The following is a 72,089-nucleotide window of genomic DNA, read 5'->3' as shown; positions in this document are numbered from 1 at the left end:
TCATTCCGGCCGGCTACTAAACTAAATGCCTAATCCAAAACGTTCTAACTGAGGCGATGTCCTTGATAGGTTAAGGTATGTATACTTATCTTGAGTATATCCTTAGGGTCTCATTAGAATCTTAATTCATTTGTTTCAGCATCGATCCACTGTCGGCGCTTCTAGCTATTATTAAACTCTGAACCATCTTTGAGAACTTTTCTCGTCTTACACACTTGCGTAGACTTTTATGATCAATCATAATGGTTGGTAACTGCTAGTACCCATATCGCATCTCGTATTTCCAATCAGTAGTAGGTGATCGTAATCAATAGGGATTCCCAGTCATGTCCTCGTCTAATACGATAGGTACTGTAAGTAGAATAGTTTTGAATATCTAAAACTATAAGCTGATAACTTTAATCGTAGTATTATAACATCATACACAAAGTGTTATGACTTCTATGTGGGTCTAACTCTGAGGTTCAAACATTAATCATGAAGGTTCTCATCATGCAATAACGGGTGATAATTGAGGGGTTTGAAATGAGGCTTAGCTCATTACACAACTGCAAGCTAATTACATAAGTCACACTCGTCGCTATGAGCAATGTCTCAAGTAAGTTCTTATCGGATAATGCAATAGTTGGTTCGGTATTCTGTCACGTGTGAACATCCCGAACAAGGAACTATGCCCATGTCACCGACTCATGTGTGACACTCTTCTTTTCATCTCATTGCATCTCTTCTCATTAAATTCTCGCGTCTCTTGAAGTGTGTGACACTCTTCTTTTCCTTTTTCCGGGCTCCTCACTATAGCTATAGTGAGATATAACAGAGTTTCTAGTTTCTACTGTTCTTCTCGTAACAGTGATCATGCATTCTTAATGCATCTAAGTTCATTGAGATATCTAATCAATCAAAAAGCATAAAACTTGAGTGTAAACATCGGTACATTCGCATGAAACGTGAACTTTTCAACGTTTGAAAATCATTACCATTTTCTTTCTTGTTGAGCATGACGATGTGATGAAGTGCTGAGCTCTTGTCGACCGACACTTTTATATTAATAACCAAACTAAGGCTAATAGATAACTCTTGGGTTCAGAGCAAACGAACTGCTCTGATACCATTCTGTCACGACCGGACTTAATTAAGGATAATTAAGCCAGGAAACCATGACTAAGGGAGGGAGATTAGAAGCGGGGATAGAAAGGCGTAAAATATAATGAAGGATCGAACTTAATCATTGACAGTGAAGGGGACATTTATAATATAACTTATGTTTAGCCACAAAGATTCAAATAACTAGTAAGTTCGGATGAATCCGACTTAATTCAAAAGGCTTATTTCTTAAGAATACGCAGCGGAAATAATAATCTGATTCCATGTATGAAGACATGTATCCAAGAGTTTATTCAATCAACTTATGACAAAAGCTCCGCTCCTCACTTCATCTTCATCAACCAATGCTCAACCTGCACATTTAGAAATACATGCAGGGCTGAGTACAAAAATACTCAGTGGACACGTATGCCTAAGTAAACATATAAACATGCTTCGTGAAACTGTAAATTGTCATGCCATCATAAACAGTACAGCAAGGGAGTTTTAGCTAAATAGGCCCAAGCTTACTAAATTCATTTGTGATTCTTAAAGTTCGTCTGATCAGACTAAGTTCTCTTGTAATCTATCATATCTGGAGCTGTGTGCCGGAGAGGTGGCCACCTCTCACGAACACTTGACCGGCCAACCCGCTAGATGACTCACGGTCACTGGTGTACACTAGTCCTGGCAGGATAGCTATCAACTGCTCAAGACCCGAATTCGATTGCATCATTGGCAAAGCTAAAGCAGATAGATATCATACTAAAACTGAAACATTTTATGGCAAGACAATACTTGAAATAAATTCAATTCAAAGATGAAATAACTTGCTTGAACGTAACATTTAAACTCATTTGATATATATGAAAGTAATGCCCACCTGGTAGTGGAGACTCACGACTAAGCCTTAAACTCTTGCGTTCAGCCTTGATTCGGAAAAGAAATAACGTAAGGTCTTAGTCCGAGGAAAATTCTAAAATAAATGAGGATGCGTAATGTAATTATGCATGGCTCATATTCCTTTTTATTAACCAATTAACCCAACTAGGTTCCGTCCCATGAAGTCAAGTAATTAACTACATTGATTCGTTCTCATCAGGGTGTTCTAAACTGTCAGTAAAATATAGTAATCTCCCTTCGTGTAAGCAAGGGAAAGAATGGCTGCGAGTGTTCAAGTTGTAGGTTCCACAAAAATGTGACTTAACATGCTTTTTTGTTTATTCGTTTACAGCCCATAAAACATGATTTCTGCGAGTGTGATTCATGCCGATTGGAGTAGCAATAGAGGTCGAAGGTTACCTTGATATCTCGCATGCTTTGGTCGGGTAAAGAACGATGGTTTCTCTCTCGCTTTTTCGAGCGTCGAGGTGCAAACTGAAAATGAATGGCTTCTATTCTTAGGCCGATAACAGGTGGAAAGAAACATGGCGAGGGGTGGAAAATAAGCCGAGTTGTTACCTTGTTCAAGTCGGCAGCACGAATCTCGCTCTACTTCCCTTCGTGCAAGGCGTCGAGAGAGGTGAGGCTTCCTGCTGTTGCTGCTGAAACTCTAAGTGTTGAAAGGAGAAAGGGGTGGCTCAAGGATTGAAGAGTGAATTTATAGTTGGAGCTCGGCTGATGTGCACTTGAGTGCTAAAAGGAGGGCATTGGTTGTAGTATCGCGTGGCGTGGGATGGGGTGCAGCAGGTGACCTTTCAGCTGCCCAGCCAATGGGAAGAGCTGTTGCTGCAGCTTGCGTGGGAGGCCTTTCGGCTGCCCAGCCAATGGGAGGAGAGCTGTTGCTGCAGCTTTGCGTGGGAGGCCCTTCGGCTGCCCAGCCAATGGGAGGAGAGCTGTTGCTGCAGCACCTTATCCACCTTTTCTTTTCCCCCTTTTTCCTTCTTTTTCTCAATCATGGCGTTGGCAGGTGGCGGGATTGGGTGGCGTGAGTGGTGAAGTGATCTAAGAGAAAGATCTAAGTAAAATCCTTCAGTGTTGGTTTCTCTGTATTAGAAATACTGGTTTCGCGTTTCTGCTAAAATCGATAAGTGCTAAATTAAATCCGTAGATTTAATTCGTTCGTCATTCTAATTCTTAAATTAAATCCGTAGATTTAATTAGCTTCAAAGCCGGAAATAATTCACGACTTAAGTAACAAAAAAAACTCCATCTTGATAAATAACACAACTTTGCTAAGTTGGTTATAACTTTGAATAATAATTATTCATCGACTCAAAGATTCTCGTCGCGGTCTTAAACACGCGAAGGTAAATAGAAATGCATACTGCTAGTGTAGTGACTCTGTCTCCAAAATACGTAATTCAGAATCATAGCTGAAAACATAAGGTGCTTCATTTACTGGCAGATAGATAACTAAACACGCAAAAACTGGAATTAAAAACTGATAAAAGAGCGGGTTGTTACATGATGAGAAAACCCTAGAAATGGGGGTGTTTCAAGTCCAGTGGGTTGTGCGTGAGAGAAGGTTTTTCTGGAACTTGGGCCTTGGATCTCGCTATAGTTGGGCTGGGCTTCTCATCTGATCATGAAATCATGATGAAGATCTATTATGGATTAATGATTTTACTATTGAATTTTTGCCTTTGGTACAATATTTGAATTTCATAAGTAACGAACTTTTTTTTTAATTTTATTATTTTTCATAGTGAATTCATAATATTTCATAGTGAATCATAGTGTACTTATTTTATATAATAAATTTAATTTGTATATTAATCAATATATATACATACATACACATATATATAGGGTTACATTCTATGGAGAAATCAATTTTTATGGCGAAATTTAGAAACGTTGAACAAATCAATAATTTTGATGAACACATCAATAATTTTATTGAACAAACATTTTGGTTTGAGGTTCGAATTCTGGACTGCGAGTTTTTCAACAAATACTCCCTCCGTCCCCAAAATAAGTTCCTCTTTGGGGACGGCACGGGTTTTAAGGAAAAGTGGTAAAGTGTATTGATAGTGGAGAAAAATATGTTATAATTAGTATTGGGAGTGGTGAAAAGGTGAAAAAGTGTTATAATTAGTATTGGGAGTGGTGAAAAAGTGAAAAGTAAGAATAAATAAAGTATTATTAGTGGTGGGGTAGTTGTCCAAAAATAGAAAGAAAGAAAGAGGAACTTATTTGAGGGACGTCCCAAAAAGAAAAAAGAGAAACTTATTTCAGGGACGGAGGGAGTATGTATTTTCAACAAATACGTCCGTTCATCAAAAAAATTATTGATATGTTCATCACAATTATTGACATGTTCATCAAAATTTGAGCACTTGATTTATTCTCAATTATTGACCGTTTGATTGAGCTATTTTAATGGTTGAGATTGTTTCTCCTTTTTAACAACACTTGCATTTTTCCAGTGAACCTCTCTCTCTCTCTCTCTCTCTCTCTCTCTCTCTCTATATATATATATATATATATATATATATATATTTATATATATGAGAAAGTTCAATAGGAAATATTTGCAAAGAAAGGAGAAACAATGTCATCCATTGATCATGATCCATCGAACGGTCAATAATTTAGATTAAATTTCGCATCCAGATTTTGATGAACATTTCGATTCTTGTAATGAATGTATCCAGGATTCGAATCCCAAACGTTCAATAAAATTGGGGGTATGTTCATAAAAAATTACTGACATGTTCAATGTTTCTAAATTTCATATATAACTTAATTTTCCATAGAACCTGACCCTATATATATATATATATATATATATATATATATATGATTGGGTTAGAATAAAAATCAAGATTAAGATAAGAATGTAGAACTAATCTACGCTCTTAATCAATAAATAATTAGTGGCTATGATTTAATATTGAAATCTCTGATCAAATAGAAAATAAATGTACCGCAAAAAGAGTGGCACTAAAAACTCACCGACTTCTTCAAAAAGTTGTATCTCCATCTTCTTCAAACTCATGGCCTTCATCATCAATTATCATTAAAAAAAATAAAAAAAAATAAACATCGTCCACTTCCTCAAAACAAAAATCGAAAAAAAATTATTCGATTTCATCTTACTATTATAAATATTTGAAATGTTATATAATCAACATTATCATGTTTAATAAGGTCATGTTTGATAGCATCGATAACGCCAGATAGTTTAAGTATCTTGGGTTATTCAGCTGTTTGGTAGCTCGGATACCTAACAGATCAAGCCCAAGATTGTCGCAAGGCCCGGTAATAAAACACTATTGCGTCTAGAATCTACATCCAACCAACACCCCTGGATACCTAAACCATGCTTCTACAGTGTATTCATTTAACTTGTTCTATTACTAATTTACCATCTACTTCAATTATATAAATCAAGAATTTTCGTGGAAGGAATCATTTTCTAGAGTTCTACTCGACGATTCTTCAATGGAAGACCTCGTCGGCCATTACAAAAAAAAGGCTTATAGCGGCGACAGTTTTTGTCATTATATGTGCCAAAGTCGTCACTAAAGCATCTCAATGACAACTTTTATGGTCGTCGGTAAGTTGCAGCTATATCAACTGTCGCTAAAAGATATAGTGACGACGACAAAACATTGTCACTGTAAATCTAATTATTGTGACGGATGATGTTGCCACTGAATATGATTAAATTGTGACGAATTTATTTTCGTCACTATATTTTGAAATTTGTAGCCACGTTTCAAGCTTGTCGCTATAGTTTCTGTTTGTAGTGACATGATATTGTCGTCACTATAATTATATAATTTAGTGACATGATACAAACGTCACTAAATTTTTTAGTCAATAGTTGTCACGACCGGACTTAACTAAGGATAGGTAAGCCGGGAAACCGTGACTAGGGAAGGGAAATTAGGAGAGGGGACAAAAAGGGGTGATAAATAATTATAAATGAATTAAATTAAGATTTAGACATCATATGAGAATAAGTCACACATATATATAGATAATAACGAGTAATTGGTCATGAGTATCCGATTTAAGTGTTTATACAATAACTTGATTTGACAATCCAACATAATAGGATAAACTGCATCATAACTGAGTGTTCGCAGCGGAAATGAGAACGTGATACATGTATGAAGACATGTATCGCCAAGAGTTTATTTAGTAAATATGACAAAGCTCCGTACGACACCCCATCATCACTCATCACTGTTCAACCTGCACATTTAGAAATACATGCAGGGCTGAGTACAAAGTACTCAGTAGACATATGCCGAAAATCATATACATACATAATAACTGTAAATTGTCATGCCATTTCAATAGTATAACCAAGGGTTTTTACTTAAAAAGGCCCTAAGCATACTAAATTCATTTGTGATTCTAAAGTTCGTCTGATCAGACTAAGTTCTTTTGTAATCTATCATATCTGAATCTGTGTGCCGGAGAGGTGGCCACCTCTCACGGTCACTTGACCGGCCAACCCGCTAGATGACTCACGGTCACTGGTGTACACTAGCCAAGGCAGGATAGCTATCAACTGCTCAAGACCCGAATTCGATTATATGATAACTGGCAAAGCCATATCAGATAGATATCATACTGAAATTAAAACATTTTATGGCAAGACAATACTTGAAATAACTTCAACTCAAAGATTTTGTCATGAAATAACTTGCTTGAACGTAACATTTAAGCTCATTTGATATATACGAAAGTAATGCCTACCTGATTGCAGTGTTTTGCTACTTAAGACAATGATTCTCTTTCCTTAGCGCGATAGGTTACTCAGGCGCTTTTGTTTATTTGAACCTTTGATAACACGAAACATGTGTTCGAGTGAATAATAGAAAAGATAACAACAAATGCAGTGAATCACTATTCACTCATTTATCTAACTACCCATATTTCCTTAAACGACTGTATCTAACTCATATACAATCGTTCTTCTTTTATCGAAATACTTCATGTACCTTTGAGGATGTAGGAAAGCCCATTTTATATTATTCCTTTATTTATCCATTATAAATAAAGAATAATCTATAAAATATTTTCCTTTTCCCCATTTAATAATGCCAATCAATATATATATATTGCTACTATTAAAAGAACTAATAAATCATTAATAAATTCTAAACATTAATTCCTGATGAAAATTTCATTGTGAGATTTTAGGAACATTTGTAAAAATATTTTAAAATAATAAAAGGAGTTAACTATAAAAAGAAATTTTCGAGAAGATCTAATAATTTTAATATTTTAACCATTTAATTAATAAATCTTTAATATTTCATTTATCAACTATTCCATCTAATATAATTTTACCAACAAGTTCTCATGAAATCTTTCTCAGAATATTTATATATCTCAATAGCTCATTTATAAACTAAAAGTGATATTTTATCAACAATAAAACTTTAAAATCCTTAATAAGAATTATTTTGAATCATTTCCATCTCAACAAAACTGTATATATTCAACTTCAACTAATAAACTGCTTTTACTCCGAACTCGTATGGAGTCTAATTTTATATCAATAGAAACCTCTTTGAGTCTAGTTTAATTAAAAAAAAAGTATGTTGAAAAACTCCAAGTAGTTTAAGAGATATAGCGATTTTCCCATCGCCTACCAGATTCGGCAGTTTCTGCCAACTGAAAGTCCAGATTTTTGAAAAATAGCAAACGTTACCTGAATGAGCTCAAATTTTATATGTAGATAGCTAACACATATATCTTCATAGAATAAAAATTTGAGAGCTAAATATCAACATATGGTTACTGAAATAATTAACCTAATCATCTGCCTCACGACAGTTTTAGCAGATACGGGCAGTAGACTTCTCGAATTTTAAAAGGGTAGTAAACGAAGTTCAAATGATATGAAACTTTGTACGAATATTTACCACACTCCCATCTATACCCCAGAAATTTCTCATAATATAATAGAAACGGGAATGCATCGAAATAAGGGCGTCAACTTACCCTTGTCCAAGTGAGCACTAATGGAAGTTGTTCGCCGGGGTTTTTTTCTGGTCGTCGTTCCGCGATGGGGTTTAGCCGCGAAGGTCTACGACTTAGTTTTCCTCGTGCGAGATAGATCAGGCTACACAACGGTGGTTTCTCGATCCTTTTTCGTCGTAAGGATAGTGAGAAACGAAGGCCGTAAGTTGGCCGGTGGCTAAGTCGGGAATTCGACGTTGGCCTCCGAAGGATATTGTGGCCTTTGGTCGGGAAAATATAGAGAAGGTTTCGGCCTTTCGATTGTTGGGTTTGGTAGCCTAAAGATGGAGGAACGAGTACACGTTCTCGGTTCAGAGCCTAGTGGCCGGTCGACGAAGAAATGGCCCGGCGAAGGGAGCTCACTTGAGCTCTTGCAAGTAAAAAAAACAAATCTCCTAAACTCTCTCTTGCTCGCTGCACTTCTTCCTTCTGCAGAACTCTCCTCAATTTATAGAGGAGTTTCTGCAGACAACAGAATCAAAATGGTGGAAATTTTGGTACCTGGAGTTGCAACTTTTGAAGATTTGATCGTTGAAATTTACATCCTTTGACAATTGTGATCTTGCCGTGAAATTTCTTTCTCGGCGTGCTGAAGCTTTTGAAAATTGTGGATATTGGCGTGATTTTCTTCTCCTACAGGAAACTTTGGGGTGTGATGGAGTTCAGATATGCTACAGGAAGAAATCTGCAATCTTTAGAAAAACTTCTGCAGTAATGGTGTATTGGAGGGGAAGGTGAATAGTATAGGTAATAGTGTAGGGAATAGTGTAGGAAATAGTGTAGGAATTGATGTGTTGGATGAAAAATCGAGACATACGTGTAGTGCCGTGATCTAGTTTCTCCTAGTTCCTGTAATAATTCTCCAATTCTCGTTTAATAAATACTCCTCGTATTTACATAAATTAAATCCTCAATCTTGAGATTTAATACGTGAAAGTCGGAATTAATTCGTGACTTAATACCTTAACTCATATAATGCGAAATAATAAAATTATTATGCATATGATCTCAAGTTATAATTCTAGCAATTTGATTTAAATAACACGATTTATAAAATCGGTTATAAATCTAAATTTTCTAATAATATTGATTAAATCAATAAACTGGTAAAACAAAGTCTCAAACGTATAGTTAAACCAATAAATTTAATTATTGGTTTCATTCATGACTGAATATTAAATCGCAGCTCTGTATCTCTTATACAGACTTTTGCTGAAATAATATTATCTGAACAAAATAATCACCATAAATAATTAAAAGAATTTTATAACTAATGCACATATTTAATCTAATATGTATTTAAAAGAGCGGGGCATCACAATAGTCACATGTATTTTTCGTCACTACAATTCCCTCATTTAGTGACAATCGATTTTTGTCACTGAAATTTTGTTTAATAGTCACCTATAATTATTGTCACAAAAAATTTAAAATTGTTGTTACTAAAATTAAGATTTGTAGTGACATATCTATTGCATCACTAAAATTAGTTCGTTTAGTCACTATAATTTTTAATTTTAATGACATATAATATTATCACTATAATTGTTGTCACAAATTCGTAATCATTTAGTAACCATAAAAATATTAAAAAATGGTCACAATAGTAGTGTAATAACAATAAATGATTTGCCACTAATGCTCTTGACGTTGTCATTATAGGTATTATTTTAATATTATAAGCTTCTTTAAAAGGCGTGATCACATTTATGTCTAAAAACACTAGATCGAATTGCAAAATTGATGCGGAAGCTTTTCTTTAAGTAAAAACGTGATCACGCTAATTTAACAGTATTGTTTCATATGACGTTGAAAATTTTAAGCGTGATCATGCTTATTTCTAAAAAGTCGATAACAAATTGCAAAATTGAGGCAGAAGCATCTTTATGAAATACTCCCTCCGTCCATGAAAAAACTTCCTAGGAGGGAGTGGCACGAGTTTTAAGAAAAAGGTTGTTGAGAGTATTGAGAGTAGAGAAAAAGTTGTTGAATGTATTGGTAGTGGTGAAAATGTGTTATAATTAATATTGAGAGTTGTGAAAAAGTGAAAAGTAAGTAATTATAAGTGGTGGGGTATAGTCCAAAAATAGGTAGGAAGTTTTTTTGTGGACGTCCCAAAAAAGAAAGATAGGAAGTTCTTTTGTAAACGGAAGGAATAGTATAAAATCATGTCTTTCTAATAAATAAAAAATAAACTTAGTCATCTATTCATTCTTTTTCTTCGGCTCTTCATTCTCCTTTTGCAAATCAAGATTAGTCATCTATCATCTTTTGGATGGTGGCTTCAATCCATCTCCACATCTACGAAGTCAGCTCGATTTTTCCTCCCCGAAAACTTTGACAAAAGCATCGTCTTCTGACATAGGACCCTCATGATCTTCAATATTTTTAGTCTGCAACCTCATAAGCAAAATAATGTGAGCATGTTAAACTCAGAGTTAACATTTTAATAGCATATTGTACAAAATACGGGACCAACTAATATTTGTAATATAAAAAAATCAATGTGAATTATATTTAACACAGACAGTGTGATGAAAGACGTGATCATGCTTATTTCTAAAATAGCTGAACACCCCTAAACCAAGCAAAGTGAACATCATACCCAACCAAATAACAAATAAAACATGGTCTTAATAATTAATAAAACACAATAAACAAATAAAAGTTAAATCATTCAATCATTTTCTTAGCCCTCTTCATTCATCATCCCCTTCCTCTTCCTTTTCAGGAATCACCTACTGCCAAAAATTAAGAAATGGTAAATTAAATTCAAGCATATCTCTACATTGATTTTCGAAAATCACCAAAACAAATTAAATTAAATTCAAGCAAATCTTTAATCAACCCACTGTCACCCACATAAACCACATATAATTGGACCCACTCTCACCCACATAAACCGCATCTAATTGGGAATAGCAATATAAACTTAAGTGAATTAAAATAATAAAGAGAGAAGAGAATAACATACCTGCCGACAGCTCCAAGCACAACTGGCGGAGTATTCTAGTTGCAACGACGCGGGGTGGCGTGACGGTGGGAGTGGTCTGGTCGTCTGATTTATGCCTAATTGTTCTAATTTTAGGGGTTTGTATGTGCATATTTTAAGTTAAATCTTTTGAAAATTGGTGCGTTTTATGGTTTGTTTTATGCTTTTCATGAGATTTAGGTCTTATAGATGGAAGAGTGCGATTTTGGAGATTTTGGGGGTAAGAATGGTGTTTTTAGGCACACTTTATTATGCAGAGCTGAACTTCTCTATGAAAGCCCGTGCCAGAGTAGAGAAGCCCGCTTCAGAGCAGAGGAGTGCGCTCCAGAAGTCGCCAGTGAAATCCGCTCAAGCCAGAGAAATGAGGAAGCGAGCGCGGAAATGCCAGAGGAATCGAGGCGAGCGCGGAAATGCCAGAGGAATCGAAGCGAGCGAGGAATCGCCAGAGAAATCACTTCGCTACTGGAAACATAAGTGTCAGAGGAATCGCTATGCCAGAGGAATCAAAAGCCAGAGAAATCACCATTTCTCTGGAGTCAGAGAAATCACCATTTCTCTTGAGTCAGCGAAATCAAGAAGCCAGTGTAGCCAAGTAATCACCAGAGGAGTCAATAGTCAGAGCAGAGGGGATAGAAGTCCATTACAGCGGAATCGAATAGCCAGAGAAATCACCATTCCTCTGGCGAAAGCCAGAGCGGAAGCCATTCCGCTGGCGAGAGCCGCGATTTCCGCTAGGGTGGAGATGACTTGTAGAGCGCGTCACAGCTGGGCTTACCTTCCTTTGCACGATTCTATTCCTTTTAGAGTCCGGTTTTGCATGGCAACTTTTATGGTGATCCAGAAGGATTTGAAGTCTATAAATAGGGCTATACTTTTCATTGTAAAAAAATCAATCCCTTGCCCTAATCTTTAGTTTCCGCTAGGCAGCCAAAGCTCAGGTTTATTGCTTTCATAGTTCTAGTTTCGATTCATGTTCTAGTTAGTTTAGTTTATAGTTCTTTTAATTCATGTTTTAGAGTAGTTCCCGTTTAGAGTTGTATTTACGTGATAGATTACTTCTCGAGACGGTTTTACGGTATTTCTTTAATCAAGTTTATTTATTTGCTTTTAGTTGCGTTCTTTAAATTCTGCAATTTAAATTCTACCTTTTTAATTATGCAATTTAGTTTATGCGTTTTATGATGCTTTCCTTTAAATTATGCAATTTAGTTTTATGCTCATTAGATTAGAAGCTTTTAAAGTACAAGTATTTAAATTCCAAGTTCTTTTACTTTTATGCGTTTAATTCTTGCCTAGGGTTTAATAGTTTTACGCCTAGATAATTTTAAGATTAAGTTTTTAGTTAAGTTTAAATTACAAGCATTAGTTAATAATTCCTTTTTTCCTAGTTAAGTTTAATTCACGTTAATTTACTTTCCATGTTTTAGTTTAATAATCCTTAGTTTACGGTTTTCTTGTGACATAATTAAAAGCCCTTAAAGATCTTCCTTGAGAGACAACATTGGGTTAACTTACCACTACTAGAGTGTCCTTGTTCTATTGCAAGTCAATCTAGAGGTGTTTCTAGTTGAGTCATCGTCGGCGTGAGGGTTCGTAAAGGTGAGAAGAGAGAGGGATGAGAGATCTGTTGGGGCGCTGCTAAGGACTTAAGAAATAAGGGTTTGGTGAGAACGTGTCTAATAAAGAACTTGACGGCTGAAAAAAAATAAAGAACGATGGAGAAGTGTTGGGAACTTAATGAAAAATCCTAGCCCTAGTTTAGATGATACCAAAATCCTTAGGTTTTCTTTGTAATAGATTAGAACTTTTCGAACTCAACTGTTGGAGTTCACTTTCTAGTTTATCTAGTGTTCTGAAGACTGAAAACTGAAGACCGGAGGACTAAAGACTAAAGACTGAAGAACTCAATTAAAGTTGCATGAAAAAGCCAAGTTAAATGCTGATGTTTTGACTTAACGAGTTTCTCAATTGAAGAATCAGTTATGACTGATTCATCAAATGCTGGTTACGTGGACTTAGCGGACTGATACTAAAGTCAAGTATAAGTTGACATTCTTCCTCAGACTGAAACTCCAGAGTTAAAAGGAAGCCACGCACTTTCAAGTACAACCGCATTAAATGCAGAGATATTGAGGATCGTCCTTTCTCTGCAGAGCATCCATTTTTGGTGATTACTTTTCAGAGGCGCCTTATCTCCTGTACCTGAGACGCCGTTTCTCACCAAACAGGGAACCTCGAAGATTGAAGCCTCAGCCAAATTCGAATTACTCTCACAACGGATGAATTCTTGAAGACCATCTTCGCCAACAGATCTATTCAAGACCTCCTATAAATAGAGCTCGAGGATCACTTTAACCTTCACCGATTCAAAAGCACAAGCTGAAACACTGCCAAAATTGCAACTCAGCCATTAAAAGTTTTCAAAGATTTGAATCGAAGAAGAGAATACTCAAAGCACAAAATCAGACTACTGATTTCATACATTCTCTTAGATCCTTAGGCAAATACATTGTATATCCAAAGCCTAAGTTTCGATTACAGAGAGCCTGTTCTCTGTGATCTAGTTCGTACTTCGAACCTCATTTCAACTAAGCGAAAAGAGTGTTTGAGTAGAGCAGAGTTCAGACCAATGTTTTGACTCTAAGAGATCTTAGCCATCCGCTAAAAAAAGGCATTGTGGTGTCTTAGCGTGCTAAGAGTGAGCGAGAAATCTAATCCAGTGTGTTGGTACTGAAAATCTGATTTTCAGTTGTTAGGTTTGCTATAAACTCGTAAGCACAAGCCCAGAGTAGTTTGTGATGCAGCCCGAACAGAGCCAAGCTCGCGCCAGAACAGAGCCAAACTCGTGCCAGAATAGAATGCCAGAGCAGAGCAGAACACAATGCCAGAGCAGAGCAAACTTCCAGAGCCAGAGCAGAGCAAACTTTCAGAGCTGAAAGTCCAGAGCAGAGCAGAGCATGTTTCCAGAGTTGGCATTTCCAGAGCTGGCGTTTCCAGAACTAGCGATTTCGCCAGCATTATCAAAACTTGCTTAACAAGTTTTCTTTTGTTTCCTTATTCTTAAGTTTCCTTGTTTTTAAGTTTGTTTCCTTCATTAGATTAGGGTTTAGTTTTGCCTATATATAAGGCTGTTGCATGGAACGAATATTTACCCAACTTTTAATATATAAAATTTGTGAGTTTATTCTTTCTTGAGAACTTCGAGTTCTTCTTGATTTTGCTAAAGGCGAATTCAATTTATCGACGTAACGACGAGTTCAACCAAACCTCGTCGGGTGTCATTCATCGTCCCCGAGTTGCTGCATCAACATCACGTTGGGGTTTAGGGATTCATTCGCTTAGATCATTTCGTGGGTCAAATTCAGAGATTTTGGGATTTTCCATTTTTTATCTTCGTTAATTCGTTTATCCTATCCAGTTTCGTTCTTAAGTGTGACGCCCGAGGACGAAGTACGGAGTGATCGCCGGTGCAAAGAGGCACGGACAAAGAGCGGCTCCGGTTAAGACTTCCAAGCGGAGGGGCGCAGGGATGAACCGGAACACACCCGAACGAGAGGGATTCTGAGAATATGCAGGTATGAGACAGCATATTCGAGGAGAGCTTAAAGGATTTGATTGGGCTACTTATTTAAACAAGATGCATCTTCTTTTTTGGTGCTCATGTGGAAGAACCTCCAAGGTTAAGCGTGCTTGGCTTGGAGTAATTCCGGGATGGGTGACCCCCTGGGAAGTTTCTCGGGGAGCGTGCGAGTGAGGACAAAACACGCTAGAAAAGACTCGTGTTGGTCTGTGGGGACAGTCGTCAAGCCTGGAGCCGGGCTGTTACATTAAGTCTTCCGCGCGTGTTGAATGATCGACAAGGATCATATCAGTTTGTCAGTGTGATTAACTGACCGTTTGTAATGACCCGACTTTTAATTGAGGATTAAAATCTTCTAATAACTGATTTAAGGATTTATTATGATAATTAGGGTTCGGCATCCATTAATAAAATACACTTATATGAAATTGATGATTTATATACGTGATGATTTATTTTTATTTTATTTTCAATGAGTGACACTCAAAATATATTTTGAGTCCATTAATTTATTAATGAGGATTTAACCTTGAAGTGTTAAAAATGAATTTTTATTTATTTCTAAGGTTGATCCATGTGGTTAGTTAATTTATTAAATTGACAAGCCCAAATGGATTTTATACTTCAAATAAAAATTAGTCTTGTATGTGTTAATGTATTTAAATGAGTTTGGAACCATATAATTAATATATTAATCTCTTAGATTTTTTAATGATTAAATTTGAATAAATCCTACGCATGCTGAAGAATTTACTACGCATGCTGAAGAAATTCTTCAGTCATACTAAGTATGCTGAAAAAGAATTCCATGTTCATACCAACATTTCCACGATCCTCATTCTTCTTTAAAGCCAACCCCACGCCTTCACCATCTTCACCATTTTCAACAACTGCAGCCCATTTTCAACAGCAAGATTCACGGTAATAGTGCTGATGTTTACTACTATCATTTTCAATATTTCTTCACAGCACATATCTAACTTATGATGTATACCAGATTTCGCAGAAATACAAATCAAATTCCAATATTGAAGGTTTTGCATTTTTCATTCTATGCCTACTTCACGGTTTCAACCCACACACACAATTGCTTAGTAATTCTTATATGTGTGTATACTTTTTCTTTGAAACCTATTACAGATATACATGCAAGGATACAATGATTTGCTTAAATTACAGACTTTTAAAGAAAATACAAAGAGTATACAGTTTAGTAATTGAATTTGTGCTAATTTCTCTATGTCTTTTTTTAAACTGAATAAGAGCTTGACCCTGCTGTGTGTGTGTGAGTCGAGACCAGAGGGAGGCGGCAGCCGCGGTGGCTCGTCGCCGGCGACGGAGCGGCGGCGGTGAACCTGCCGTGGTTCCGTTCTGCCAAAGGGAAAAAGAAGAGAGGGATTTCAGTTTTAATTTAAAAAGGAAAGAAGGGGAAAATGAAAGAAGTTAGGGTTTTACCTGGGATGTCTCCGGCGACGGCGATTCCTCTACGGCTCCTGGCCGTCTGTCCACCGGCGAAGGGGAGGACGACGCGGCGGCGCGGCTTTCGCCGTGTCTGCCGGCGTGTGTGTCAGTGAGAGTTAGAGAGAGAGACCGAGATGATGTTGAGAGTTAGAGATAGAGAGAGAGGGAGAACAGGGGGCGGCCGTTCCGCCGTGGAGGTGAAGAAGAGGCGGCGGCAGCCGCAGAGAGGCGGCATCTCTTGCCCTGTTTCCGGTGGTAGAGTGAGCGAGAGAGATAGAGGTGAAAGGAGAACAGAGAACGAGAGGGAGAGAAGAGGAGACCGAGGGGGTGAGAGGGAGAGGCCGCGCCGCTCGCCGGCGGCGACGGCGGCGGAGGCGGCGGCGCCGGGCAGACGTCCGAGGGAGAGAGAGGCGCAGCTTCTTTGTGTGTGTGCTGAATGTGTTGTGTGTGTTTTTATTTTAGGGTTAGTATGATGGGTGGGCTTGGACATGATTTGGGCTGTTATTTAATTGCTGTTGGGTCGAGACTTGGGCCGATTTTAATAAGTGTTTGGGCCCTTATTTAATTAATTGATGGGCTTAGAATTTAATTGTTTGGGCTTCAATATCTGTTGGGCTCGGCCCTTTTAAATAAATATATGTTGGGCTCGGCCCTTTTAAATAAAAATTATGATGGGCTTCTTTTATTTAAAGGATTTGGGCTTCTTTAATTTAATTGTTTGGGCCTTATTCAAAGAAAAACATGATAGACTTAATTTATCTAATTAATTTGGGCTTATATCTATTTAAATTATTTGAGCTCTTAATTATTAATTTAAATTGAGCTTGATTAATTTAATTATATATTGACCTTTAAATTAATTATTTAAATGGAGTTCTTTTATTTCAAGTATTTTTACAAATGGACTTTAAAATAAAATATTTTGAGTTAAACTCTTATTTAATTTAATTCTTTTCAAATGACTTATTAATATGGATTATTTGAAAATGATTTAATTATTTTAAGTATGAGAAAGAATGATCTATGATGATTTAATTTGTCTATGTGATATTATATGAATTGTTATTAAATGACGGAATATTTAACTTGATGGCGTGAGTAGAACGAGTTATGATTGATGCGCATGATGATGTTCAAAAAAATAGTTTCGAACCTAAATGATAGTTATGTGATAGATGTTTTGAGTTTAAGGTTTTGAACGAGACAAGATTAATATGGATGTTAGAACCCTAAAATCATTAAAAAGGAGATAGTTTAGTTTAGAGACCTATCTTCCTTTCCTTCACGACTTCTTCTCAAACTTATCGATTCTTCGTCAATAAAGGTCCAGGCGGGAAGTGATAGCTAAAGAGGGAAGTAACTCTACGCCCGTTGTGGGAACAAATAAGGTGGGCTTTCTTAAAACACGTATATAGAGATCCCCTGGATACAGGCCTCTTATACGAAATGAAATGAATGACATGATATAACTGTGATATTTCAAATGATGAATGATTATTATGAAATGAAATGTTTATGGAAATGATTAATTGATGAATGGTTCTTATGAAATGAAAGGAAATGTTTATGAAATGATTGTCTGCCAAAAATGTTTATGTTTTATGTATGTATCCTATCTGTGTTGGTTCGCCAACTATAAAGGAAATCGAATTCGGACCCTACGCTAGACGAAGGTTTGCTAGTAAGGGTTAACGTGTACACTCATGGAGACTGTGTGTCGCTTGCGACCGGTCTTAGCGTCCGTGGAAGGAGGCCTCCTTCCCGGCGCGTAAAAGGAACAGATATGGATCATATAGACTGAAAATGGGATGCGCATCCAACCTTATGAAATGAAAGAAAATGTTTAGTAAGCACAGGTCCTTCAAGTAAAACCCTGTGTGTTACTGTTGGCAGTACAATAAATGATATAAAATGTTATGTTTCCGGCATATGTTCACTGAGTATTTTTACTCAGCCCTGCATGTTGTTTTCCCTAATGTGCAGGTTGAGCGGGTGGAATGGAGTGGAGTTGAGCGGATGTACCTTGTGACATAGAACAATAATGTAACCTTGAGTATACATCTTCATATGTATAACTCACACGTATTTCCGCTGCAAGATACTCTGATTATGTTAAGCTTTTTATTTTAAGTATGATACTCTTTTGTTGGTTAATCCACTTTGACGGGCCTTCCTGAACGAATGTCTTGTTTTTGCCCAAGTGATCAGTTATGATCCTAGTGTTATATAATAATTGTCTCTTTTCGTAAAATGTTTGATTGTTAAGTAAATGCCCCTTTCCTTCCCCGCTTCTTAATCCCCTTCCCGAGTCATAACCCCGGTTAAACCATCCTTAGGGATTGCGGGCTGTGACAGAGTGGTATCAGAGCAGTTCGTTTGCTCTGGCCCAAGAATTTTCCTTCAAAAGCCAAGTCTAGATCGAGTTATTTGACTTAAATGAATCTTATGACACCTGCTCAACGCTCCATTGCATCACGCTCAATCAGGAAAAAGGTAACTGTAGTTTCAATCTTTTAATAGTGTTATGATTTTAAACTGTTGCAAGATCATGATTGTGAAGATATGATATGAATGAATGTAGAATGTTTTACGTTGGTATGATAGATTTGGTGTATGTTGATATGATTAGAGGAATGAATGATACTGAACACGTTTTCAAGGAATGTAGATTGTTATAAGTTTTATGATCACATTTGCAAAAGAACATAGATTGATGGATTTATAGGGTATCCCTATAAACTAGATGCTTGAGAATGACGAATCAGGAAATGACTAAACATCACGAATGTTTTGGTTTCCTTCGGGAGACTGTAGTTTCTTTGAAACTCAAAGATAGACTGAAAGGATACGTGCCACGTTGAAAGTAAGTCAACGAAAGGTGGCATGAGACAACTTCAAGATGGACGTTACACCACGAAGGTTTTATGCATAGTCTCTACGTTCGAAAGTTCACACATGACAGAATATCAAATTGACTTCGTTTCATGATAAGTTGTAGAAAGAATATGGTTTGACTATTACATTACTTTGTTGTAATATGTCTATTTATGTAAGAATGTTGAATGTTCAGAATATAAGTCTAGAATAAATGATCCTAAGTTTGAGCTATTAGCTTACTGTTACGAACTTAAGTTTTGTTATGTAAGTATGATGAGAATTTAGAAGACCATAATTACCAAGTCCGGGATGATGTTTCCCGTGTAACTGGGAAGTGATTATGTTGGACCTGGCCAGTCCACATGATCCAAATCTCAGTAGACGTCTTTTGGGTTTATAAATCCCTGTATTTCAACTTCAGTTTAAAAATCAGATGTGTTCTCACTCTAGGTCATTTTATTCGACCTAGTAGTTACTCCTTTCTACCATCTGGTTATTCGTTTGAGTTTCTCAACAAATTTTTCTGCAACACTTTGTTTTGATATCATTCAAAAAAAAAAAATTGAGCCCTTACAATTGTTAAGTTGTCCTAGTAACCTCTTGTGATCAAATAAGGATTTACATGTTTTAGTTGTGATGCTTTCATGATTAAACCAAGAGGAATATGTTATAAGGAATATGCTGAGGATCTTTTATCTTTGAATCACAGAATGCCTCCTAGACGTGCCCCAAGAAACCAAGTAGATGTAGAAATTGAACCGCCACGAAGGGTTGAGGAACTTTTCCTCAAACAAAGTCCGCCTTCATTTAATGGGGTTGGGAGTCCAGTGGATGCTGAACATTGGATTAGGGCGATGGAGAGGATTTTCGATTTCCTCCATTGTAATGCACAAGAACGTTTGTCATGTGTTGCGTTCCAGCTGACTGGGTCTGCAGATTTTTGGTGGGAGGCCAAAAGAAAAGCAATGACTCAAGAATGTGGTTAGCAAACTTGTCTTAGAATGACTTTAAGACGGACACATATTACATATATTTTTTTTTAATATCTGCGATAGGAGGAGAGAAACGAAAATGTTCAATCTAAAGCAAAACAGGATATCTATGACCGAGTATGACCACATTTGTTGTGGCATGTCCATTATGCCCCACAATAGGTGGACACCAATGAAAAAAAAAACTCCCGAAGAAGTTTCGCCTTGGCCTAAAGTATGAGATAAGAATGGCATTCGCCAACCACGGTGAGTTTACGTACTTTGAATTGCTCAACAAAACTCTAGACGCCAAGGTAGTTACGCGGGGATCACCCGACACAAATTCAAACTGAACAAAGTGGTCAAGACATGAAAAACTTTTCACCCGTAGAAGGGACAACGATAGTAACGCGTAGTTATATGAACCTGTAATTGAATGTAGGATCACTTAAGGTGGTAGCGAATAACTTGATGTTATACCAATATGGAACGTAGATGTAACCCTAGGAATGGACTGGTTAGCTGAGAACTATATGCTACGATTTATGCATTAAATGGGAAATCTCCTTCAAACCTTCAAGAATAGACGCATTAAGTTTTCAAGATATAAGTATAAGGAGAGAATATCAGTTATTTCATACATACAAGCCATGAAAGTGATAAATAAGAAACATTACCAAATTTTCCTTGTATACCTAAACGAAGGAGCTAGAACAGAAAGGACAGTCGAGGACGTAAAAGTTATACGTGAATTCCATTATGATTATCCGGAGAACTTACCAAGACTGCCACCCAATAGACAAGTAGAATTTACCATCGACCTAGTACCAAGATCGACACGTGTATCAAAAGCATCGAACAAGATGACTCCAAAGGAGTTGGAGAACCTAGAGATCCAATTGCAGAAAACGACTAGACCTAAGTTTAATCATGTCTAGTGCATTCCCATCAGGAGCGCATATTTTGTATGTTATGAAGAAGTATGGTACTTTAAAAAGGCGCACAGACAATAGAGCGTGGAACAAATTAATACTCAAGAATGAATATCCTTTACTGAGAGTAGATGAATTGTTTGACCAACTCAAAGGTGCAAATGTGTTTTCCAAGATCGATTGAGGATCGGATGTCATCACCCAAGACAACTTTTAGAACGGGTTATGACCACTACAAGTTTGTAGTTGTGCCATTCAGGCTAACAAATGCCCGGATATATTCATGGGCATCATTGATAGAGTATTCTACCTTCACCTGGATAAGTTTGTCTTAGTGACTCCAAGAATGAAGATGAACATAAGGAACATTTAGGGACCATGTACACAAGTACTATTGGGTGAACGAATTTATGCCAAATCAGTAGGTGTGAGTTTTGCTCAAGGAAGTGGCATTTTCTGGAACATATTGAATGATTTGAGTTTATATATGTGTTTATATTTATTAAATATTGCACGTATAATTTACTTAGATTAATTTGAACACCAAGGTTCAAATTTGATGAAGGCCGTGAGTCATAAGGCCAGAGACGAGCGATGCTCAATTTTAATTGAGTTATTTTGAGCATGCCAATGTGTTTAGAATAATTAAAAATATTTGTATTTAAATTTTTGGAATTTATTTCCATTAAATACAAATTTTCTAACTATTCGATGATTTATTAAGTTGAGATATGTAGAGTATGTGAAGTCATGTAAGTGAACTAGCAGTGCATATGAGTTAATGCTATGTTAGTAAGACTATATGAATTATTTGAGTATTTATGAGATGAGCATGATTAGTAAGTTATTGAGCTTTTTGAATTGCATGAGAAATGCATATAAAATGGCTAAGTATGAGAAAATTAGCATGGATTAGATTTATTAGTTTAAATGAGATAAATAAATTAGAGAAGCATGTTAATTAATTATAGTTGGAATTTAGTATTTAATTACAAAGTCCGAAATTTAATCAAGAACTATGAGCATGATAAATTGTTAAGATATAATTTATTATTTTGAGTTTGATATCGATTATGTGTCTAAATGGAGTGAGTGTGAGAGTTATGAATAACGCACATAAATGTTGGTATCTGACACTCGAACAATTGGTGTCGAGTATAAATGATAGTTTACTGATAAAGAGTTTTGATGATTTTGAATTGTAGTGCTAGAGATTCTAAAACCTGATAAGAAATTTGTAGTAGCTGACGAGACAAAGAGGATGGGTTGAACCCGTAAAAGATTATGATTTTGGTATTAACCATCACATGGACAAGACCAATGTAGTAGATGATACAGTGAGCCGGAAGGCCTCGTCTAAGATATGATAAGATGATGATAGAAGTGATTAAACCACCCAGCTTGAGGAAAATGGTGGTAGGAGCACGAAGGAAGGATGAGAAGTTAAGAGTAAGAATAAGGATAAAAAGTTTCAAGAATTACCACGAGGAATCAAATAATGCTATCTTCTTTGAAGGGAAGATATGCATCTCCATGACAATGAACTTAAGAATAAGATAAAGCCACGGCACCCTTATACTATCACCGGGAAGTACTAAGATGTATTAAGATCTAAAAAAAAAAATTCTAGTTAGGAGGAATGAAACGAGATGTAACCTCATTTGTTGAAATATGTCTTGCGTGCTAGCAAGTGAAGGTTTTATAACATATCATATTGTTACTTTGAGTCTTTGAGCTCATAAAGTCTAGCTTAATATCGTGTTTGGGACAAACCGAACCCTTAACGAACTAATGGATTTGTCGAGATGGATTTTTCGAATCCTTCAGACTTAAGCAAAGGTTGTCATGAAAGGGGGTAGCCAATGCCCACATGACTCGAGATTCCGTCGAAGAATGAATAAAAGTTTATAACGGCGTTTTAGGCTGTCTGCCTACATGCTCGAAATGGTTGGTCTCCTTACAAACTGTTTAAGTTGCCTTAAGAATGCTTATAGTTCCACTTAAACGACATAGAAATTACTAATAAGGTATGTTGAAGACGACCGAGCTAAACCGGGGTGAAAGCTGAGAACATGTTTTTGCCACTCATTGTGAGACATATAATACCAGTTATCAATCGACTATCGATAGGTTGGCAAATGAGGCGTTATACCTTAGGAAATATAGATCACCACTTTGTTGGGATGAAATGGCTAGACGATTGAAATCATCCATCAAAATTTGATAGTGAATAAAAGAGGGCCATGATTGACAGAGTCATATGTTGACAAATGACGAATTAACCTATGATGTGAAAGTGGAGAGATAATTTCCATAAAAGTTTCTCCATCAAGAGAAATCATTGGATTCAATGTGAAGGGTAAACCTAAACCCCGTTTTATAGGCTCATACGAGATTGTAGAAAGGATGAGCCCAATAACTTATTGGTTAGCGTTAGCACTAAGCCTTGGGAATGTGCACAATGTATTCCACGTGTCGCAGTTAAGGAAGTATGTTTACGATCCAAAGCATGTAATCCATAGAAAGGACATTGTCCTTAGTCCAGATATGAGTTATGAGGAAAGACCCGAATCTATTTTAGATCGGAAGGTTCAGATACTAAGGAATAAATCGATACCAATAGTCAAGGTCTTATGGAGACATCATGGTCAAGAAGAGGCGACATGGGAACCCGAGTCTACCATGAAAGAGAAGTACCCAGAGTTGTTTCCTGAGGTATAAATTTCGGGACGAAATTTCTTTTAAGGGGGATAGTATGTAATGACCCGACTTTTAATTGAGGATTAAAATCTTCTAATAACTGATTTAAGGATTTATTATGATAATTAGGGTTCGGCATCCATTAATAAAATACACTTATATGAAATTGATGATTTATATACGTGATGATTTATTTTTATTTTATTTTCAATGAGTGACACTCAAAATATATTTTGAGTCCATTAATTTATTAATGAGGATTTAACCTTGAAGTGTTAAAAATGAATTTTTATTTATTTCTAAGGTTGATCCATGTGGTTAGTTAATTTATTAAATTGACAAGCCCAAATGGATTTTATACTTCAAATAAAAATTAGTCTTGTATGTGTCAATGTATTTAAATGAGTTTGGAACCATATAATTAATATATTAATCTCTTAGATTTTTTAATGATTAAATTTGAATAAATCCTACGCATGCTGAAGAATTTACTACGCATGCTGAAGAAATTCTTCAGTCATACTAAGTATGCTGAAAAAGAATTCCATGTTCATACCAACATTTCCACGATCCTCATTCTTCTTTAAAGCCAACCCCACGCCTTCACCATCTTCACCATTTTCAACAACTGCAGCCCATTTTCAACAGCAAGATTCACGGTAATAGTGCTGATGTTTACTACTATCATTTTCAATATTTCTTCACAGCACATATCTAACTTATGATGTATACCAGATTTCGCAGAAATACAAATCAAATTCCAATATTGAAGGTTTTGCATCTTTCATTCTATGCCTACTTCACGGTTTCAACCCACACACACAATTGCTTAGTAATTCTTATATGTGTGTATACTTTTTCTTTGAAACCTATTACAGATATACATGCAAGGATACAATGATTTGCTTAAATTACAGACTTTTAAAGAAAATACAAAGAGTATACAGTTTAGTAATTGAATTTGTGCTAATTTCTCTATGTCTTTTTTTAAACTGAATAAGAGCTTGACCCTGCTGTGTGTGTGTGAGTCGAGATCAGAGGGAGGCGGCAGCCGCGGTGGCTCGTCGCCGGCGACGGAGCGGCGGCGGTGAACCTGCCGTGGTTCCGTTCTGCCAAAGGGAAAAAGAAGAGAGGGATTTCAGTTTTAATTTAAAAAGGAAAGAAGGGGAAAATGAAAGAAGTTAGGGTTTTACCTGGGATGTCTCCGACGACGGCGATTCCTCTACGGCTCCTGGCCGTCTGTCCACCGGCGAAGGGGAGGACGACGCGGCGGCGCGGCTTTCGCCGAGTCTGCCGGCGTGTGTGTCAGTGAGAGTTAGAGAGAGAGACCGAGATGATGTTGAGAGTTAGAGATAGAGAGAGAGGGAGAACAGGGGGCGGCCGTTCCGCCGTGGAGGTGAAGAAGAGGCGGCGGCAGCCGCAGAGAGGCGGCATCTCTTGCCCTGTTTCCGGTGGTAGAGTGAGCGAGAGAGATAGAGGTGAAAGGAGAACAGAGAACGAGAGGGAGAGAAGAGGAGACCGAGGGGGTGAGAGGGAGAGGCCGCGCCGCTCGCCGGCGGCGGAGGCGGCGGCGCCGGGCAGACGTCCGAGGGAGAGAGAGGCGCAGCTTCTTTGTGTGTGTGCTGAATGTGTTGTGTGTGTTTTTATTTTAGGGTTAGTATGATGGGTGGGCTTGGACATGATTTGGGCTGTTATTTAATTGGTGTTGGGCCAAGACTTGGGCCGATTTTAATAAGTGTTTGGGCCCTTATTTAATTAATTGATGGGCTTAGAATTTAATTGTTTGGGCTTCAATATCTGTTGGGCTCGGCCCTTTTAAATAAATATCTGTTGGGCTCGGCCCTTTTAAATAAAAATTATGATGGGCTTCTTTTATTTAAAGGATTTGGGCTTCTTTAATTTAATTGTTTGGGCCTTATTCAAAGAAAAACATGATAGACTTAATTTATCTAATTAATTTGGGCTTATATCTATTTAAATTATTTGAGCTCTTAATTATTAATTTAAATTGAGCTTGATTAATTTAATTATATATTGACCTTTAAATTAATTATTTAAATGGAGTTCTTTTATTTCAAGTATTTTTACAAATGGACTTTAAAATAAAATATTTTGAGTTAAACTCTTATTTAATTTAATTCTTTTCAAATGACTTATTAATATGGATTATTTGAAAATGATTAAATTATTTTAAGTATGAGAAAGAATGATCTATGATGATTTAATTTGTCTATGTGATATTATATGAATTGTTATTAAATGACGGAATATTTAACTTGATGGCGTGAGTAGAACGAGTTATGATTGATGCGCATGATGATGTTCAAAAAAATAGTTTCGAACCTAAATGATAGTTATGTGATAGATGTTTTGAGTTTAAGGTTTTGAACGAGACAAGATTAATATGGATGTTAGAACCCTAAAATCATTAAAAAGGAGATAGTTTAGTTTAGAGACCTATCTTCCTTTCCTTCACGACTTCTTCTCAAACTTATCGATTCTTCGTCAATAAAGGTCCAGGCGGGAAGTGATAGCTAAAGAGGGAAGTAACTCTACGCCCGTTGTGGGAACGAATAAGGTGGGCTTTCTTAAAACACGTATATAGAGATCCCCTGGATACAGGCCTCTTATACGAAATGAAATGAATGACATGATATAACTGTGATATTTCAAATGATGAATGATTATTATGAAATGAAATGTTTATGGAAATGATTAATTGATGAATGGTTCTTATGAAAGGAAAGGAAATGTTTATGAAATGATTGTCTGCCAAAAATGTTTATGTTTTATGTATGTATCCTATCTGTGTTGGTTCGCCAACTATAAAGGAAATCGAATTCGGACCCTACGCTAGACGAAGGTTTGCTAGTAAGGGTTAACGTGTACACTCATGGAGACTGTGTGTCGCTTGCGACCGGTCTTAGCGTCCGTGGAAGGAGGCCTCCTTCCCGGCGCGTAAAAGGAACAGATATGGATCATATAGACTGAAAATGGGATGCGCATCCAACCTTATGAAATGAAAGAAAATGTTTAGTAAGCACAGGTCCTTCAAGTAAAACCCTGTGTGTTACTGTTGGCAGTACAATAAATGATATAAAATGTTATGTTTCCGGCATATGTTCACTGAGTATTTTTACTCAGCCCTGCATGTTGTTTTCCCTAATGTGCAGGTTGAGCGGGTAATGGAATGGAGTGGAGTTGAGCGGATGTACCTTGTGACATAGAACAATAATGTAACCTTGAGTATACATCTTCATATGTATAACTCACACGTATTTCCGCTGCAAGATACTCTGATTATGTTAAGCTTTTTATTTTAAGTATGATACTCTTTTGTTGGTTAATCCACTTTGACGGGCCTTCCTGAACGAATGTCTTGTTTTTGCCCAAGTGATCAGTTATGATCCTAGTGTTATATAATAATTGTCTCTTTTCGTAAAATGTTTGATTGTTAAGTAAATGCCCCTTTACTTCCCCGCTTCTTAATCCCCTTCCCGAGTCATAACCCCGGTTAAACCATCCTTAGGGATTGCGGGCTGTGACACCGTTGACGTAGGAACTTGTGCTGAACTACGTAAAAGTCCTTTATCGTTTATCTCTTTCAGTTTTACTTTCTTATCTGTGCACAAACGTCTCTTTAACTGAAACTGATTAACTGCAAAGTGAAACTATAATCTGACAACGTGATAATCAAAGGCTTTCTCAAAAGATAAATTTTTCGTTGCCAGTGTTATTAGTCTAACTGATAAATCTTCGGATAATCAGTAAAATTCATAACACTCATCTGTTTTAAAATCAAGACTTGTAACAGCCCCGATTTCTCGAGAGAATAAGAAATGGGCTATGTGATGAGACTACTAAACTTTATTTGAATTAAATGGGTAATAGGCCAATAGAGTCGGGTGTCATTCCATCAATTGAAAAATACGTCATATTCCAAAGGTAATAAACACGATATTATGATATAATTGTTCTCCCTAATAGGATCGAAAGTTCGAAGGTCTGAGACCAAAACAACATTTCATATTAGGCATATAATATATGCATGATAACAATCACTTGGGAAAACGATGCAAATGGAATCCAGATTAAAACGATCTAAAGTATTAACATAGTTAGATATAGGATTATATTCACCAAGTGAATCTATTTCAGCGGAAGTAAACATAGCATTTCTTCAAAATCCACAGCAACAAACAACCCTTCCTCAGCCTCGCACGTCACCACTATCTGCTTAATCTGCAAATGGTTTTGAAAACATTTGCAGGGCTGAGGACTAGTGTACTCAGTGGGTGGAGCCATTTAAAAACATTTTAAAAATCATTTACTGAAAAGATAATTCATGCTTTAAACAGTATAACATAGAAAGCTTTTAAAACGAGTCATTCCATGCATACTAAAATAATCTGATCTCATATTTTTCTGGCTCATCTATTGGGCGTGCTATCTGCAACTGGTTGTCACCGAATCTCTCGAGACAACAGGTTCTGGTGTACATACACAATTCTGATTAGCAGAGCCAACAATGTTATGGTAGAAGTAATAACCAATAGAGAGCAAAAATATTTTAAGCATGAATCATCACACTTTAACTTTACATGAAACCGAGCTTATTAGCTCAAACATACATTTCGTAAATAAAGCCTCACCTGATTTGGAGAAAAGTCAAACAATATAACTTAGCTGATCAAGAGCCTAAATATCCTCTTCTGTAGGACCTACAAGATAAGTTCTCAACTTAAACTCATAGTCCTAAAATTAAGCTTAACCTTCATGACTTGTCATCATTTTCTAACTAGATTCGCAACACCCGAATTTTCAAAATTTTCAACATAAAACATAAAAATTATTTTTCTTAGCTAAGGGTTCCAACAATACCCTTGCTCGACTTTTACTATAAAACTCAATCTGAGTATAAAATAAACTTAAAAATATTTTTCTTACAAAAATTTGTAAGGTTAAGTACATAAATTATTTCATATTCTAAATTAAACCATTAATCAATTATAAGCAAACTATAAATAAAAAACACAACTCAAAATAATTAATAGCCCAAGTTATAAACAAAATGCAACCCACTTTAATTGTAGGGCCCAAGATGAAAATTAAATAAGTAATGGCCCAACATCCTTGATATCAGCCCATAACTATCTTCTTCTTTAACACACACACAAACGCAGATACATACACAAACACTCATCCTCCTCCCTCTTCTTCCCTCTCTTATGCCGCCTGCCGCCTCCCACGAATCCGGCGGTGCGTCGGCGGCGCTTACCACTGCCGCCCTCATCTCTCTTCTATCATTCTCCCTCTCTGATGCAGCGAGCGTGATACTTAAATGAATAACAATAAGAACACTCAAATCGTTGATACCAAGTATACCGAATGAGTGTCAAAGAGAAGGAGAAAGAACTTTATTTCACCAGAAATCCATCAGTTGCTGCTACTGAAACGCAGCCTTATTTATACACCTTAAACTCAATTGTGAAGTTACCCACAATCATTATTAAGAAAAAGAAACGACAAAAACTTATAAATGAGTTTTAAAGAAACCGAGACTTGCAACTATCAAGAAGAAGGGTATCATATTTATCCAGGAACAATAGCGCCGCTTCATCTCCATCACTCTTCCTTTCCTCAGAACGATTCGCCCTCGAATCGGAATCCGCTTCATCTCCAGAGTCACCAACATAAGGGATTAAGTGTTTGACATTAAACACATCCGATGTCCGTATATGGCTGGGCAACCGTAAGCGATAAGCATTGGGATTAATCACCTCAACAATCTCAAGTGGACCTATCTTCCGCGATGATAACTTATTATACGCATGCACCGGAAATCTGTCTTTAGTTAATACTGCCCAAACATAATCGCCAACAGCAAAATGGACAGCACGCCTATGGACATCAGCTGCTTTTTTATACTTTGCATTGGCCTCTTCAATTCGGGTGCGAGTATTGGTATGGATGACCTGCAACTCGTTGATCAAGTCCACTGCCCGTTTATCCGAAGGACGGGGAGACGGCAGCGTAATCAAGTCCACAGGGGCGCGCGGAATAACACCATAGACCACTTCAAAAGGGGAATAACCTGTGCTGCGATTAAGAGCCAAATTATGACTGAATTCCGCCTGAGCTAATTTCATATCCCAAGATTTGATGTTGTCTCCAACAAGGCAACGAAGAAGATTGCCAAGTGAACGGTTGACCACCTCAGTCTGACCATCTGTTTGGGGATGGTAGGCACTACTAAAATGTAACTCTGTATTTGCCATACGCCACAACGTTCGCCAGAAATGACTAAGAAATCGAGTGTCCCGATCTGAGACAATAGAAAGTGGCAGCCCATGCAAACGATAGATCTCACGGAAGAATAATTGAGCGACATGCACCGCATCGGAAGAATGCTTACATGCCACAAAATGGACCATTTTAGAAAATCTATCCACCACCACAAAGATTGAGTCATGTCCCCGTTGGGTTCGAGGCAAGCCCAAAACAAAATCCATACTTATGGCAGCCCACGGTCGAGAAGGGACAGGCAACGGACTGTATAAGCCTGCATTTGTGGCTGTACCTTTTGATACTTGACAAATTCGACATCGAGCAACATATCGGGTCATGTCACGCCGCACCGTGGGCCAAAAAAATCGACGAAGCACCAGTTCGACAGATCGATCCCGTCCAGCATGCCCAGAACCGTGCACGTCAGAGATAATGAGCGCCCGAAGGCTGCAAGAAGGCACACACAACCTGACATCTCGAAATAAAAAGCCATCAACAATAGTGTAATCAAGCTGAGAGCCAGACTGAACATTCATATATATGGGACCAAAAAAGGAATCCGAGGAGTAGAGATGCTGAAAATCTGAAAAGCCGGTCACGGCGATACGCATGTCAGCCATCAAAGTATGACGACGGCTGAGGGCGTCGGCCACCTTATTAGTAAAACCAGATTGATGTTTCACCACAAATGTAAATTGTTGGAGAAAGGACGACCATTTCGCATGCCTGGAGGACAAATTATCTTGGGTGGCCAAATATTTTAGAGACTCATGATCTGTATAGAGAACAAACTCTCGTTGAAACAAGTAATGTCGCCAATGACGAACAGCTCGCACCACCGAATAAAATTCCAAGTCATAAGTACTGTATCGAGAGCGTGCCCCCGTTAATTTCTCGCTGAAGTAGGCAACAGGGCGACCCCCTTGGCTCAAAACAGCACCAATCCCAACTTTCGAAGCATCACAATTTAATTCGAAAGGGGTGGAAAAATCAGGAAGGACTAGGAGAGGAGCATTGGTGAGTTTACTCTTAATAATATTGAAAGCAGTATCAGCTTCTGTACTCCAAAAGAAGGACTTGCCATGCATACAATCAGTGATTGGCGCCATTATCGTACTAAAATGGGGAATAAAGCGACGATAGAAAGAGGCTAAGCCATGAAAACTGCGAGCCTCAGTTAACGTAGATGGTGTGGGCCATTCACGTATAGCGTCGATCTTCAAGGTATCAACCCCAATACCGTCCGCCGATATGCGATAACCCAAAAAAAGTATAGAATCCGTGAAAAAACAACATTTAGATGGAGAAGTGTAGAATTTCTCTTCTCGAAGAATTAGAAAAACCGCCCTCAAATGCTCCAAATGTTCAACTTCAGATTTACTATAAATTAAAATATCGTCGAAATAGACAACAACACACGTACCAATCAGCGGACGCAGAGATTGATTCATGACACGCATGAAAGTGCTTGGCGCGTTAGACAACCCAAATGGCATAACAAGCCATTCAAAAAGACCCTCTCTCGTCTTGAAAGCCGTCTTCCATTCATCCCCAGGACGAATGCGAATCTGATGATACCCACTTTTTAAATCTAACTTGCTGAAAATCACAGCCCCACTCAACTGATCGAGTAAATCGTCTAAGCGTGGAATGGGAAAACGATAGCGGATGGTGATTTTATTGATAGCCCGACTATCGACACACATACGCCACTGTCCATCCTTTTTAGGAATGAGTAGAGCTGGCACAGCGCATGGACTAATACTCTCTCGAACATGGCCCTTACGCAACAACTCTTCCACCTGTCGGCGTAACTCTTCGTGCTCAGCTGGGCTCATTCGATAGTGAGGACGGTTAGGCAACGGAGCACCTGGGATAAGATCGATCTGATGCTGAATATCCCGGAGAGGCGGTAAAGAATCTGGTAACTCATTGGGAAAGACATCGACAAATTCTTCCACAAGAGATTTAGCAGATGATGGAATATCAGATGAAACACTGATTTCATGAGCCAATAAAAGTATAATGTGAGGAGAGTCATGCATTTCTCTCACAAAAGCTCCATGGGACAATAGCAAAACAGAGCTATCACGGGCAGTAGTAGGAGGTCGGGCAACAGACGGCAATAGCACAAATTTAATCCCCAAAAATTGGAAACTATAAGAATTACGACGCCCATCATGGATAACTTCTCGATCAAATTGCCACGGACGTCCTAAAAGGAGATGGCAAGCGTCCATAGGCACAACATCGCACCACACACTATCAGTATAATTTGCACCAATAGAAAAAGTGACCAAAACTCGGCGATCCACGGTCACATTGTTAGTGCGTTGCAGCCAAGCCAGACTATAGGGGTGTGGGTGTAACTCCGGCACAAGAGATAATTTATCAACAGCATATGAGGCAATGACATTTTCACACGATCCAGAATCGATGATAAAACGACATACCTTGCCATTAATGGTGCATGTAGACTCAAAAAGTGAGTGTCGTTGGGCATCCGCGATGGGTTTCGTCGGGGCCAAGCAAGAGCGACGTACCACCAGATTTTGTCCGACATCCCCAGTTAAATACTCTTCCAAGATTGTTGAAGAATTTTCAGTATCGTAAATAGGCGTGTCAAGAACAGTAGAATCTGAATTTACCACATCATCCAACAAAAGACCCCGAGTATTTCGGCGAGGACAATTTGCACGTAAATGGCCGAATTCGCCACAAGAAAAACATTGGCCAGCCCGAGCAAAAGTCCCCACAGGGGTGTCAGAGGGACGAGCAGATGGGTGGGGCACATTGCCAGCAACCACAGGAACACGAGAGGTTGATGCTGGTGGTGGGGCTAGAGGACGCAGAGCAGGCTGGGAAAAGGACCCCCCAACACGACGAGACATCTGCTGCTCCAAAGAAATAGCCCTCTGGTGTGCCTCAGAAACGGAGTCGAGTGCAAGCATATTAAGGACATCTTGAAAAGGGAGGCGCATACCGCCAATATACCGAGATACTAACTGATCCACGGTCTCTGTTAAATCAATGCGAGATAATAATTGGTAAAATTCTTCAGTGTAAGCGTCAATGGAGCGAGAGCCTTGACGGAGATTTTGTAACTTTTGATAGAGAGTTCGAGAGTAATTGAATGGGAGAAACTCAGCTCGAAGGTGCTTGGTGAATTTGTCCCAAGTAACAATCTGTTGTTTGCGTCGTCGGCGACGGACGGCCTTCAACTGAGACCACCAAGACGCCGCTCGTCCGCGAAGTCTCGTGCTCACCAAGGCCACACGACGATCAGTTGGAACTTCCTTATAATCAAGGACATCCTCAATTGCTACTAACCAATCAAGGAAAACATCGGGATCCATGCCACCATGAAATTCAGGGAGATCAATCTTGATACCGGATTCCCATCTGTGGCTATCATCAGGGCGACGATTGTGATGACCTATTGGCGGGGCGAAGGGATTATCAATCGTGTCTTCATCATCAGACGAATCGACAAAATCGTGGTGGTGATCGGCACCTTCCCCATCGTTTCGTGCCGAAGGGTTTGGATTCTGCCTATGGCCATCATTGCCCCTGTTTTGCGCTGCTAATTGGTGCAGAAGTTGACCCTGTTGAGTGAGCATTTGTGTCAACTGATCCATCCGTTGTTCCAATCGCTGGATCTCAGGCTCGAGCGGTGGGCGACGAGGCGGCATGGCAAGGATCGGATACCGGCCACGTGATACCAACTGATGCAGCGAGCGTGATACTTAAATGAAGAACAATAAGAACACTCAAATCGTTGATACCAAGTATACCGAATGAGTGTCAAAGAGCAGGAGAAAGAACTTTATTTCACCAGAAATCCATCAGTTGCTGCTACTGAAACGCAGCCTTATTTATACACCTTAAACTCAATTGTGAAGTTACCCACAATCATTATTAAGAAAAAGAAACGACAAAAACTTATAAATGAGTTTTAAAGAAACCGAGACTTGCAACTATCAAGAAGAAGGGTATCATATTTATCCAGGAACAATAGCGCCGCTTCATCTCCATCACTCTCTATCCCTCAATTTACCCAACCCCTAAATACAGAAACCCTAAATCCCCATAGTCGTCGCCGCCTCCTTCATCAAATCCGACCACCATCGCCGGCCACCAACCTCCAGTGTCTCCCTCTCCTCACTCATCTCCATTCTCTTTCAATGATACGAAAATCCCTAAAAAATTTCAAAAACCCTAAGCTCCTGCGTACCCATCCACTGCCTCCCTCCTCCGGCGAAGTCGCCGCCACCAGCGACTGCAGCAGCCGACACCTTCTCACTCCTCTCCTGCTTCAATCGATACCGCATCATCCGTCTTCCCTTTCCGCCGAACAGCAGCGGACTCATCATCCGTCTTCCCTTTCCGCCGAACAGCAGCGGACTCATCTCTCTCTCTCTCTCGGCCGCGGACAGCAGGAGCCTCAGGCCGCTACTGCCGCCGCCGATCCTCCCTCCTCCGTCCTCCCTCGACTCACAACCCCAGCAGCAGCCCTTCACACACACACACACCAACACACACAAAAGCATCTTATTAAAGAAAAATACTTTGATAGCTCAATTGCTAAAAAGTGCCTTTGAGTATATGTATGTAAAGATTATACTTGAAGTCAAATTTTGTCATATACTGTGTTTCTGGTATGTGGGATGATTCACTGAGTGTATATGATGTTAAATTACCTCTGTGAAGCTGTTGCCAACAGGTTAGAGTTATTGCTATGTGTGGGTTATGTCTGCTCGGTTTATGATAGATGAGATCAAAGCATTCTGTAATTATACAGAAGTAGAAACTTTTCGTCAAAGAAGAAAACAAGAGAGAAGCTTGAAGAAGGTTGAGTGTCCCTATTTTCGGACTTGTTGCTGTTGAAAATAACTGAAGAAGAGAAGAGCTTCAGCAACAGAATTGAGGAAGAAAAGAGCTTCACCGGTTGCTGATGCTCGGTGATGAGCTGGGTGAGGCCGTGAGGGATTCAATAATTTGAGAGGGAGTTTTATAGAGGAAATTGGCAACGTGGATGAACCCATTCCAATAATGGGCGGATTTAAAAAAAAAAGGATTCTGATCAGCTTGAACAAATATCTGAAATAGTAATGGGTTTGGGCCTCTAAAATAATAACTCGGCCCACTATAAAAATTAATAAACCCACATCTTAATCAAATAAGAGCATCCGCAATGGGGTTACATGATAGCTTACATGATAGCCTACTTTATGATGAGGGACCACATGGTGTAAAGATGTTGCAGTGGGGTTACATGATAGCTTACATGATAGAATTAATTTTGATTTTTATGCTTTTTACTTAAATTTAATTGCTCAAATTTAAATAACACATTTGACTAATAATTAAAATTTCATTCAAATAAAAAACCTAAAAATTACATTAAAAAAAATTAAAAAGAATTAAAAGAATTAGTTTCGAATTAAAAAGAATTAAAAGAATTAGTTTCGAATTAAAAAGAATTAAAAGAGTTAGTTTCGAATTAAAAAGAATTAAAAAGAATTAGTTTCGAATTAAAAAGAATTAGTTTCGATTTAAAAGAATTAAAAGAATTAGTTTCGAATTTTTTTTATTTTAAATAGGCGCGTGCATCACACGCGCCTTACACTATAGAGAAAATGGGCTACACGATAGAACGTGTAGCCCTCGTGTAAGGTGCTCCCGCAACGCTTACACGATAGCACACTTACACGATAGAGCTATCGTGTAAGGGCTATGGTGTAAGCGTTGTGAATGCTCTAAGGTCCATTGACAAATTTGAAAGAAATAAATTCTACTCAAAAGTTCAATTAAAAAAAATTCTGATTTTTGACTAATGAATTTCAAAAATATTACTCAATCTCATGGAATATTTATTCCAGGTAAAAACTTTGATCATAGTCATATAGCATCATCAAAATCATGCAAAGCACAAAGTTTGATTTTTGCTTCAAATTTTAACAAATCATTCATCTGAATTAAAACAAAATTTTCTCTGGGGTACGAATCGATTTAATTCTAAACCCAATAATACTTCTAAAAACATATTAAGGAAAATTCAGGGTACTACAAGACTGAACCCTTACGCTAATATCAGTTAAAGCCTTGAGCCTAACTGATATCTTTACTGAAGTAATTTCAGTATCAGTCTTCAACCTTTGTTTAACTGAATTTTCGTTAACTGTCAGTATCAGTTAACTTCAAAAGGTTGTTCTGTGTGTTTTGAAAAATAACCTATAGATATATTCTTCATCCCATACACCTATTCTAGACCTTTCGGTACCTAACAAGAAGAAATAAGGGTTTGGTGAGAATGTGTCTAATATATATCAGAACGTGTTATCTAGTGTTGGCGGTAAATCAAATTATTTTTGGGATTGACTCTCATAAATTTCAAACGCGGCAAATTTAATTATTTTTGGGATTGACTCTAAGAAATTTCACACGCGGTATATTTTACAGTACTGAATTTTTAATTTATTTTGGGTTATAGTTTCCAAAACTTAAAATACATATTAAAGAAATAAAATGAATTTTATATCATATACCATCTGTATGCAGCTTCTGAGCAAGAGATATATATCCAAATATATCTTTTGAAATATACTCCTGTAGTGAGTCATATACAAGCAAGACAATAATCAGCTTTGGAAATATACTCATGTACACCAATTTAATTATCAACCAGGGGGCTTAGCCCACTGGCCACCGGGTCCTCACTTAAGTGAAGTGACCCGGGTTCGATCCCTCTTGGGAGCGAATTGGAGATTGGAGATATAAGGTGGATTTTGGTGAATGGAGAGATAAGGTGGTTCTTGGAGTGGATGGGGGAACTAATTACTAACATCTAACATGACTTTGCCCGATCAAAAAAAAAAAAAAACACCAATTTAATTATCACTCACGTATACCAATTTAATTAACTATAACTCGTAGTCAATTTAAATTCACGGGCAATAGTTCTTTATTTTATCCTCTTGTTTAATTTTCAGTCTTCGATTTCAAATGAGCTAATGACTTCAGTGGCATGAAAGTCATTGTTTTCTTGACACTAATAGCTCTAACCAATAAAATCAAAAAAAAAATAAATTGAAGAATTATTTATATTATATAAAATAACTCTAACCAATAAAGATGAATCATTTTATAGTTAGAGGTGTATCTTGACAAAATATTTTTTATCTAATGATCATAATTATTACTCCCTCCGTCCCTGAAATAAGTTCTTTTTTTTTTTCTTTTTGGGAAGTCTCCCAAATAAGTTCCTCTTTTTTTCTTTCCATTTTTGGACAACTACCCCACCACTAATAATACTTTTTTTATTCTTATTTTTCACTTTTTCACCACTCCCAATACTCATTATAACACTTTTTCACCGTTTCACCACTCCCAATACTAATTATAACATATTTTTCTCCACTATCAATACATTTTACCACGTTTCCTTAAAACCCGTGCCGTCCCCAAAGAGGAACTTATTTTGGGAACGGAGGGAGTATATATTTTTAAAATTTTCACACAAGATCTAAATATTTTTCCTTTCAAATTTTCTATTAGTATAGAAAGAGTTTTTGAAACTTTTAATATATTTGTATTTCACAACATATTTTTTTGAGGCGGTAATGAACTATAAATCTACAAACTATCCACAAACTATTAGTGAATTTCGCTATCAAAAGTGACCTGACAAAATTAAAATTGACATTATATTAAAATAACTCATACCAAATTATATAAAAATGTACACTATACTAATATATGTATATACATATATATATATATACATACACACACATACATGTCTGTTTGTGAATGTTAATATACTCTAACCATTTATTTATATTTAATGATATATAGTTTAATTTTAAATTTTGTAATTTAATATAATAATAACAAATACAGCCTAACAACAATTATCCTATAATAGACGAGTAAGGCTTATAACATTTGAAATATTTTTTATGCATTAAATGGGTAATTTAATTTGAAACTTATCACTCATTATCTACGATATCTATCTTGATTTAAATTATTTTGTCTTATCATAACATACCTATCAAAGGTGGCCTAAGTAATTTGATAATATCATTAGGATCTACACTATATAAGTCAATATTATTAAATAATCTTGGCTTACATGATGTTTGGTAGCCCATATTATTTATTAAGCCGACTTGTGATAGTTGAAGGATCCAATCTTATTCTACTATTTTTATATTGATAAGTAATATCTTCTCCACCCTCATATTATTTATCTAGGCTAGGTAGATAATTAATCTCCTCTTTTATGTATTATTTATTTAATTTTATTAATCACACTATTTCTAAGCATGACTACTTACATTATATCTCACCAACTAATTTATTAAGACAGTTCTTGTCTAAAGAGCAAAAGAATGGGGTGTCCATAATATTTATATACACAACCTTGACCTATGAAATGGCATCAGAAGCTTTTGGCGAAGATTGATATAAATGCTCAAAGATATCATGAGCAACTACATGGACAACTTAGCTAAGCTTATAATTTATTTAATACAACTTATATATTCTTTAGGAGCTTATAAGCTCCTTCAAAGTATTTGATAAGATAAATTCTTAAAAAACTACTCCCTCCGTCCCTGAAATAAGTTCATCTTTTTCCTTTTTGGGACGTCCCTCAAATAAGTTCCTCTTTATTTCTTTCCATTTTTGGACAACTACCCCACCACTAATAATACTATATTTATTCCTACTTTTCACTTTTTCACCACTCCCAATACTAATTATAACACTTTTTCACCTTTTCACCACTCTCAATACTAATTATAACATATTCTCCACTATCAATACACTTTACCATTTTTCCTTAAAACCGTCCCCAAAGAGGAACTTATTTTGGGGACGGAGGGAGTATTATAATAAGCTCTAAGAGATAAGCTCCCAAAAAATAAATTCCTCTACCCAAACTTATTTTCTCATTATCTCATAAACAACACCTATTTTACAAAATAATTCTCCCAAAAAATAAGTTCATGTACTCCAACTTATTTTCTCATTATCTTATAAGCAATACCCATTTTACAAAATAACTCAACCACAATTTTTTATTTTCATCATATATCATACTATTTCATTTCTATTCCAAATTGTTTTTTCTAGCAAAGATTTTTTTCTCTTTAACTAAAAGTTCTTTCTCTAGCTTGTATTATAAGTTCAATTCTCCAAACACTTTGACAACTTATAAATTCTTAAGAAACTAAATCTTATAAGCTTTTAAAACATCTTATAAGCTCTTTAAAATAAGCTTAGCCAAACACCCTCTTAGTCCACGATATTATGAGCAACAATTTCCCAAATGAAGCTGTATTTCAATGATCACAACATATATAATAGATCAAAACTACATTTAAAATGACTGATCACTAAATTACAGCACCATGGCAACCACAGCATTCCAAGTACTAAAAAAGAGAGGATTTACAATGACAAAACACCACATTCTCTACTCTGCAAATTCAAGCACCACCTTCGATGGTTTTATCTACAGAAACATCAAACTTCTTGTACTCCAACTCCTTAGGTTGCACAACAAATTCCTCTGGCACGATGGGGCGCCTATCCCCCAAGACAGTCCACAGGAACAACACGAGGAATGCCCCCAAAGCTCCGCATGCTGTGCCAAAAACCAACGCTGAAAGAATTCTCAACGTGCAGTCGCTTCTCTTGCGAACTTTCATCTCTTCTTCCTTCCCAACAAAGTGCTGTGGATCCAAGGGCTCGGAATGCATCCATTCTGGCATGATTCTCGACTTGAAGCTCCATGAGTAGACATTGCTTTTCTGAGACGAGTTTGCACTCGAAGAAGAGCTCAATCCCACAACAACATCTTCATCGCCCCACATTTTGGAGAGATCAATGGGGTAAGTGAGCAATGGATCAAGTGGCCTACTCTCACCAAATTTGTTCAACCTAACCTCAAATCTTTTACTACTTGCTTCATAATCAATCCAAGTTTGCAACTTCTCCCCACCATTTAGCACCAAATTGATGGATGAAACATTGCTCACTTTAACAGAGACAGGGCTACTGACATCTATCCCAACATGGTTAGCATTCACATCTCCATGTTTTTCATTCTTAAAAGTATCGAATTCAACTGCAAGAAACTTCATCTTTCTCTCTCCTAACAACCCCATCTCTCCACCATCAAAAACATTCAAAGGGAATTGAGAAGGGAGAATCACAAAAGCCAACCCATCCCCATTCACCCCAGACATGGAAAATGCAAAGTAACTCGAAAATGACACCATTTTTCTTGATTTTTCATGAACAAGATTAAGGGGCTTCTTGCAGACAAACCTCCCAGCAGTAGTAACCCCAGACCCAGAAATTTGAACAGAAAAGTTGTCCCTACCACCCTTAGCATCCCCAAACAGGGCAAGCTGGGACTCAAAGTTGGAATCTTTACCAAAATTCTTGAAATAAAAAGTTAAATTGGGGTCGGCATCCATGACTTTGAGGTAAAGATTGAGCAAGAAGAAGGCTAATAAGTACCTGGAAGAAGAAAATGCAGCCATATTTGATCTGAGCTTTTGTGAGCAATGGGCAATTGTGCTTGTGGTTTGTCTTTTATTCAGGATTTATTGCAAGGGTTTCTTGGAAAAATCCATGTAGAATAAATTGTGAATATTTCTAGGGTTTGAGAAGAAGGGCTATGGAAAATTTGGGGAAATGGGTAAGGGAATGGTGGTGGAGGAGGTTGTGAAAATTAAATACGTTTTACTCGCTTCTGCTCACTGTCCGATTTGCTTGCTTTCTCAGTGGTTGCTGACTGAGGGAATATAATATGAGATTCTTCACGATTATGCCCTTCTGTTTTCTATATTTGCACTAGTGGACCTCCTCCCTTCCATATTTTGCTCTTTAGTGCTTGTATGCTTTTGTGTTTTTGTCCCTCAACATTTTATTCTCTCACATCAAATAATACCCCAAAACAAAAGAATTATCAGCCACCCATGTCTCATTTGAAAATATGAATTTTACAAAATTCCAAACATTCTGTTCCAATTTAATTTCTTTTTGTACTTTATAGTATATGAGTTTTGCTTTGATGTGGATTAATCAACTTTACGAATATACATTTGTTAGATATTTAAAAATAGAATGTAAATGGGCTGCCAATAAGATCTAATTTAAGTGACAAAGTTGAGACACTAAAAGATTCTTCTGTATAAATCTGACATGCGTGTAGTTTTCTCATCTTTGTGTGGTATAGAGGTCCCATCTGTATGCCTTCAAATCAATATAATAATAATAATAATAATAATAATAATAATAATAATAATAATAATAATAATTTTTATTATTTTCAAATATTAAATTGTGAAGATCTACGTTAAATTTATTACTTTGCTAAAAGAATTTGTTTTCTAAGACTCAAATTTTATAATTGGCGGTTTATTTTAGTTCATCATTTTTCTGGGCGAATTCATGATGTTTTATAGTTAATTTATAGTAAACATATTTTATACGATAAAATTGATATATTATAATACTCAACCTTTGTGCATATAAGTTATAAAAGGCTATACAAAAGTGCAAGCAAAAATTACTACAATTGGGAGCAATAATGTCATTACAAATAACTGCTACATATATTTAAATGCCAGCCCATCATTCTAATGTCTACATCGAAGATTAACTTTCAATCCGGCATGAGAATAAATTGTCTTAAAATCATAATTATCTTCATGATCTGGACTTTATTCAATAAAACAATTAAAAGTAGCAATAGGGCCCCAAAATGTAAAATAAAAAAGAAAAGGTAGATTCCTCGTGAGCATAGATAGATTAAGATACACACACACACCCACTTTGACAGTGCTTCACCCGACAGTAAACGAACATGTGCAGTGCTGTGGCCTTGGTGATTACTCTAATCACTCTACACTTCTTTTCCCATAAACTAATCTTTAAATTCCCCAATAAACATATTTGTGGTAATAACAGCGTGCCCCATTTTTTTCTTGATACATTCAAACGGTCTACTCCACGCATTATACATACAGAATGCATTAAAAAGACTCACACTTTATGCAGGGATGACAGCTTGACAAGTGGACCTTTGTAGAGAAGAGGACGTCTCACTGATTTGCTTAACGATCTTTTTGTGTGTGTTGCTCATGCCCCATACACCTTATATATCGGGTCGATATCAATGTAAGTATTTTAGGCTGTTTGCTGCATTTTTCCCAACCCTCCCATATATATGCCCATTTTTAAATTAATACTCAATTCAATGCTTATGGAAAGTAGTTGAGCTGAATTTTCTGTTTTTTTACAACATTTATAATATTTTTTTAGAATAAGGAATACAATTGTTGCATGTCGGAACAGATTAACTGGAAACTCTTATTTAAATTGAAAACATGAGAAACGGTTTTAGTCTTTGGATTGCAATGATCAACATTGATCATGCTTAAATTCCATGAGGGATGAAAAAATCTATTATATTTTTTTATGCAATTAATTTAACTACGAATGCAATAATTTTATATATTTAATGCGGTATTTTCAGATTCTCACAAAAATCTATCCCTACAATTGTTCGATATTTTGTTAGGAAAATAAAAAAGAAAATTAAAATAATAAGAGTGAGGTGTTTTTGGTGTTAATGCCTCCTAATTATTTTAGATGACATCCACTAAAAGAAATTATCATCAACATATTAGATTAAATATATTGTACAAGGCTCATACAAATTACGGTATATTTATAGCATATTACAGATAATAGTGAGTATTAAATGATTTATAATACGTTAATCTTTAATAGAGAAAATACAATAATTTAAGGAGTAATTGTCAGTGACTGCTTTGTATACCTTGCTGGTAACTCTTTACTAAGCATGAAAAAGTCATTGTCATAATTTTTGTGGACAGCATTGCTTTTATATATATAGATATTGATTGCAAATGAAGAGAAACATCGGACATGTGAGCGAATGATCAATTATGAAGTGTTTATATTATAATTTCTTTTCTTTTTTCTTTCTTTTTCTTTGAGGCAATTGTATTGGAAATTTAGAACTGATTAATTCCACGATATACTTATGAGGTCCACCTATAACCAAAAATGGGCCTCAATAATTCAATTTTTTTGTACGAGTTCTCCGAAAATGGGCCTCAATACTCTCAATTTATTTTATATTTTGCCCAAATATATATATAGATATCGCTAGCAATTAATGTCATTTATGAGGTAGCTACGTCTATGTAAAAAAGATCCGGACCACGTACACATTATAATACTATAATGCAATTTAGCTGGTAGGAAAAATTCCGTCGACTGCAATCAAAACCCTCCACCTCAAAAAATTAATCTAAAACTCAATATGAACCATTCATCATTGTATGATCTAGGATTTTCAACAAAAAATACAGTATTTATATATATAAAACGCAATTACGTATTATACTCGATTTAATTTACTAACGGTATTTTTGATTGATAAATTTATTATAGAAAAAAAAAAGAATAACAAAAATGTATTCTTTAAATGCCTTATTTCTTTTCTCATTTCTCATTTCTCATTTCTCATTTCTTCTTTTCATTCCAAGAAGGGATAATATTATCTACCTATTTTTAGTGTGATAATATTATTCCTCCTTGAAGTAAAAAAGAAAGAATGAAAAATATTGAAATTCTCTTTTGTAAAAAGTGAGGGAAAAGAAAAAAAGAAATTTAAAAAGAGAATTTTTTGTTATTTCTTTTTTTTGTTATCAATAAAAAAAATGCACCATAAGAGAACAAGCAGTAAGAGAGAGGTTACTGAGAATTGCTTCACATGTCCACAATGCCATGTCCAAATCTAGCCTTGAGAGCACTCGTGAGCATTTTACCTACCGACCTATCAATCATCAAACTAGATAGCCATCTACCGGGAAAAATAAAAATCAAAGTAGCTGTTAAGCATTAGATAAAAGCAAAAGTGACCAACTACAGCAACTGAGCAAATTATCTCTGCAAATGGAAGGAAAAAAAAATAGAGGAATAGTGATGAACAAGCAAGCATAAAAGATCAATGCACATCTAAACACAAATATTTCCTTCTAACTAACAAATATGGGATTTACCAATGCCCTCTTCACCTATTAAGAACGTGCTAGTTATCTTCTTTTCATGTCACACAACAACCACAATGGAGATGGATATTTTTCATCATAAGATTATGGCAATGCCTAAATATCTTGGTCGTAGATTCTTATTTTGGTAGCGTATCAGGTGGAGGAGATGTATCCAGTAGCATAATTGTTGGTCAGCTGAATTTTTCCTGGCCATTCGAGGGGTCTCGCCATAAGTTTTAGACACGAACTATCTCCCGTTAATCAATGTAATTTACCATCTAAGAGGTCTGCAAGTAGTTGTGTGTCAACTCGTCTCAGCAACAATTTCCTTGGTGTCAATATCCGCTAAAGTTTCCTTCCCAAAAAGTGTAAATCCAACGGTCGCCTGTAAGAAAAGTTACCAAAATTATGTTATCACAGAAATTTTTTGATGTGCAAAGTGAACAAACTGTGAGATTCATAATTAATGACAAAAAAGCATATGGGCTCAAAGAGCAAGTAAACAAGTTACTTTGTGCCATAAATTTTGTATGTTAAGAGCTTTTATGTTAGGAGCATATTAATTTGATTTCAATAACTCACTTTCCTTTAAGTGGGAAAGAAGCAAATACAATCCATTTTCCGAAGCCTATATTCGTGACATAATACAGGGATTGGAGCAAGAGAATATACCAGCCCCGTCTTGCCATCAAGCTTTTTAAGGGTGCCAGAAAATCCAGCAAATGCTCCAGACGTAACTTGTACAGTCGAACCGAGTTTCATGGAGATAGTCTTTCCCTCTTTTGCTGCTTTCCCACCTTTTCTACCTCTGCCTCCAGTCTTTTTTGAGGTATTTGTCTGTGTAATATTTTGAGAGACCAAAGGAGACTCTACACCAGGTTTCTCAGGATTGGAAGCTTCGGCCTTTAATTGCTCTTCTTCAAATGCTTGATCAGCTTTGCCCTGCTCTTCCTTTGCTTGTTTGAATATCGCTTCCATGTCATCTTCATCTACTGGCCTAGGTTTATTGATCTGGCGCTTTCTGCACAAGTAAAAGATTTTATTCGTCTGCTGTCACAACAAGCAAATTTGAATTTGATAGAACAACAAGAAAATAGGCATGAGTTATCCTCTTGACGGAAATTTACAGATCAGCAACGAATAAACTGCTATTAGAAATTAACATTATAACTGAGCTTCAGATTGGTCACTGATTTACAAGCATGAAATTTAGCAAATTATGACCAAAAATTTCAGATAATTTCAGGCAGAGGGTCTGAACATATGGCAAACTACATGTTAACTGAGCGCACAAGGACTATGAATGCACAAAAAATATATTGTCAATCCGGGACAAAATTCAGATGATTGATTTATGTTTCATTCAAGATGGTAGCAAAATTACAAACATCAACCCGCCTTTTTCGTCTACCATGCTAGGATTTAATATAAATGTTGCAGTTTTTATTTTAAAAAGTTAGTTGGTCCAATTTAAAACACTAGCCCAGTCTGTTATTAGAGATAGGTTCTGTCCAAATTCAAAATAAAATCAAGGCTATTGATCTGCCAGAGTCCTCTACCATGCTTGTATCTACCAACACATGCCAAGTTTATCAAACAATTGGAAGAAAAGATCCATAGAACAAGAAAAGTACAAATAATAAAAGGAACTCTTACGTATTTCCAACCTTTGATCCAATAAACCCTCCAACCCCCTCACATTCTCGTATGAAGTCGTGTACCTCCTTGTTCATCACACATTTCAGAAACATGCATCCAGGGAAGATTGGTTTTGGTTTAACGGAGAGTGTGCCATTTTTCAGTTTTCTTTTGATTTGGACGGATGGACTATAAACCTGTGGATCAGCATACAGTGCAGCAATCAGAAAAACCAAACTCAAACCTCGTACTGCTCAAGTATATCGTGCACATCCTTCATGGATATTCTAAATGACTTTTCTTTGAGGAAAATGCAAGAACAAAGTTAGCAGTAATATTAGGAGCCAATCAAACTTAATACAGCCAGCAGATAAAGGGATTTCGAGCTGCCAAAATAAACTATAAACTCTATTAAACAAATTATCTCAAGCAGCCTCAAAGTCACATTTCTTAACAGATGTCTACATTATTTTTGGGCATGACCCCTGCATATCACGGACAAATATATTCTAGACATGAACCAGAACTTCTTTTCATTTGATCGAACGAAGTAAACCTACTAAGCCTCATTGGCCTAATGCACACCTCAGCTCCTAATAAAGAAAGAGGATCAACAATGGGCTGTTCTAAATCAAATTCTGTTATAATTATGTCCATCATCAAGAACAAGATCGATTATAGTAACTTCACTCGATAAAGCAATTCGCTGTTGATCGTTAAAAACAAGCTCAATTGATCACAAATAACAAATAAAACTTGTTAACCTTAAAATCAGCACATGTTCTTCTCAGTAACACTGAATAAACTTAAATTCAACACATGTTCTCCAAATGCTGAAGGTACAAAGATGATTTTTGGACGCAAATTCACGTGTTCAACCATACCACATTGTAGTTTCAGCTGCAATAAACTTAAAGGAGGCGTTTACTTTAGAGAGCTAGCCTAGATAGATAAAAATAGTATAGGCTAATCCACCATTGTTACTAAGATGGATTGGAACTTTGGGATAACCAATTTGAGTGCGAAATTATTCAATGAGCAGCGTAAATATAATCTCGATTCCAATGCGAAATTAATCAAAATAAACCTTGAATTCGATATTGGGGAAGGTCCGGGCCATCAAGCGGGCCACTCTTTCGGCCGTTTCGTGGCCCGAAACTCTGGAAACACGAACGACCCACCACTGGGGCCCGAGCAAGGCGAGATTGTCCAAATTCAGCTCATCCATCCAAGACACGTACCGCTTCTTGGGCTTCTTGATGAGCTTCATCTCGACCTCCTCCTTCCAGTTGTAGGCGGGCTTCCCCTCTCTTCTCTCCTTCCTCATCTGCCGTCTCTCTCTACCCGTAGCCGGGCTTTCGTCCACTGAATTGAGCGTCACGGTGATTGTTGGATATTTGGGTTTGGGGATTGGCGGGAAAGGGAGTGAGAGGAATGTCGCGTGACTCCATGACAGAAGTCCTAGCTTCATCTTCTCCGTCGACGTTTTGCAGCTGACGATGATGCTTGATGTTTTTTGACGAATTGAGATTTTTGGTTGTGGATAATGCTGTTGGGTCTCGGCCCAGCTCGGAATTGGGTTGGTTAAATCTGTTTTCAATCATGATGCCGAATGTGTCCGTATCATCCATCCCTTAATACTACTCCATTACATTACTTCATCTAATTTATTATACTCATAATAATCTTGCCAAAAATTAACGGGTTATTTATGCGTAAATACACAAACTTTCAGTTTTTTTCATGAATTTTATTTTTTGAATTTAAATATACGAATTTAATATTTTTCTAATTTTTCTCATGACGAACAATTTCGATCAAATTAAAATTGATTTGACGTCTATGTGACATATTATTATTTAAGTGTCATATACATGTTAATATTTTAATTTCTATAAATTTTTTTTGACAAAAGACGAAATAAAATTAAAAGAGGTAAACTCATCCCACTGCGTAAAACAACAAAAACCCTTTAAAAATAACAAAGTCATAGAATTCATCCCATTCTCTGCGTAAACATCACAAATTCATAGAAAAAAAAAAAGAAGGTAAACTCATTTTCTATCAATTCTTGCTGTCATTCTTTGCTAATTTCTGTCAATTCTCTCCACTCTCTGATTTATGTCTCTAATTAGGGTTAGAATTAGTCTTCGATAAACCCAGTCCGACAATATTGTTCGTGGTCCGAGGGCGTCGAAGTCGGCTGGAGTAGTGGCGAACAGGTAGGTCCTTAATCATCACTTATAATTAAAGTACGATTTTGGTTGTGAAAGTATGAATATTTTATATTTTTATAGTTTTGAAGGAAAAATAAAATTCATTCCACGTCGGCAGCTTCGGCGGCCACGTCAACATCAATTTGAGGAAAAATAAAATTTATGGGAAAAATCAGTAAAACACTAAGTTTGTGTATTTAAATTCAAAAAATAAAGTTCGTGTATTTGCACGCAAATAACCCAAAATTAACACTGTAACTGTGGTTTAATTTCTTGTAATTTATGAACAATTCATGTGTATAAATAAAGGTTGATCTTGTCATTTTTGTAAACTAAATGAGATGACATGAGTTCTAATGAGAAAGAGTTCTAATTCTACATTATTATTCTAGTTCTTGTCCAATATCTCTTGTTAATGATCTTTGTATTAAAGTTATACTTTGAGCATCGGTTCGGTTCGGTTCAAAACTGAATCAAAAATTTAAAATCGAAAATCGAACTGATGGTTAAAATTGGAACCGAACCGCACCAATTGGGGGTCCGGAACCGAACCGAAACCGAACCGAACGATGCAATTTTTTTATTTTATTTTTTTCAAAAATACCAATTAAAAATTATAAAATAATGCAAAATACACAAATTTCAAATGTCAAATCCCCACAACATGAACATGATAAATAATTATATATTATAATTGTGAATTAGGGTTTTAGTTTTAGGTTAAAAAGTTAGAAAAATAATTATATATTATAAAATAATTATATATAATAAAATATTAATGTGTATCGGTTCGGTTCGATTTAAAATCGAACCAAAAAATAGAAACGACACCAAATCGAAAATTTTTGGTTTTTACTTTTTAAAATCAAACCGAAAATCGAACCAATAGAATTGGGACCGAACCGCACCAATCCGGTTCGGTTCGGTTCGGTTTTCAGTGTCGATTCAGTTTCTGCTCACCTCTACTTCCTCCGTCCCATTATTGTTGGCCTATTTTTCTTTTGGGGGTGTTCCATTAATATTGGTCCGTTTCTTTTTTTAGTAGTGATTTTACACTACAAACAATATGGCCCCACACACATTTACACACTTTTATACTAAAATCTTATTTTTTTAAAATATTCGTGCCTAAAAGAAATAGGCCAATAATAATGGAATGGATGGAGTATTTTATAATATATTATTTGCACAAGTCTCTAATCATTGAGTAAATGTTGGAAGTATGCAAAGTATGTAGCATACTTTCAACATTTACTCAATGATTTCTTAAAGATGGTAATCGAGAGATGCTAGGTTGAGAAAGAACAACATGATAGAGAATGTAGAGAGAATCGGTAATATTTTTTTCATATACATTACACCCCAATATATAGCATAAGAATACAATGTAAATAAGGAAAAATATATATTCCTAATATGTGGTGATCTAATTCCCTTGATTCTGCCTCTCTATTTTTGGTTAAGATATTCTTGACACTCACCCTCAAGTTAAGTAATGGCATTTCCGATACTTAACTTGTCCAGAACTTCTCTGAAGACTTTTGTGTTTACAGCCTTAGTCAATATGTCAGCCAACTGTTCCCCCGATCGTATGAAATGAAGTTCAATGATCCCACTATCGAGATTCTCTTTGATGAAATGCCGATCGATCTCCACGTGTTTGGTCCTGTCGTGTTGTACGGGATTTTCAGATATACTAATTGCAGCTTTATTGTCACAGAAGAGCCGACTTCCCCTTCTTGGAGGAAAGCCAATCTCTGTGAGCAATCTCCGAAGCCACAGGATTTCAGTTATCCCACTTTTTACTCCTCTGAATTCTGCCTCTGCACTTGATAGGGCCACTACTTTCTGTTTTTTGCTTCTCCATGTGACCAAGTTTCCTCCAACGAAGGTAAAATATCCGGCGGTAGATTTCCTATCATTTGGGTTACTGGCCCAATCTGCGTCTGTAAACCCGTCAACTTCCAAATCTTCCTTTTTTTCAAGCAAAATCCCATAATCAGTGGTTCCTTTCAGATACCGGACAATTCTCAAAGCTGCCTCCATATGCTCCTTCTGGGGTTTGTGCATAAACTGACTTACTATTCCAACTGCATACGTGATGTCGGGCCGTGTATGGGAGAGATAGATGAGTTTCCCAACAAGGCGCTGGTATTTTCCTTGATCTGTTAAGTCAGCTCCCTCAACAATTGTTAATCCATGATTTATCACAATCGGTGTTTCTGCGGGTTTACACTCGAGTAGCCCAGTTTCTGCAAGTAAGTCAAAGACATACTTTCTTTGTCTCAGGAAGATTCCCTTTTTCGACCTTAAAATCTCAATTCCAAGGTCTTTCATTTCAAATTCCAGGAACAAGTTTTTCTTCAGGTTTACTATCTCTTCAACATCGTCTCCTGTGATAATCATGTCATCAACATAAATGATTAAACATGTTACCTTTCCTTCTCTTCGTTTCACGAATAATGTATGATCAGAGTTACTCTGTTTATAGCCATTTTTTGCCATAGCTAAACAGAATCTCCCGAACCATACTCTGGGCGATTGCTTCAATCCATAGAGTGTTTTCTTTAGCCTGCACACTTGCCCTGCCTCGAACTCTTCGGAATAACCTGGGGAACTTCCATATATATCTCTGCATTGTCATCCAATTCTCCATGTAGGAAGGCATTAGTTATATCCAACTGATGCAAAGGCCAATCCTTGCATGCTGCTACTGAGAGAAGTGTTCTTACTGTGTTCATCTTGGCCACTGGTGAGAATGTTTCTTCATAGTCTATCCCGTAGGTCTGAGTGTATCCTTTTGCAACCAACCTAGCTTTGTACCTCTCGATTGAACCATCTGCTCGCCTTTTGATTGAAAAAACCCATCTGCATCCCACTGGCCTCTTTCCTTCTGGCAGCACACATCTTTCCCATGTCCCATTCTTAATTAGTGCATCCATTTCCTTCTTCATGGCATCCCTCCAATGTTTATGTCTCCTTGCCTCTTCTACTGTCTGGGGTACATCCTCCTCTTCATACAGAGCTGCTTCAAAGGCCCGTGCCATCTCTGTGAGTTGTCCTTGGGCAAGGTTGGCAATCGAGTACCTAGTCTTCCGTCCCTGCCAGTCTGGAGAGTATCGCTTTGGTGGTTTCCCCCTTGTACTTTGGGGAGGCAATGTGTACTGATCTGTGGCACCTGCTAACTTAGTACGTTCATCATCTTCATCCGTATCCCTTCCAGTTTCTGTGTCAGTGTCTTCATCCCTCTGTTCCTCAATCTTAGTATTAACTTGAGAACTATTGAGATTACTTACCTCAGGATTTGAAGATGGGGTTGATAGTGGGATCGACTCGCTGGACATCTCGAACTGAACCTGTGTTGTAGATGTCTCGGCGGGTGTGCTAACCTTCTCTGTTGGACCAACGTCTGGCACATAACCTGGCAATGACACTGAGCTAGTTTCTGACGGATGAGAAGGTAGAGAAGGAAGGGTTGTTTGGACAGTGGATGGCGTATGGAGCCAACTTAGGGAGTCGACAATCTCCTTTTTCTCCCCCTGACTCCCATGTTGGTGGAAAAAATATTCTGTTTCAACGAAGTCACAGTTTAAGGTAGTGTGTAGGTGATTATGTAACACCCCGTATTTAGTTACCTTACAATAGTATCGAAATACTATCGAGAGTTAAAGACTAACGGACTATAGTCGTGAGGAAGTTATCAATGGATGGTGATATGAGTAAGATAGAGATGTTATGATAATTGAGAATTTCTATAGAAAGGATTAAGCTAGAATGACCATTAGATTAATGGCGAGAGATGATCTGTTATAATGTGATAATTTGTGAGTTATTTGTTTGATGTTATATGATTTATAGGTTATGTGCGCATTTATGATTATTTGAGTCTGTATGATTTTCGAACTTAGCATACGATTTAAATTGTCGTCGCACACTCTTACACTCACAATCTTATTTATAATTCATTTTCCCACATGTGTGATTAGCCGGATGAGACTTGCTGATTAAGGGGAGACAATTCACTATTCACGCATTTAATGCTTCTAATCCTTTGGGATAAGAATATTGTTAAAACCGAAGCGTCTCTCTCTCTCCGTCATTTCTCATCAGTCTCAGCCCTTCAACTTCTTCACTCTCTCTCTCTCGATATTTTCTCTCTCCTCCATTGGAGACCAAGCTCAAAGCTTCACCAGTCACAACTGAGACCAAATACTCCGCTAAATCGAGCATTAAACACTTTCCACGTTTGTTTCAAGAAGATTTGTTGAACTCTAACCGGAAGAAATCGAGAAGAGACGTCTTTTTCTTGAAACTCCTTGCGTAAGTGTTCTGTGTTTTTGGAGTCTAGACTTGTGTGAGAAGTATGTGGTGATTTACGTGAGTTTTAAGATGTTTTAAGCATGAGAAACTTCCCCTTCTTCTCCTTTTTCTTCACTTTCGAAAAACTTGGGTTTGTGCCCTGTAAAATCCTTATTTTCTTAAAACCGAGATGAAATGTGTTATATGTGTTGTTCTGTATGTTATGTGATGTTTTGAAGTGGTTATATTGTGTTTTACAAAATTTAGTCTTGAGCATGAGTTTTTGCAAAACTGAGTCTGGAGATGGAGTTTTTACAAAAAGAGTTTGATATGTGATTTTGGGAAAAATCTGTAAATTTATATTATGAATGATGATCTGATGATAAGCATGAAGGTATGAAGTGATTTACGTGTTTTCGATGATTTTAGAGTTATAGAGTTCTTGAGTGAGTTATGTTGATGCACGCTAAGTTTTGATGTTTTTGAGTGTTTGATGATTTTTGGGAATGAAAGAGTTGACGAGTTTTCGAAGTTGCTCTTGGTTGCATTGTTCCGCCTTGAGCCTTGTTCTGCCAGAGAAGTCGTTTTTCCCGCTGGCAATGCCAGAGGATTCGGTTCCCCGCTGGCATGCCAGAGGAGCCATTTTTTTCCCGCTGCTCTGACAGCGAGTCCATTTCTCCGCAAGCGATCGATCCCTCTGATGATCGATCCCTCTGATAATTGACTTCTCTGGAGTTCGATTCCTCTGACGTTTGAGTCCTCTGGCGACAGAGAGTTCGCCTTTCCTCTGGCATTTCTCCTCTGCTCTGCCAGAGAGTTCATGACTTCTCTGACGTCGATTCCTCTGACGTCTGACTTCTCTGATGATTGATTTCTCCGACGTCGATTCCTCTGACGTCTGACTTCTCTGATGATTGATTTCTCTGACGTCGATTCCTCTGACGTCTGACTTCTCTGATGATTGATTTCTCTGACGTCGTTTCCCCTGACATTTGATTCCTCTGGCAACAGAGAGTTCGCCATTCCTCTGGCGTTTCTTCGCTGCTCCGCCAGAGAGTTCCTATTTTCGCTGCCAGGCAAGTTGATTCCTCTGCCCTGGCGAGTTTCGCTCCGCTGTTTCGCCGAGCTATTTCACTCCGCTCTGCTGAGTTTTTCCACTCATGACTCTGAGCATTCCTCTGCTCTGGTCTCTGAGTCAACTTATGTTTCTTACTTGTTATATGCTTAAGTGTTTGTGCATGCTTATGTGTTTAATTGTACTTAGTCTAGCCTTTAAGAGTTAGGTTGAGATTAAGTTTAGAGTTTGGTCATAGAGCGAAGAGTGTTTTTATGAGGTTAAGGTTGAGCTTTTTGTGAGGAAGTTTCTAACTAATTTCTCACTTGTCACATGCACTACTCCGACGTTACAACTACAGAGACCAATCGAGGACGTAAGTGAAGATTTTCCCGTGTACCACCTACAGTAAGCCGAGCACTACAGGTGGGCAGTATGTTGAGAATATATGTTGAGTATGAAATTACCGAGTTTTCTGAAATGATTTATTGATGTTTTGAGCTTATCAAATGTTGAATTAAATGATGTTATGAACTGTTTGACTTGCCAATATTTCTGATGATGAACTTGTGTGTTACCCTCTACTGATGAGACGAATTCGGATCCTGCCACGAGCGGGGTTGTGTACACAGAGGTGATCGCGAGCCGTCTTCGGGTCGGCCGGTCACGGTGCTTGAGAAGGAGGCCTACTTCTCAGTACCTTGGTTAAAATGACAAGTTGTAGATGCGGTACATACATGTTGATTATTTGGTCTGCAGACACTTATTTATGATGAATTGATTATGAAAACTGCATGCACAGATATCTTTGACGTCAACTTATCCTTCTGTGTATTGCTGAAGTCGTGGCAAGCGTCAAACATATAGCTCTAAGAGCACTTTTCTTGTCTTTCGGCGCCTGCCCACTGAGTATTATGTACTCACGCCCTGCATATATTTCTAAATGTGCAGGTTAAGCATGGATGGAGGATGGCGTGGTGTTGGCGGGGGATCGTAGTTCCGAGTGACCACCTTTTGATGTCTTATAGCCTTTACGACAGCTTGATGTTTTGGAGTTGTTCTTGACTTACTCGAGAAATACACTCTCGGCTATATGTCTCCACACATATAGTTCGATCACCTTTTGTTGTGTAACTCTGTACATGTTGAATTCCTTATACTTTTTGAACGATGATTGTCATATATATGTAGCCAAAACTCCGACGTATGACCTTTATAAAAATGTTATTATGCTAAGGATGTTATGAATTGTTTACGCTTCCGCACATTGATGAGATCAGTTTCAAGTCTTAGTTTCCTTCTTTTATTTTAAGTCGTATCGATACCCGGTCTACGCTATCACTGGCTAGGCGGCGGGTTGCGACAGATTAGCTACAGGATCATAACATCTATACCCCTTCTGATGTTTGCCATACCCCAGGAAAACACACTTAACAGCATTTGGTGAGAACTTTGTACGATTTTGTTGAAGGATATGAACATAAACAGTGCATCCAAAAATTCTGGGTTCAAGTGTGAGGGATGAGGGTATTTCAGAGTGGGTAGCTAGGAACTCAAGGGGTGGTTTAAAGTTTAGGATATGAGTTGGCAGTCGATTCAAGAGGTAAACAGAGGTAGCTACGGCTTCGGGCCAGTAAGATTTAGGGACTTGGGAGTCGATGATAAGGGCTCTAGTCATCTCTAAAATGATCCTATTTTTCCGTTCAGCTACCCCATTCTGTTCAGGTGTGTAAGGACATGTTGTTTGGTGGACAAGGCCTTTTTCAGTGAAGAAGTTTTGCATCTTGGAATTTACATACTCCCCCCTATTATCAGATCTAAGGATTTGAATAGTTTTCTTGTATTGTGTTTGTACTAGATTATAGAAGTGGGTGAACTTTTCAAAAACTTCACTTTTGGATTTTAAGAAATATACCCACGTCATTCTAGAACAATCGTCAACAAATAGCAAAAAATATCTAAACCCATTATCACTAGTAACCGGAGCTGGACCCCAAACATCAGAGTGAAGTAAAGAGAAAACTGACTTCACACGAGTATTATTAAGTTTAAAAGAGTGACGATGGCTCTTAGCCAGAAAACATGTCTCACAGTTCAAAGGGTGTGAAGTAACAAGGTTTGGATAAATTAACCGTAAATATCCTATGGATGGGTGTCCTAACCGCCTATGCCAAAGCCAAGTCTGTTCCTCTGCCAGTCCTTGAGTTAGCATCGCAGCACCCTGTTGAGCCATCCTATCCACATAGTAGAGTCCTCGATATTCAGTGCCACGCCCAACTATCTTCCCCGTCCTCGTATCCTGTAAAATGCAGAAGCCAGGCTGCATTAGTAAGTTACAGTGTAATTCTCTCGTTACTTGGCTAACAGACACCAATTTGTGGGATAAAGACGGGATATATAAGTAGTTTGGAAGACATAATTCAGAGGATAATTTAATAGTTCCAGCTCCTTCTACATATGCTAAATTTCCACTAGCAGTTTTAACATATTTTTTCCGGGTAGGAAAAATTTCCATAAAATCCGAGGCATCAAAGGACATAGTATCTGTGGCTCCACAATCAAAAATCCAATGGTAGTCTTTATCTGGTGTTCCAGAATTAGAGGAGGATAATGCTAAGGCCTGAACAAAATAAGAGCTGTGAATGAGTGAGGGGTTTAAAAGGTATAACCCCTCATTACCTTCCCCTTCGTGAACCCTAGCCGCCAGGGCACCTCCTCTCTCCTCGTTGATGCGCGTCTGTGGCGGTGGTGGTCCGACGTTGCCCGCCGGAGTTCCGGCGTTGGCGGCTCGTGTATCACCGCCTGACCACGCCCCGCCAGTCATCGCAGCAGACACGATTGACGTCGGTCTTGTGCCGCTGACCGCCACCGTCGCTTGTCCATTCGGGCTCCATGGTTGATTTCGATTTTTGGACGCAGCTCTTGATTTCTTCATTTCGTCCCACCATTCGGGAAATCCGATGAGTAAGAAACATCCCTCCTTGGTATGTTTTTTACCTCCACAGTGTGTGCAAACGAGTTTGCTCTTGTCGATTTCCCCTTTCCTGTTGTTCCAGGTTTGATTTCCTTGCTGTGGTCGATTGGAGAGTGGTGGTGGTCGGCTGTGGTTGACCGCGGCGAGTCCGGACCCGATTTCTACGGTCGGCGATTCAGAGGATTTGAGGATATCCTCGTTTGTGGCCTGCCTTCGTACCAGTCCGTAGGCTCTTCGAACAGTTGGTAATGGATCCTTGACCATAATCTCCCTCTTGATATTAGCATATTTGTCATCCAATGCACTTAGAAATTGATAGAGGCGATGGCGCTCCTCCCTCTTCTGATATCCCTCTATGTCTGTCGGACTCAGATCTCTGGTATCAATCGAGATCCATAAGTCCTGCATTTTGATCCACAACCCTTCTAGTGTCATAGATTCTTGTTTGATTGTCATGGCTTGTCGGTGCAGATCATAGATTTGGAATGGATCAGATCCACTTCCATAAGTGATTGCCAATCCTTCCCATAGATCAGCGGCGGTTGCGTACTGTGATACCTCATTCACAAGTCCAGTTTCGATATTGTTGATCACCCAATTGAAAACGCAGTTATCCCGTTGCTCCCATCTCGTGTAGTTGGGATCGTCAATTGCGGGTGGTTTTGAAACTCCATTAATGTGAGATGTCAAACCTTTTCCCGCAATTGCCCGTTTCATGAGGTTAACCCATAATGGGTAATTCTCCCCATTGAGTTTCGCCTTGATGGAAATCTCTCCAAAAGATTCAAGTTGGTCGTGGTTTGGTGGTTTATGGGCCGATGATGAATCTGGAATTCTGAGGCTTTGTTTGAGGAATTCTGCAAATTGTGCAGCAAATTCCATCGGGAAATTTGGTGGGGTGTGGCTAGTTTTTCCTGTGTCTGAAGTTTCTTGTTCTGACATGGTTTGGTTTGATGTTGAGCAAATTTGTAGGGTTCTTTTTGGTGGTTAACCTGCTCTGATACCATCTTAAAGATGGTAATCGAGAGATGCTAGGTTGAGAAAGAACAACATGATAGAGAATGTAGAGAGAATCGGTAATATTTTTTTCATATACATTACACCCCAATATATAGCATAAGAATACAATGTAAATAAGGAAAAATATATATTCCTAATATGTGGTGATCTAATTCCCTTGATTCTGCCTCTCTATTTTTGGTTAAGATATTCTTGACATGATTAGGTGAGCGTTCCAATGAGATTCCCACAGCGAGATCTTAGATTAATTTGTGGTTGTTGATTTCATGTATCCTATGACTGATATATACCTAGATGGCAAAATTTTTTACCAGCGTTCAAATCATGAAGGAAACAAAAAATTTACCAATATCAGTATATTGCCTTATTCATTATACTCATGATCTCATGAAAATAGCAATCTCACCTGGAGTGCACCCCTATATATATATATATATATATATATATATATATATATATACTCGCATGGCCATTTTGAAGAAGGAAACACAATATTTGGCCACTAATTGAAAAAACACAAAATCTGGCCATTTTTTTACGTTTTATGACTGTTTTGCCCTTAATTAGGGCGGACCAGATTCGGGTCGGATTCAGGTTTGGGTACGGGTTAGGCACATATGGCACTATATATTAGTGCCATATACTCAGTGCTGCACGAATGATACTTATGGCCATATTAGTGCCATTAGTGTCATAAGAATGATACTTATGGCTATATTAGTACCAATAGTGCCATATACCTTTGTGCTGATATTATTTAGATGAGTATTGTTATATTACCATTTTGAACACTTTCCCGTAAGGTTTAAATTATCTATTTAAGGTTTAGATAATAATTTAGGGTTTAGATTATCCATTTAGGGTTTAGATTTTCTATTTATTGTGTTGCACGAATGGTACTTGTGGCCATATTAGTGTCATTAGTGCCATATACTCTCTTATGTAGTGTTTCACGGATGATACTTATGACCATATTAGTGCCATTATTGTCATATACTTAGATTATTTTATTTTTATTTTTTGGTTGGCACATATAGTACTAATAGTGCCATATGTGCCTAACCCGCGCGCAAACTCGAATTCGACCCGAATCCGGTCCGCCTAATTAAGGGTAAAACAATATTTACACGTAATAAATGGCTAGATTTTGTGTTTTTTCAATTAGTGGCCAAATATTGTGTTTCCTTATTCAAAATGGCTATTTCAAAAGCGCTCGCTCTTTCTCTCTCTCTCTCTTCCTCTATATATATATATATATATATATATATGTATATGGGGTTAGGTAATCAGTATTCTCTAAACATGCCCTTGGTACAATATTGACGATCCTACAAAGATCCCATTTCAGTGATTGCCTTTTATTAATCTCATCTTTTACGGAATCGATCCCCTTTGACTGTACAAGAATATGTGGAGCTGAGCATGTCTGGAAGCACAGGAGAACGTTCTTTTGCTGATATTATTACCAGTATTTGATATTGGGTCATTCATAGCATTATTATACCTTCCCTATTCATTGCGGGTTGGTTATTCGCTAGTACCGGTTTAGCTTACGATGTATTTGGAAGCCCTCGGCCAAACGAGTATTTCACAGAGCGCTGACAAGAAATTCCATTAATAACTGGCCGTTTTGATTCTTTGGAACAACTCGATGAATTTAGTAGATCGTTTTAGGAGGCCCTAATCAAATGACTATAGATCGAACCTATCCAATTGCATGGGGAAAATGGCATGAAGAGTATATAAAGGATATATATCAATCTATATTGAATTTCCGATACAGAAATGATAAAATTCAATTTGATTCAATCAAATACGGGTTTCCTATAGGTAAGCAAAAAAGACTTTTTCGAGATAGTAATCGCTATCTAATAAATTCAAAGGTTCTAGTATAAATGAAAGAAAATTTGTAATACCCCGGATTTTCGATCCTAGGTTTCACATGATCCTATTGATATTACTAGGATATGATAGATCCCTAATTCCCGGTTAAAAAGAATAATTATCCTAGCGATGATTTAATGAGTCTTGATGCCTAGGTTTTCTCTTAAGAAAGACGGTAAATAAGAAGATGATTATTTTATTTTTCCGTGTGTTATTGATTTCAATAAATATATATATTTATTTTCATTTCAAAGTATGAAAAGCAAAGTGCACATTTATTTCGAATACGCGTTTGTTTTAGTTCGGGTTTGAACGATTACGGGCCCGTATAGAGGGCCAAAGGTGGGCCGATTTTTTTAGAGAGCCTTGGGCCGATTTTAAGGCCCTATTTTAGAGCCCAAATGCAGCCCATTTCAGCCCCCAAAGCCCACTTACACATCAGCCACCCTTTCAATTTCAAAAGGGGACAAGGGTGATCATTACATGCATGGGGAACCACCAAAATGCATGGGGAGTGCAAGAGTCTCACAACCAATGCACCCATGCATTGGTGGCAGCCACCCTACCCTCCCCTAGGCCTTATTTTCGTGCTCCCCTCTCCCTAAAGCCAAGAGTTGGCTGATGCAACTTCCTCCATACTCTTTAACTCTCTCTACAAAGCCTAAAGTCCTCACTCCACATCCACCCCTCTCTATTTTCGTCCCTCCTTCCTTCCCCCACCCTCACAACTTTTCTCCCACCATTATCACACTCCATAGAAGCCCTTGAAGCCCCAAGAGAAGTATCAAAGCAAGGGAGAGCGTGGAAAAAGTAGCGTCTGAATAGGTAGCCATGTTTTTATTTTACTTTTAAAAAAAGAAATTACATAAAGTGAAAAAGCCGAGACCTAATAAGAAAAAAATGGAAAATAGAAAATAGAAAAATAAAAGATAAGAAATAAATTGAAGTGATCATGATTTAATAAGAAATGATACTGCTGCTGAAATGGAAATTTTATTGAAAAAAGAAAAAGAAAAAGTGCAGAAAACCTTGAAAGCACAGGCGCAAACAAGGAGAAAACAAACAAAAAACCGAAAACACCAAAACAAAGCGAAGACAGCGAAGAAAAGCCGAAATCACCGTTCAAAACAAACCAGCCCGAGAAAAAACAACAAACTAGCTCTAGAAGTAGAGCTCGACGTCAGGGCAGGCCTTCATCTCCATAACGGAGAAACAGCAACAGGTCAGAGCTCAGCGCCAGAGAAGAGCACATCACCAGAACAAACCTCAAACGCCAGTACAAAGCTTCAACGCCAGAGCGGAGCACCGCGCCAAAGCAGGCCTCGACTCCAGTGCAAACCTCGAGCACCAAAGCAGAGTTCCGCGCCGTCGTTCAAGCTTATCACCGATCCCACCACACGAACCTGCGAAACCAAACAACAACCGGAGAGGAAAGAGGAACAAAGAGGAACAAAGAAAGCAAAAACAACACAAGAAAACAAACTCTTGCCGGCCAAGGAAAAGCCTCTCCAAAACAGACAGTTCAGCCCCAAAAACGCCCTCAGAAAAGAAAGAATCATCAGAGGGAACAACCAACCAACAAACACAAACAAAACTGAATCCAAAAGCTCCAACCATCACCAACGAAAGGGGGACAAGGGGGAGATGAGCCATCAAAGAAGACCAGCCAGCCGATCAGACCCAGTTCTCCGCTAGCAGTGAATCTTCTAAAGCAATTACTTTTATGATCCATTCCTAACCAAGATTAATTAAACATGAAACTCACTTATTAAGCATGCTTTGAGGGCCAACGTCACGGGATGAAGCCATTGGGGGTAACCCAAGTCTTCCCGCGTGGTTTCCATGCTCATAATGTAAAGTACATCAGAGGAGCAGAGACCAGCAGCAGAAAAAACCATACATACTATAGGGGATACTAAGCATATTGCAATGAAAACACTCCTGCTAGCATCTACCGGACAAATCACGGCCAGCAAAGTCTCCCAAGTAATGACAACCTAAGACCTTAGAACCCAGCCCAACGAAAGGACAGCCGTAACAAGAAGACCCAGACCAACTACCACACCAAACACAGACCAGATCCTCGAAGATCCAAACAGAACCAAAAGCGCAAGAGAGGTAAAAAGTCTGAAAAGGAGAGGTTGAAAATCCATAAAGGCAACAACCAGAGCAAACGTGAACAAAAACAAGAAGGGGCAGAGAAAAGAGAAATAACACCTCAAGTGACAATCCGAATGTAAGGCAACTGTCTTCTGTCATCACGAACCAGATGGAGGATCTCCGGGATCGCAAAATTCCAGTAACCTTCTTCCACCACCGAAGAAGCCAAGCAGTCCGCAACCTGGTTCCCTTCCCTGTAGATGTGAGTAATAATAAAAAATGATACAAAACATATGGGAAAGTGTAAGAATGTGTAAGACTTTTGTTTTGTAAGTACATTTATGATTGAAATATTAAGGATAATTTAGTCAATTTGAGAATAAATACAATGTTTTAAACATTCTCATTTTTCATTATAACTTGGGGTGTGTTTATTTTGATGGAAAATGAGAGAAAAAGTATATTTTCACTCATTTTCCATCATTTTCATTTTCACTCAAGAGAGAATAAACTCACAAATTTTATATATCAAAAGTTGGGTAAAAAGATGTGTTCTATTCGTTCAACATGCAGCCATATATAGGCATAACTAACCCTAATCTAATTAAGGAAACAACTTAAAAACAAGGAAACAAAAGAAAACTTGTTCAGCTAGTTTTGACAACTCTGGCGAGAACACCAGCTTTGGAAAGCGCCAACTCTGGAAACGCCAACTATGGAAAAACGTCCGCTCTGGAAAAACGCCACTCTGGAAATGCCAGCTCTGGAACATAGTTCTGCTCTGGACTTCAGCCAGCTCTGGAACTTTCTACTCTACTCTGGCATTCTACTCTGCTCTGCTCTGGCATCCTCTTCTGCTCTACTCTGGCATTCTCTTCTGCTCTGCTCTAGCAATCTGTTCTGCTCTGGCATAACGACTTCAGCTCTGGCGAGCTTGGCTCTGTTTTGGCGCGAGCTTGGCTCTGTTCTGGCGCATTCAGCTCTGGTGAGCTTAGCTCTGTTCTGGCGCGAGCTTGGCTCTGTTCGGGCTGTATCATTCCCCTTTTCTTGAAGAGGATTTGTCCTCAAATCCAAGACGTCAATGCAAATGCCTGGATCAAAAACCAAATCTTTGTTTGTTACAAGAAACGACTGTTGGACCATAGCTCTTTCCTCTTGTCCATCATTCGTCTTGCTGGGATCAAAAACCAGATGCTTCGACTCTAACTCTGATTTTGCTTGAAACTTGAACATGAAGAAATTGTTGTTGAAAATACCGCCATGCTTCACTTCTCTTCCGAACAGCCATGTAGCTTGCATCGGCGCTTCATCACAAAAGACTTCACTTTCATACTTGTTGATTGGAAACGGAACCTTGACCAACGTCATCAGCTGGGTATCATCGAGAACAACATCATCAAATTCCACCTCTTCCTCCACCGGCTGCTCCTTATTCCTCACCTTAGCTTGCGTCAAAGCCTTTGCTGCCAAAGTATATGGAATAGATTCCTCACGCACTTCCTCACGTGAATCCTTAAATTCCAGCAACTTAATATTAGACTCCTCATCTTTGATAGCAACAACCTCTCTATCAATTTCCACTTCAACCTTCATCTCATTTTTCTCCACCGGCTGCTCCGTAGACTTCACCTTATCCGCCTCCTTTTGCAGTTGCACGTGATCCTCATAAACTTGTTTAGGGCTAAGGGGAACAAGTGACACCCTCTTTTGCTTATACTCAAAGGAGTACTTGTTGGTGAATCCATCATGAGTAGCTCGTCTATCAAATTGCCACGGTCTACCCAACACAATGTGGCTCGCCTGCATGGGAATAACATCGCACAAAACCTCGTCTTCATACTTCCCAATGCGAAAAGGCACTTTCACTTGCTTGGTAACCTCGACAACACTGGTCTCATTCAGCCATTGCAAACGATACGGCGTGGGGTGTTTCACCTCGGTCAGCCCCAATCTCGTCACCATGGACCTACTTGCCACATTCATGCAACTCCCGCCATCAATGATCACACTGCACACCTTGTCTTGGATAAGACATCTCGTGTGAAAGAGATTCTCCCACTGCTCGCTCTCATTGGATCCGAATCCCTGACACTTGAAACACTTCTTATCTCGATTGCAACCATAAAAAACTGTCGGAGTGCCTTGATTTGCTGAACTCACACTCTCTGTTCGAGACCTAAAGAGCTGCTTCTTGTCATCACTTGGCGGTGCTTCCATTTTCCATGGATTCCCTGTTGACGAGGAACCACGAGACACTGGTTGAGACTGCCTCCAATGGCCCTGATTCTGGCGCTGATTGCTGTTGTTGTTGGTGCCATAAAAGTGTCGACGAGCATTCTCGAAGTCTTCCTCGAAAGATTTTTCTTCTTTCATAAGACCCCTTCAAAAATTTTGAGCTGGTCTCTGTTGAGATTGCTTAATTCGGTCCATCCTCTGGTCCATCCTCTCAATCATTCCCTCGAATTTGGAATCCATAAGCTTTCTAAGTTGCGATTGCAAAGCCTCCATTACGAATTTCGTGTTTGGGTCCAAAGCAGATGGATCCTCCCCATGCGAACCATGTTCATCTTTCTTTGACATTGTGACACCCTAACTTTCGTTTTCTTTCTCACAGGAAGGTATATATGGAAAACACGAAAAGGATAAGGACTGAAACCCTAGAAAACGTCTACCCGAACAAATGATACCAAATGATATGATCCTTGCCGATCATTCAACACGCGCGGAAGACTTAAGAACGAAACTGGATAGATAAACGAATTAACGAAGATAAGAGATTGAATATCCTAAAATCTCTGAATCTAACCCACGAAATGATCTAGGCGAACGAATCCCTAAACCCCAATGTGTAGTTGATGCAACAACTCAGGGACGATGAATGACACCCGACGAGGGTTGGTTGAACTCGCCGTTACGTCGATAAATTAAATTCGCCTTTGGCAAAATCAAGAAGAATCCGAAGATCTCAAGAGAGAATAAACTCACAAATTTTATATATCAAAAGTTGGGTAAAAAGATGTGTTCTATTCGTTCAACATGCAGCCATATATATAGGCATAACTAACCCTAATCTAATTAAGGAAACAATTTAAAAACAAGGAAACTTAAAAACAAGGAAACAAAAGAAAACTTATTCAGCAAGTTTTGACAACTCTGGCGAGAACGCCAGCTCTGGAAAGCGCCAACTCTGGAAACGCCAGCTCTGGAAAAATGCCCGCTCAGGAAAAACGCCACTCTGGAAACGCCAGCTCTGGAACATAGTTCTGCTTTGGACTTCAGCCAGCTTTGGAACTTTTGACTCTACTCTGGCATTCTACTCTGCTCTGCTCTGGCATCCTCTTCTGCTCTGCTCTGGCATTCTCTTCTGCTCTGCTCTGGCATAACGACTTCAGCTCTGGCTAGCTTGGCTCTGTTCTGGTGCGAGCTTGGCTCTGTTCCGACGTGTTCAGCTCTGGTGAGCTTAGATCTGTTCTGGCGCGAGCTTGGCTCTGTTCGGGCTGCATCATTTCCCCTCGGTTTGAACTCCACCTTGCTCATGAATTTCTCCGACAACTTCTTATAGGCCAAAACACTGCAGCCCAACACCTTTTCCCATCCAATCCCCTTAAAATAACCTTCCACTCGCTCATTTATCCCAAACTCATCCAAAACCTCAGTAAGCAGAAAATACCACGGAGTTATCTCTCGGTTTAACAAAATAGCATACCTCTGGCTATCATTTGGTATGACCACCTCTGTGGTGCTAGGACGCACCAAACCCTTACGCTTCACAACCTTTAGCTTTGCAGTGATTGTACTTCACACTGGCTTTGCAGGGGCGACGATGTCATCGGAGTTAGAATTCTCTATAGTCTCAGTTCTCTCCGCGTCCACCTCCGTTGGTATCTTCATCTCCTTGCCTTTTCCCTTCTCTACTGCAGTAGGCTTCTTCTTCTTGCTCTGTTCACCCTTTGTTCTGGTCTTACTACCGACTGTCGTCGGTTTGGCTTTGACTGGTAGTAGAGGCTTTGAAATGTCAAGCTTCCGCTTTACTCTCGGCCTCTTTATCTGTGGCGTCAGAATCTCCACCTCCTCATCTTGAACGGCCTCAGCACCTTCCTCTTCACCAGCTTCCTCTTCCCCCGCTTTCTCCTCTTCTTCTCCTTCTTCCTCCTCCGTGTCTTCGGAGGCGGTTCTCCCTTCTTGCATAGATGCTTCAGGAGCTTGCAGTGGTGGTTGAATTTGAGCTGGTGGCGGTGGAGCTACAACGGACCGTGTTCGAGTTGCCTTTGCTCCCTTGCCCGAATGGGCTTTCCTAATCTTCTTCACAAGTGGAGTGGCCTCAGGCTCTTCTTCTTCCTGCTCCTCCGGTTGTTTTGCCTCCGCGGTTGCTCTCGCGACTTCATGTTCCTCCATCCTCAAAACTTCAGCTCGCCCTTTGTCCCCGAGCTGACTAGTCAACAGGGGGTCTTCAGCGACCTTAGTGGAGATCTCTTCAGAGGTGGTGCGCCTCGTGGTTCTCTTTGGATGGGGTAGTTTGGTGTTCTACCCTTTCTGAGGTTGAGTGCTACCGGATGTGGTTCCCCTATGGTGAATCAAGGACTAACACCTAAGCTAAAGCGATAATTATAAGTTATACTTAGTTGATTAGCTGAAGAAGACGAAGAAAACAATTTGGAAAGCTAGAACACAAGAGAGAATTTGCTGCTATATTCGAAAATGAGAGATAACGTCGAGTACAAGAGAGAACGTATGTCCTATTTATAGATTACAAATGAAGGGTAAAATGGTAAATTCGTCTGTGGCGCATGCGCCTTATGTGTTTGAGGGTAGAATGGTAACTTTGCTTTCACGCGGAAGACTTCCCCGCACTTTCCAGTGATTCCGCTGATGAAGACCGTTCCTCTGGCGATGGCTGCTTCTCTGGCCAAGGTGACTTCTCTGGCGAAGGCAACTTCTCTGGCGAAAGTGACTTCTCTGGCGAAGGTGACTTCTCTGGCGAAAGTGACTTCTCTGGCGATGGTGACTTCTCTGGCGAAGATGACTTCCTCTGCCATATTCATTCTGCTGGTGGAGCCGGTTCCTCTGATTTACATCATTTTCCTACTCTGCACATATCACTCCTCATCAACCACTCCCCCCTCTAGTCTGGTTGAACCGGGTATTCTTCGTGTTCAACCAGCGAGATATTGTTAAAGCTAGCGCTGTGCTGTTTTCCTTGGTCCCTGCAAATCATGAAGACATGAAAATTCTAATATTGTAAGAAGGTAAAGGTAAGCCCTGTAAATTGTTCTCTGGCATTTTTGCTACTCCCCCCTCTGGTCTGACTAGTTCGCTCTGGAACGGTGCAACTAGTCAGAGGATTCGCCCGCGTGGATGACGTCACCAACATTAAATGCCCGTCCCTTCTACAGTGCTTTTTTCGTATCCCGAGGTTACTTTTTCAGCCTTCGCGTCTTTTTGCCTCCCCGTAGAAATCCTCGACCGTCGATTGCTTTTTAGGGTCATGTGTCGTTCGTCCCGTATACTGATGATTGCCCGCGTACGTTACATATTCAGTTTTGAACTTTTACTTTTCACTATTCATCTTCTCCAATTTTTCCGAACTCCTTCATCTGCACTTTCCGGCGATCCTCCCTCCTGTTCCGGCGTACTTCCAGCGACCCTTTCGATCCGGTATTTACAGTCAATCTTTCTTTGACCTAGGTAATTCGCGTACCTTCCTCTCTCAATATTTGTGATTAGTCGTAGCGTAGTGGTGTAATTGTTGGTGCTCTGATTGAGCGTGCTAGAAACCCTAGGATTAAAATTTCTGATAATGGCCTCTACTTCCGTTCCCCAACCCTCGCGGTCGCCCTCTCCCCGAGATTCTTCATCTTTCTCCCCCCAGCCTCAAGGTCTTGAAAGCCTTCCTTCCCCCTCCGTCTCGCATGACTCTCAGGCTACTCCGAGTCTCTCTGGGCCTAAGAAAAGGACTAAAAAGGCGCCCCAACCCCCTAAACCTGTTCCTGAATCTCGCCTTAGCTTCGCGGCGATGGAAAAGATGAGGAGCAAGTGTCGTTGCCCTGACGGCTTAAGATTCGAGGCCTTCTCTAAAGCCTCGAAACCCCCGGAACAACTTCGTGACCATAAAACAATAGCCATCTGGCAAGCCCAGATAGACGCTGGCCTAAGGCTTCCTCCTCCTCCTCTCCTGGTTGACGTCTGCAACCATTTTCGCATCCCCTTTTATCAAGTTACCCTTTCTGCCATCCGGAGGCTATATGCCTTCCACATTCTATGCCGAGCCCATGGTGTTGGGGACACCGCCAAACTATTCCGTCAGACCCAATCTCTCCGTATGCAAGGCAGTCCCTTGTATAGCTTTGCCGGTCTTCAGAAATATCCCACCTCCTTCCTTTCCTCCTTAAATTCTTTTGACAAGAATTTTTTGTTTAATTACTGTTACGTGCGCACCCTTGTTGGTTCTTGGCGCGATTACGGTGCCTTGGAGCTGGAGTGGCATAGTCCTCGGACCACTTATAAACCAGCCTCTCAGGCTGCTCCCTCCACTTTTGACCTGGGTGTCATAGCCCAACTTAATGCCATGAATAAAGCTGAGCCCCTATCCTGTAAATATCTCGCTGAGCACAATTCGGCCTTGGCATACAATGGCTTATTTCCCCTATATCCAAAGAAATCAATAGGTAAAAATATGGGTTAGAAAATATATTAACTTTTGTTACCCTGATTCTAACGGTGTAGAATTTTTATTTGCAGACATGTCTTGGAGGAAACAGTGCGGGGTCAATTTGGATGACGCTGCTTCTCCCGCTCGCAGCAGGGAACCTGGCTCGGGAGGCTCTGCTTCCCGAACGGGCCCCTCAGAACAACCCACTGGGTCCGAGATGGTCACCACTCTCCCTGTGGCAGAGGTCCTAGAGAGAAACGTGGAAGCCTCACGCACATTTGATGCAGAGGAGGTTGATGCAGGTCGCCTTGTTCACAGGCGCAGACGCCCCAGTACTGGTGATGCATCCGGTGCTGGTGAAGAAGATGTCCAGATTGTGGACATTACTGATGAAGTTCCTTCTCCCAGCTCAGCCCAGGACATCGCCACTCCCGAGCTCTCGAAGAAGCGGAAGAGGGGCTCTCTGATCTCCGTGGGTGAGAAGGAGAGGCAAGAAAGCCTGAAGAAGGCCAGCAAGTCCGCGGATCCAGCAAAGAAGTCTGCTGGTGGTTCGAAAGTCCTTCCTTTTGCTGGGGGAAAACGCAAGGGCAAGGCTGTGGTCCCCCCTGTTGATGAGTCAGAGGATAATATTCCTGGCCCGATTTCGAGTTTGTCGGGGCAGGGGTTTATTGATGCCTTGTCGTCTCGTGTCCACTCGAAGGACAAGGAGAGAGTAGAAAACTTGACCCGAAGGGCTCTGGCAAGTCAGCTTGGCAAGTTGGCTCTTCAGGTACTTTGCAGCTTGTATTCTTATCTAAAAATTTAAGTTATTAACCTCTTGACTAGTTCTGGTGGAACCCATTTCTCTGAAGAAAATCATTCCTTTGGTGAAGATCACTTCTTTGTTCTGACATGATCCATTCTATTACCTTGCAGGTGGAATCTCAGCTCTGGGGAGTTATCCAGCGCATCCACGATTATGATGTGTTGGAGAAAGAGAGAGAGAAAGAGCAGGCTGCAGTAGCCAAGCGTGATGACGACGTCGCTTGGGGTAGTGGAACGTCTGAGCGGAGCTGAGGCGGAAATTGCTGAGTTGACGGCCAAGCTGGCCCAAGTAGAGGTGGAAAAGTCATCCCTAGCCTCCGAACTGGCAAGAGTGACGAGGGAGAGTCATGAGAGTCTTATCAGATTCAAGGCGGGGTACGAAAAAGACTACAGGGAGGCCAGGCGTGTCTGTAGGAAAACATTTGTGGAGGCTCAGAACCGTGCTTATGTCCTGGGGGCGCGAGACCAACGTTTGGAGTACTTCTTGTCCCCTCAAGGCCAACACTGCTTGGAGGTGATGTTGGAGGGCACCTTGGAGGCCTTCAAGCGGACTCCTGAGTATCTGGAGGACTTCGGGCCCCTCTTTGCTTACGTGATAAAGCAATCCACCACGAAGGCGTTAGAGATGGCGGGGGCGTCTCCGGAGCAGCTTGCTACCCTGGATCTGCGAGCCTTGATGGAGAACCTCAAGGATGAGGACATAAACAAGCTGATGAGGATCCCTAAGAATTCCCCGGGGAAGCCGGTGTGGTGGTATCCAGTGCTGGAGGAGGCCCTTCCTTATTTTGCCTTTGGGGTTGGGTCTGCCTCGTTGCCCTCTGCTCCCATGTATATGCCTGCCTTCTCTGCTTCCCTGGTGGGCTTCGTGAACCGGCTACGGGATCCTACTAACAACAGCACCCGGAAATTTTCTCAATACAGCATGGAACCTCCCCTGCCCTCTGATCTAGGGGGATCCGCTTCCTCCTCCTCTGCGGTGGATCAGCTTTTTACCATGTATAGAGACGAAAACACATATGTACAAGAAGCTGTGAAGCTGTTGGACATGGAGTCCCGTCTCCCGAAGATGAAGGAAACTGGCATGCTGCCGGTATTTACAGAGGGAGCCTCTGCTAGCCAGGTCCCTGCAATTGTCACCTCTGCTCCAGTCTCCTCTGCTCCTGCTGAAGATTCATCTGCTCCTCCCTCTTGATGTCCCCAATCTCCTCCTTCTGACTTTGACGAACATTTTTGTAATTCTTTAGTCTGTAAAAACTTCGTACTTGTTTCTAATGTTTGACGTACAGCTCTGCCTTCTTGGCATTTTGAATGCAATTTCTTCCCTACTTGTCTCGTCTTTAAGTTTTCTGTATTGATCCTGCTTTCCCTCATGCTTTATGTCATTTTTGGTGTTGATGCTGATTTCTGTCTTTGTTGAAATCTGAATGACCTCTCTGCTGATTTTGACTGACTCCTCTGGCGAGGATTTTGGCTGACTCCTCTGGCGAGGATTTTGATGACTCCTCTGGCGAGGATTTTGGCTGACTCCTCTGGCGAGGATTTTGGCTGACTCCTCTGGCGAGGATTTTGATGATTCCTCTGGCGAGGATTTTGGCTGACTCCTCTGGCGAGGATTTTGGCTGACTCCTCTGGCGAGGATTTTGATGATTCCTCTGGCGAGGATTTTGATGACTGACTCCTCTGGCGAGGATTTTGCTGCCGCTTCCCGTTCAAGCCTTCCTTTGTTGCTTCCCATCCAATGCATTCCTTTGCTGCTTCCCATCCAAGCTTGAACACTCTGCGCGGAGCTTGGAGGACCCGGGGGTGCAACCAACTTTCACGGCTTACGATTAAATAGTAACCCTCTGCGCGGAGCATGGAGGACCCGGGGGGTGCAACCAACTTTCGCGGCTTACGATTAAATAGTAACCCTCTGCGCAGAGCATGGAGGACCCGGGGGGTGCAACCAACTTTCGCAGCTTACGATTAGATAGTAACCCTCTGCGCGGAGCATGGAGGACCCGGGGGGTGCAACCAACTTTCGCGGCTTACGATTAAATAGTAACCCTCTGCGCGGAGCATGGAGGGCCCGGATGGCGCAACCAACTTTCGCGGCTTACGATTAAATAGTAACCCTCTGCGCGGAGCATGGAGGACCCAGGGGGTGCAACCAACTTTCGCGGCTTACGATTAAATAGTAACCCTCTGCGCGGAGCATGGAGGACCCGGGGGGGCAACCAACTTTCGCGGCTTACGATTAAATAGTAACCCTCTGCGCGGAGCATGGAGGGCCCGGATGGCGCAACCAACTTTCGCGGCTTACGATTAAATAGTAACCCTCTGCGCGGAGCATGGAGGACCCGTGGGGTGCAACCAACTTTCACGGCTTACGATCAAATAGTAACCCTCTGCGCGGAGCATGGAGGACCCGGGGGGTGCAACCAACTTTCGCGGCTTACGATTAAATAGTAACCCTCTGCGCGGAGCATGGAGGACCCGGGGGGTGCAACCAACTTTCGCGGCTTACGATTAAATAGTAACCCTCTGCGCGGAGCATGGAGGACCCGGGGGGTGCAACCAACTTTTGCGGCTTACGATTAAATAGTAACCCTCTACGCGGAGCATGGAGGACCCGGGGGGTGCAACCAACTTTCGCGGCTTACGATTAAATAGTAACCCTCTGCGCGGAGCATGGAGGGCCCGGATGGCGCAACCAACTTTCGCGGCTTACGATTAAATAGTAACCCTCTGCGCGGAGCATGGAGGACCCGGGGGGTGCAACCAACTTTCGCGGCTTACGATTAAATAGTAACCCTCTGCGCGGAGCATGGAGGGCCCGGATGGCGCAACCAACTTTCACGGCTTACGATTAAATAGTAACCCTCTGCGCGGAGCATGGAGGACCCGGGGGGTGCAACCAACTTTCGTGGCTTACGATTAAATAGTAACCCTCTGCGCGGAGCATGGAGGACCCGGGGGGTGCAACCAACTTTCGCGGCTTACGATTAAGTAGTAACCCTCTGCGGGGAGCATGGAGGACCCGGGGGGTGCAACCAACTTTCGCGGCTTACGATTAAATAGTAACCCTCTGCGCGGAGCATGGAGGGCCCGGATGGCGCAACCAACTTTCACGGCTTACGATTAAATAGTAACCCTCTGCGCGGAGCATGGAGGACCCGGGGGGTGCAACCAACTTTCGCGGCTTACGGTAGCTTCCCTCTGCTCTGATGGCAACGTGATTCGTCTGCTTTTCCCTTGACTTGCTGAGGAGCAATTTTTGGATTTTTGAATTTGAAAATTGGGGACTACGGGTGTACACCCTACTCCCCCCCCGGTGACATGTGAAATACTCTGTTATGAACATGTTAGCCCAATTACTCCTTATTCCATCTCCGGCCCATAAACTTGCGTGAGCCCGTTACCTCTTAGCCCTTTTCTTAAGCCCAAAGCCATCTCTATATATACCCCCCACTCTTCATGACCTAGCTTAGAATACCTTATCTTCTTTTCGCCGCCCCAACCTGATCTCCTCTCAAACCCTAGATCTACC

The 72,089-nt window shown here is 39.2% G+C and overlaps 3 protein-coding genes and 1 long non-coding RNA gene across 5 annotated transcripts; 1 reads left to right on the top strand and 3 right to left on the bottom strand.

The window, feature by feature from the left end:
* Window positions 1–25,785: 25,785 nt before the first annotated feature.
* LOC130996815 (uncharacterized) lies at window positions 25,786–26,901 on the top strand. The gene is made up of 2 exons (XR_009092824.1): window positions 25,786–26,104; window positions 26,700–26,901. It is a non-coding gene; the product is annotated as an uncharacterized LOC130996815 (long non-coding RNA).
* A 12,242-nt stretch (window positions 26,902–39,143) lies between these two features.
* LOC130996814 (L-type lectin-domain containing receptor kinase VIII.1-like) lies at window positions 39,144–40,751 on the bottom strand. Its single transcript, XM_057922095.1, has one exon. It carries the CDS (start codon window positions 40,371–40,373, stop codon window positions 39,312–39,314), a length of 1,062 nt encoding a protein of 353 aa, XP_057778078.1. The 5' UTR covers window positions 40,374–40,751; the 3' UTR covers window positions 39,144–39,311.
* Window positions 40,752–43,745: 2,994 nt separating this feature from the next.
* On the bottom strand, window positions 43,746–47,184 carry LOC130996812 (uncharacterized). 2 transcript variants are annotated; one of them, XM_057922094.1, is made up of 4 exons: window positions 46,648–47,184; window positions 45,579–45,757; window positions 44,595–44,943; window positions 43,746–44,307 (listed from the first exon to the last, which is right to left on the bottom strand). In XM_057922094.1, the coding sequence occupies exons 1-4, from the start codon at window positions 47,029–47,031 to the stop codon at window positions 44,227–44,229; spliced, it is 993 nt and encodes a 330-aa protein (XP_057778077.1). In that variant the 5' UTR covers window positions 47,032–47,184; the 3' UTR covers window positions 43,746–44,226. The 2 variants fall into 2 exon arrangements, with proteins under 2 accessions (XP_057778077.1, XP_057778076.1); XM_057922093.1 differs by having other exon boundaries at window positions 44,283–44,943; window positions 46,648–47,175.
* A 17,721-nt stretch (window positions 47,185–64,905) lies between these two features.
* Window positions 64,906–65,502, bottom strand: LOC130998547 (histone deacetylase HDT2-like). The gene has a single exon (XM_057923962.1). The coding sequence runs from the start codon at window positions 65,500–65,502 to the stop codon at window positions 64,906–64,908; it is 597 nt and encodes a 198-aa protein (XP_057779945.1).
* Between the last annotated feature and the right edge of the window lie 6,587 nt (window positions 65,503–72,089).

The sequence above is a fragment of the Salvia miltiorrhiza genome, chromosome 8 (assembly GCF_028751815.1).
Source record: "Salvia miltiorrhiza cultivar Shanhuang (shh) chromosome 8, IMPLAD_Smil_shh, whole genome shotgun sequence".
NCBI lineage: Eukaryota > Viridiplantae > Streptophyta > Magnoliopsida > Lamiales > Lamiaceae > Salvia > Salvia miltiorrhiza.
This window is presented reverse-complemented; position numbering and strand designations above follow the sequence as displayed.

Coding starts and splice junctions, on each gene's coding strand:
- LOC130998547 (XM_057923962.1), bottom strand. CDS start 65,502: ATGGAGGAACATGAAGTCGCGAGAGCAACCGCGGAGGCAAAACAACCG.
- LOC130996814 (XM_057922095.1), bottom strand. CDS start 40,373: ATGGCTGCATTTTCTTCTTCCAGGTACTTATTAGCCTTCTTCTTGCTC.
- LOC130996812 (XM_057922093.1), bottom strand. CDS start 47,031: ATGAAGCTAGGACTTCTGTCATGGAGTCACGCGACATTCCTCTCACTC. Junction 45,758..46,647: donor TCCCCAATATCGAATTCAAG/GTTTATTTTGAT, acceptor GCTGATCCACAG/GTTTATAGTCCATCCGTCCA. Junction 44,944..45,578: donor GGATCAAAGGTTGGAAATAC/GTAAGAGTTCCT, acceptor TTACTTGTGCAG/AAAGCGCCAGATCAATAAAC.